Here is a 72,089-nt window from a genome sequence, read left to right as displayed (position 1 = left end):
AAATTGTAGAAACTAGGGCAAAGAAAATAAATTTAGAGAAAAAGAAAAAAAAAACCAGAGGTTGAAGAAACAGATCTCAATAAATAGATCTATATACTCATATATATATAATATACATATATGTAAACCCTAGATCCAAATCCCTAGAGAGAAAGAGAGATACCTAAATAGAGAGAGCAGCAATGGAGGAGCGTCAGTGAGGGAGGATCGGAGGATCGCCGGTGAGGAGGGAGGCGCGGCGGTGACAAATGAAAGAGAGAGGGAGAGACCAGTGGCGAGCGAGAGGGAGAGAGGAGCGTCGTGTGTGAGTGAGAGGCTCGGTGGTGACGGAGGATCGCCGATGAGGAGGGAGGCGCAGCGGTGACCAATGAAAGAGAGAGGGAGAGACCAGTGGCGAACGAGAGAGAGAGGAGCGCCGTGTGAGTGAGAGGCAGAGGCTGAGTGCGTGTTTGTGTCTCTGTGTCAAACCCTAAACAAATACAAGCATATATATATATATCCAGGGACAAAAAGGTAATTTCACCTCGGGAATTAAGCGGGGCGGGGCCGGGGTCAGGGGCCAGGGTCGAGTCTGAAACACCTATCCCCGTCCCCGGCCCAGATATCATCGGGGATGCATTTTCGAATACCATCTCCGGCTTGTAGGGAATATTTTTCGATGAATAACCACTGAATTCAAGGTCGGGTCACCGTCGGGCCGGTTTCAGATTGCCATCCCTAGCAACAACTTGCCAATCACTTTCATCCTTTCTAAGTACTGGAGCCTCTTTACGGAGAAACCAGGCAAGATTCAGAGTTATAAGATAAAACAGCATTTTCTGCTGCCATCTCTTAAACTCGGTGCCATTAAATTTTTTCAATTTTTCTCCATGATTTATAGGAACTTAAACATGGTTCTAGATAGGGACCTGAGTCGTTGTAACAATTGGAGTACCACTTTCAGTTGCAATAGCCATAATATCTTATTACAAAAATTAGAAAAACCAAAACACAAATTATTTTTCTAGTTACTCAAACCATAAAATAAATTATAACACAAAATAATTTTACTTTTCTTGTTACTAAAACTAGAAAAATGAAATACCACAATAATTTTTTGTAACACCAATTAATATTCTGAAATTGTTAATGATACCAGTATATTACTACTAGTTGTCAAAGAAAATAAATAGTATATTACTACTATTTGTATTTTCTAATCAGAATATTACTTTGTGAAAGCACAGAAAAATAAATATGATGAAGACACCAAAAAATATTTTGTCTTAAGATTGTTGGACAATCTTCACTGTGTTAAGAATAAATAACGTTTGTGTACTTAACAATAACGTTTGTGTACTTAACAATAAATAACGTCTGTGAGTGACGCTCGAGCGGGGTGTTTTACGCTCGAGCGGGAGATTGGGTTTAAGTCCCGAAATTGTGACTTTTCAAATCACTTTTTACTTTCTCTTCTCTCTCTTACTTTTCCAAAATCACCATTGTTGAGCCTCTCACTCTAGACTCTACCTTCTCTCTAGGTTTTGATCTAGTAGGAGTGATTTACTCACCTTTGGCCTTTACAAAAAGGTTGTTGATCGTCGAGGGCTTCATTTTAATCTGAAAATCTCGGGTTTTGGAGCACGTTGGGTTTTGTCGTCTTCTCCTTTGGGACTCCGAATTTGAGGTAGGGATATCCTACTCCTCTCTATGGATTTTGTCTTTAAATTTTAGTATTTTGAGATGTTGGGCTTGGTTTGGTAATTTTGTGAAAGTTTGGGGATTTTGTGTAATTTTACAAAAGTTGGGGTTTTATTCATAATAAACCTAAATGCATGTTTGGCATAGAGAAATGGAATGATTGTTGAATCATTGATGAAAATGGGACCTAAGGGTTGAAATGGTAATTATGGATAATGGCCTAATTACATTGTTTAATTAATTGGGATAATTAATTGGGAGAAATGAAGAAATGAAATGTTGATTGAATATCTAATTGTGCATTTATTTCCTGTTTAGAAATAACTGCTTGGGCTATCGGTGGAGGATAGTCGTGATTGTTGTAGACAATGCATGATGATTAGGCAAACTGAAACTAATCAATGAAATGTGTCATGGGTGTAGACGCGCCCGCGTGGGCCTCATGCTACAGTTCGGACTCTCGATTTGTGTCACGGTTCTAAGTCTGAACCAAAGAGTCCAAATCTGGCAAATCGTTTTGAGAAACAGATTTTTGAAAAAGTAGTGCCAAACATGGACTGCTTTGCCAGATACAGAGTCGCCACCTAAATATTTTAAAATGGGGAAATTTAGGAAACCCTGACTCGGTGCCGAAGGCCACATGTCCGTCATCACCGGAGTTGTCTCGGCTCGGGAGCTTGGGTACGATCGGGGAAGGTCAGCTATGAGCACCCCCTCTCGCCCGGTCCGAAGACCGGCCTCTACTAACCGTGATATCCGTTTTTGAAAACTTTACGTGTTCTTATTCCGATTATCAGCCTAGAATTACTATGTTATGCGCACAGCAAACAAGTATAGACTAGATCGCCTAATTTGGAAATAAGCATTGCATATCCGTATGTTTTGAAAAAGTGTTTTGGAATTTGCTACCTGCAAGTAGGCTAAAATACGGATTTCAACGAGTTTTTCCAACTCAGACAATCCGGCCTTCACCCACAGGCATTCAAAACAGTTTAACACATAAACATCTAGCCACATGTTAAGCATGCTGTCATGGTAACATTCACACTCATGCGATATGCTAAAGCGGAAATACTTACATAGTACTCCGTGCCAAAACAAAGAACTTGTTAGCAAACATGCATGATCCAAGTCCATGTGAAATGCCTAATGTGTCGCATACAAAATATTGCTAGAATAGGCTCGGCTATCCTAAACATGTCATGTGAAAATGCACAATTATCACGTATTCAGTTTTTGATTTGAAAAAACATATGCGGTTAGCATGATGTACCGAGCCTAATGCATGTAATACAAATGCATGGATGCACACATGCATAGCATAAGGTATGCTAAATTGAACGTGCCCTAATCTACTATCGTAAGCAGGTAAATAAAAGGGAAGAAAGACGTGAGGTTGGAAGACATACACGCACTCACGCACACTTATTACAGATTTGCCCTCGCTCGGAGGGACCAAAATAATAATACAAATTAATTAACTACACCAGCTAATTAATATTACAAATTAATTAATTAACAAATTAACTAAATTAAATAAAGCGGGAAAACGCCTCGGGAAGCGCGCCACCATGCGCAAGCTGCCTCTGTTTTCCTTCCTTTCTTTCTCTGGAGGCTGTCAAAGCCTCAGGACTGCATCCTTGGACAGAGGGGGTCATCACCGGCTGATTGAAATTTCCACCGGCAGTGTAGTATGGCCATCGGCACAAAATTGAAGCTGTCGGCAGAGAAAATTGTGCCGGTCGGCACATTACACTGCCGGTCGGCAGAGTATTCCTGCAGAACCTGCAACTCACAGCAACAGAGGGCAAAACAAGGCATGGCAGCACATTTCAAGGCATGTATGCACCAACCATGTCTCTTATCATTGTGATGACTCAAAGGGACATGTGCCTCGGTTCTCGGACCACCAATCACGCATTTCCATGCATGATGGTCCAAGGAACCAAGCATGCAACTTTGGTTTCAAATGCATGTAAACCAATCAAACAAATTAGGCCCAATTCCTATCACCAATTCAAGGAACAAGGCATGCATGCAAAATGCAATGCAACCTAGGCATACAAGCTAGGAATGCAACATGACATGGCAAGGCACTTATGCAATCATGCAAGCATACATATGGCAATGCAAATGGATGGCAAGATGGACTTATACATGAATTAAGAAACTCTAAAAAGGCCTAAAACAGTAGCCATTGTGCTAAAAGGTGAGGGCTAAATGGCATGCACACACACATGCACATAAGGGCCAACACTTAAGCACAAAACGAGCAACATTCAAGCACACTTGAAAGAAGGAAACATGGACAAATTAGCATGCATTATAAGCTCTAAAATCATGTTATAAAATGATGCCAAATCAAGTTATAAATCAAGCCAAAACATGCAACGAATAGTCCAAGTGTTCAAGGCAAATCAATAAGGCATTGAACTACACTTATCATGACCAAACATGGCATGCATTAAACAACTAAAAACAGATTTTTAGCATGTTAAAGCAAGGCCAAAGGACTCCTTAGATGGCATCTAAGTGGCCCAAATACAAAGGCATACACCATGGCCAAAACATGGAGCATTGCAACACATGCTTTCAAAGCATTAAAGAGGCATGCAAGGCAATCAAACATGCATGGAAATGGGACTGAAATAGCATGTAGGATGATTCCAAATCACCAAAACAATGCAAAGATGGCATGCTACACATGCACATACTCAAGGCCAACAAGCCCAAATACAAAGGAGCTATATAATGCATGCAAAGATCAACCCAAATGATTATGGACAGAGCTAAAACATGGCAAAATAAGCACATAATCTTCACAAATGCAAGCCTAAAACATGCTCCAACAAAGGCTAACAACCTAGAACATGTTAAGGCACAAATAAGGCATTACATGGCAACTATGCTAAACATGCATGAAGTTCCAAAACCAATTTGAAATCATGTTATATTATAGATATATAAGCATGAAAAACAAACCAAATATGCTCAACACACACTCAAGCATAGGCCTCCTTAAGAGGTCAAAATATGCCCTTTTCAAGGACAACAAGGAGAGGGGGTGGCCCTCTCCTTCTTGGGACTTCAAAGCATCATCTTCACCACTGAAATCCCTCAAGATTTCAGTGGTGAAGAGACCTCAACACCAAAATCCCGGAGCTAGCACAAAATGGCTCAAAAAGAGGCCTTTTGAGGCCTAAGGGTGGTCAACAACCCTCAAACAATGAAACACTCTTAATAAACAATAAAGAGGGCTTAAAAACAGAAATTTTTTATGTTATACAATAATCACAAAAACAGCTCTAAGACTAGTAGAAAATCAATGCAAAAATGGGGGAAAAAGGGACTAGTTTCTCACCCTTGTAGTCATCTTCAACAATGGTGCTCCAATGGCCTCCTTGAGCTTGAATCCAACACCAAAGCTTCAAAACACACTCTTTAGAACCTCAGCTCCAAGAGGAAGGTGAAACACTAGGTGTTTGTGTGCAATAGTGAGACACAAAACACCTAGTGTGCAAAATGAGAGGAAAAGAGAGATAGGTGAGTGTATCTAACCCTAACCCTAGGAAAAACCAGAGCTCTCCTCTGTCTTCTCTCCTCAAAAATGTCTAAAGCCTCTTCTATATGCCTCTTGTAAAGCTTACAAGACAAGCTTTGCAAGAGGGAGATCCCTCCACACACGTGTATGGAGGGGAGCAAAAGCAATACAGCTGTCTAAAAATATCTGCAAAAGCAGATGAATAGCAATCGGCCGGCAAAAAATGCCATCTTGGCCAAAAAAAGTGCCGACCGGCACAAAAAAGTGCTGACCGGCAACAAATAGTGCCGGCCGGCAAACTATATTGCCGGTGGCAGCAAAAACCAGCCGGTGGCATCTAGCCACTGCCGGTGAAGGGTGGGGATGGTCTACAAGCCCCACTCTGCCTCTCAAAGGCAAGAAGCAAGTGTTTGGTGCAAAACCAGACACTAAACGCTCGAGTTCGGGGATCCTGAGGCAAGGCGCGAGAGCCGAGACCTCCGGGAACTCCAAACGAACACAAACATGGAAGATCACCGTGTGTTCAAACAGTGACGTCCAAGTCTTGAGGACGGTCAAAAATGGGGTGTCTACAATGGGACTTGACGGTTGATAGAATACATTAACTGTATGTATTGGGTGATTGTATATAGAACCAATGTGTTTATATACGTTATGTGTAGAGGAGGAGATAGGGGATGTACTCCGCGGTTTAGGGGAAGATAGGGGATGTACCTCTAAACCGGTTAGTGAAGGGAGAAGATAGGGGATGAACTCCGTAAATACAGCTCATACGCTTGTCTAAAGAAGTGAAGATAGAGCTTATATGCTTATCTTTGTGATATGTGGATATAGCTTATATGCTTATCTGTGAATGTGGGATATTGTTGTTATACATATCTGTTGAGAATGTGGATATAGCTTTTATGCTTATCTGAATGTGAGATATAGTTTTTATACATATCTATGGAAATAATGATAGAGCTAGCATGCTTATCTGTTCTGTTGAAAAAGGGAAAAAAATGAAAGGTAACTTAGACTCATAAGTTGTATGACATAAATGTGTAATTTATGTGCATGTATCAGTGTTGACCATCTATCAATTGCTAATATTTTAGTCATTGTCCATGGTTGGTTTAGTGTATTTCTACTGGGCTGTGGCTCACCCTATATGGGAATATCATTTTCAGGTGCAGGAAGCATGCCACCTCCAAGGACATAGCTGGAAGGCTAGTGGCAGACATACTTTTGTCGCTTAACTTTTGATGTATTACATGTAACTTCAAGCCTAGGGCTTAATGTGTAAATGAGTTAGTACTCTTTTGTTGTAACCAAGTGTTAACTTGGAAAGCTGTAAGCCTGTAGGGCATTTTGTTATGATGTTAACATGTAATACTTATGTAATGAAACTCTAAGGAATAAAGGAATGTGGTTAGTTTATATGCAAATGCATGCCTTATTTGATGGGTTTAATGTTATTATTTTGAGGGCGTTACAACTTGGTATCAGAGCGTACCGGGTTCGAATACTTTGGGTACGTGGGAAGTGATTAGTATCACAATGGGTTTGTCTCGCTTGATAGAGACTTAGATGTAGTATCACATGCTATGTGCTTAAATGCTAACATGCTTATGTGACTATGTGGGTATGGGATTTAATTTCTGGGATGTTGATTGGATCCTTGAGTTTCTGGGAGTCTTGTTGGAAAAGCACTTGATCAATGCTATTTCTAACCGGAACTCTAGTAACGCCTCGGGACTATCATTATCCGGAAATGAAATTCGTAAGTGCTTATGTGTTTATGTGCTTATGTGGAGTGAATTACAGTTGTCCATGTATTAGGACGTGAGTGTTTAGTTTCGGCACATTTATGAATGTGCTAATGTTCTGTGTTGCCTTTATTAGGATGTCAGGACGAGGAAGAGGAGCTAGGCGTGGTAGACCTGCGAGGCAGGAAGTACCGTTACCGGGTGAGATTCCGGCAGTGCAGGAGGGAGTTGGGCAGGCCACTGTGGCCGAGCCAGTAGGTCAGCAGGCTATGGGTGCCTTGGCCAGAGAGATAGCAGGAGCTTTGGGTATTCTTAGAGCTGGGAATCAGGCAGCTGAGACAGGGCCTTCTTTCTTGAAGAGGGAGTTCTTTCGGTCTAATCCGGATGAGTTTGTTGGGGATCCGAAGGAGCCACTGAAGGCTGATGAGTGGCTAGAGCAGATGAGTAAGACGTTCGAGATGCTTGGCATTGAGGACGGAGCACTGAAAGTGACCTTGGCATCCTTCCAGCTGAAGGGAGATGCGGGTCAATGGTGGAAGTACGAGAAGGCTCGTGTGGGCAGTACTTGGGAGGCGTTTATAAATGCTTTTCAGGAGAGGTTTTTGTCTGCAGCAGCTAGGGAGAAGCTGAGGGATCAGTTTAGCCAGCTTAAACAGCAGGGCTTGTCAGTGGCCGAGTTTGAGGCTACTTTTACCAGTCTGTCCAGGTTTGCACCGGAACTGGTGGCGTCTGAGGAACGCCGTTGTTATGAGTTTGAGCGGAAGTTGAGGCGGGGCCTCAAGTTGAGAGTTGGTGGGTCTTACATCCGAGAGTATAGACACCTAGTTGATGCTGCTGCTCATATGGAGATTATGATGCAGGAGGAGGAGGAAGAACAGAGGGGCTCCAAGAGGAGCCAGGACAGTCAGAGTGATGGCAGGAGACAGAAGGGTTATAACCCTCACCAGTCTCAGGGTGCAGTCTCTAGATCGACCTTTCCAGTGCCGAGTGTAGGTTCGGGGAGAGGCAGTCAAGGGGAATTCACTTGTTACAAGTGTGGCCAGCTGGGTCACAAGGTTTCAGTTTGCCCGCAGAAGGGTGGGGGTCAGAAAGCTACTTCTTCTTCAACTAGACCGCAGAGTCAGAGTTTGGGCAGGGGGCAGCCCTTGACTTGTTATCAGTGTGGACAGCCTGGGCACCTGAAGAGGTTTTGCCCACAGTTGAGTGTCACTTCGGGAGCGTCTGGTTCTAGGCAGACGCAGGGTTTTCAGCCAGCTCAGTCTGTGCAGCCCTCGAGGGCCAATCCGGGAGCTTCGTCATCCCAGTCTGTGCAGCAGTCTTTTGATCTGAGAGGTGAGCAGGTAGACCAGGGGCCTACGGGGCGCATGTATGCTGTTACCGCGCAGGATTTAGTACCGGCTCCATCAGTAGTGAGAGGTACTTTTCTGTTTTGCAACTCGGTTGCTAGTGTGTTGATAGACACGGGTGCATCTCATTCTTTTGTATCTGCTGCATTTGCATCTGTTTTGGAATTGGAGTTAGCACAGTTAGCATCTCCTATTTGTGTGGTATCGCCTTTGGGTGGTGAGTTGATCCTGAAACAGGGTGTTAGAGGATGTGATATAGAGGTCGCCGACTATAGGCTTCCTTTTCCATTTGTTGTCATGCCCATGAAGGGTTTTGATGTTATTTTGGGTATGGGCTGGTTATCGTCATACCGGGCTGTTATCGATTGCTACCGCCAGAGGGTCACGTTATGTACCTTGAGCGGGGAGTGGTTCCATTTCTTGGGAGACCGGGTTGGTAGTGTTTTGCCACCGGGGTATGATTCGCGAGGGCGAAGTGAACTTAGTAGTCTACTTGCTAGCTTTGAGAGTGGTGAGAGTGGTGAGACCCAGCATGTATTGCTGAGAGTGGTTTGTGAGTATTCGGATGTTTTTCCCGAAGACCTTATTAGTTTGCCTCCTCACCGAGAGATAGAGTTCTCTATTGATTTAGTGCCCGGCACGGCGCCGATTTCTATGGCACCTTACCGTTTTGCTCCAGCAGAGTTGGTTGAGTTGAAAGTTCAGCTCCAGGAATTGCTCGATAAGGGCTTTGTTCGCCCTAGTGTTTCACCGTGGGGAGCACCGGCACTCTTTGTTAAAAAGAAAGATGGTGCCTTGAGATTGTGTATTGACTACCGGAAGTTGAATCGGGCTACGGTTAAGAATAAGTATCCTATGCCCCGTATAGATGATTTGTTTGACCAGTTGAAGGGTTCCCGTTGTTTCTCTAAGATAGACTTGAGATCGGGTTACCACCAGTTGAGGGTCAGGGAAGAGGATATTCCGAAAACGGCATTCCGTACACGGTATGGCCATTATGAGTTTCTGGTGATGCCATTTGGGCTTACCAATGCACCGGCAGTCTTTATGGACTTGATGAACCGGGTTTTCCGGGAGTTCTTAGACCGATTTGTGGTCGTCTTCGTGGACGACATTCTTATCTATTCGTCTTCTGAGGAGGAGCACGAGGCACACTTGAGAGTGGTGCTTGAGTTACTTAGAGCCCATAGGCTGTATGCCAAGTTTGGGAAATGTGAGTTCTGGCTGGGGGAAGTCAAATTCTTAGGCCACGTGGTATCCGGGAAAGGGGTGTCTGTTGATACATCTAAGGTTGAGGCAGTGCAAGATTGGGCACAGCCTAAGAGTGTGTTTGAGATCCGCAGTTTTCTGGGATTAGCTGGGTATTACCGTCGGTTTGTGAAAGATTTCTTCAGGTTAGCGTCACCGTTGACTAGATTAACTCGGAAGGGAGTCAAGTTTGTGTGGAGTGAGACTTGTGAAAAGTCGTTCCAAGAGTTGAAAGTTAGATTGACCACCGCTCCGGTGTTGATTATTCCGGAGAGAGGGTTGGGTTATGCGGTTTATTGTGATGCCTCACGAGAGGGTTTGGGTTGTGTGTTAATGCAAGAAGGGAAAGTGGTAGCTTATGGCTCACGTCAGTTGAAAATACACGAGAAGAATTACCCCACACACGACCTAGAGTTAGCAGCAGTGATTTTTGCCTTGAAAATCTGGAGGCACTACCTTTATGGTGACAGGTTCGAGGTATTCTCGGATCACAAGAGTTTAAAGTATCTGTTTACACAGAGAGACCTGAATTTGAGGCAGAGGAGGTGGATGGAGTTCATCAAGGATTATGATTTTGAGTTGCACTATCATCCCGGAAAGGCCAATGTTGTGGCCGATGCCCTTAGTAGGAAGACCATTAGTGATGTTGCTAGTATTGCCATCCGGGAATGGAAGATGTTGGGAGCACTTAGCGAGTTTGATTTGCTACTGGGCGAATCTGTTGAGGCTGCGGCCTTGTTTTCTGTTGTTGCGCAGTCTACACTTGTGATTAGAGTGTTAGAGGCACAGAGAGGTGACCTTGAGGTAGAATCCCTCCGAGAGAAGATCTCCAGTGGGAAAGTTGAGAAGGGCTTGACGGTGTATCCCGACCTGAGTGTGAGATACCGAAACCGTTTGTTTGTACCGGAGTCTTGCCGAGAGGAAGTACTCCGAGAGTTTCACCATTCGCGCCTTGCGGTGCATCCGGGAGGTACTAAGATGTATCAGGATTTGGGTCGCCAGTTTTGGTGGCGGGGTATGAAGAGAGATGTGGCTGTTTTCGTATCGAAATGCCTTACTTGCCAGCAAGTGAAGGCCGAGCATCAGAGGCCAGCGGGTTTGTTGCAACCCTTGCCTATTGTCGAGTGGAAGTGGGAGCATGTCACTATGGACTTCGTTGTAGGTCTTCCGAGGACTCAGCGGGGTAGTGATGCTATTTGGGTGGTTGTAGACCGATTGACTAAGTCGGCGCACTTTATTCCTATGCGCGTGAGAGATTTGGTAGATCATCTTGCCGATTTGTATATTCGGGACGTAGTGAGATTGCACGGGGTCCCAGTGACGATCATCTCAGATAGAGATCCTCATTTTACTGCTAGGTTGTGGCAGAGTTTGCAGAGTGCCTTGGGCACTAAGTTGACCTTTAGTACGGCTTATCACCCTCAGACTGACGGGCAGTCCGAGCGTACTATTCAGATCCTCGAGGATATGCTTCGGGGTTGTGTCCTGGACTTCAGTGGGACATGGGAGAGGCACTTGCCATTGGTAGAGTTTGCCTACAACAACAGTTTTCAGTCTAGCATCGGTATGGCACCGTTTGAGGCCTTGTATGGCCGACCGTGTAGGTCTCCAGTTTGTTGGGCCGAGGTGGGTGATGCACCTTTGTTGGGTCCGGAGTTGGTTAGGGAGATGACGGAGAAAGTTGAGCTTATCCGTAGAAGGCTTGTTACAGCCCAGAGTCGACAAAAGAGTTATGCCGACCGTAGGAGGAGGCCTTTGGCGTTTGAGGTAGGTGATCATGTCTTTCTGAAGATATCACCTAGGCGAGGTCTGATGAGGTTTGGGAAGAGTGGGAAGTTATCCCCTCGGTTTATTGGTCCTTTTGAGATCCTTGAGAGGATAGGTGAGGTTGCTTATCGGTTAGCCTTACCGCCGCAGTTGTCCGGAGTGCATAACGTGTTTCATGTGAGTATGATTCGGAAGTATGAGCCAGATCCATCACATGTACTGGATTGGACTGATTTAGAGGTAGATGAGGATGCCTCGTATGAGGAGAGACCGGTTCGGGTCTTGGATAGGCGGGATCAGGTCCTGCGTGGCAAGACCATTCCTTTGGTGAAAGTCTTGTGGAAACATCACGGAGTGGAGGAAGCCACTTGGGAACGTGAGTTGGAAGTCCGAGAGAAATATCCGGACTTGTTTGTTGATATGTAATTTTGTATTTAAATTTTACATTTTGTTGAACTTAAGAGCTTTTATATATGTCTTAAGTTGTGAAACATTGAAAATGTTTTGGTTATTGAGAGTATGTTTGGGAACTTGCCTCATATGGAAGTTGAATGTAACATTATATATGTTGATTGTATTGTTGAAATTGGAAAGATAGTGCATAATGTTGATGCATGTTGAAAATACATATGTTGTTTACATATTGTGATATGTCTCTTGTTAAAGGGATGGGATGACCGGTAATGGTCGAATTGTTGAATGTTAAATTGTAACATTGTTTAAAATGAAGGAAAACTTGTTTTTGAAAACTTGTGCTTAATTTCGGGGGCAAAATTCTTTAAGGGGGGGAGGTTATAGCGATCCCGGGTTTACCCTTGTTGTACAGTGATCCGGACATGTGTCCGTGGATGTTGGTTGTTGTTTATTATCGTGTTTGCATCCTTTGTACTTTGTATATTGAGTTATAGGATGTGTTGGTCAGGTTTGTTACAGGTTGGTTGAGTTTAGAGACCAAAACTAGTTGCCCAGGTTTTGGCCTGTACGCTCGAGCGGGGGTTTTGGCGCTCGAGCGGAGATTACACCCATTCAGTATTTTCCTGTGCGGCGTTGTACGCTCGAGCGTGGTATTGGCCGCTCGAGCGGGGTTGTCTGAGTGCCGCTCGAGCGTAGAGTTGGAAGCTCGAGCGGAGGCCTGGTTCTGTATAAATGCTGGGAGAGTGCATCTGGCGCTCGAGCGGAAGTTTGGACGCTCGAGCGGGAGTTTGTGAGTGACGCTCGAGCGGGGTGTTTTACGCTCGAGCGGGAGACTGGGTTTAAGTCCCGAAATTGTGACTTTTCAAATCACTTTTTACTTTCTCTTCTCTCTCTTACTTTTCCAAAATCACCATTGTTGAGCCTCTCACTCTAGACTCTACCTTCTCTCTAGGTTTTGATCTAGTAGGAGTGATTTACTCACCTTTGGCCTTTACAAAAAGGTTGTTGATCGTCGAAGGCTTCATTTTAATCTGAAAATCTCGGGTTTTGGAGCACGTTGGGTTTTGTCGTCTTCTCCTTTGGGACTCCGAATTTGAGGTAGGGATAAACCTAAATGCATGTTTGGCATAGAGAAATGGAATGATTGTTGAATCATTGATGAAAATGGGACCTAAGGGTTGAAATGGTAATTATGGATAATGGCCTAATTACATTATTTAATTAATTGGGATAATTAATTGGGAGAAATAAAGAAATGAAATGTTGATTGAATATCTAATTGTGCATTTATTTCCTGTTTAGAAATAACTGCTTGGGCTATCGGTGGAGGATAGTCGTGATTGTTGTAGACAATGCATGATGATTAGGCAAACTGAAACTAATCAATGAAATGTGTCATGGGACTTGACGGTTGATAGAATACATTAATTGTATGTATTGGGTGATTGTATATAGAACCAATGTGTTTATATACGTTATGTGTAGAGGAGGAGATAGGGGATGTACTCCGCGGTTTAGGGAAAGATAGGGGATGTACCTCTAAACCGGTTAGTGAAGGGAGAAGATAGGGGATGAACTCCGTAGATACAGCTCATACGCTTGTCTAAAGAAGTGAAGATAGAGCTTATATGCTTATCTTTGTGATATGTGGATATAGCTTATATGCTTATCTGTGAATATGGGATATTGTTGTTATACATATCTGTTGAGAATGTGGATATAGCTTTTATGCTTATCTGAATGTGAGATATAGTTTTTATACATATCTGTGGAAATAATGATAGAGCTAGCATGCTTATCTGTTCTGTTGAAAAAGGGAAAAAAATGAAAGGTAACTTAGACTCATAAGTTGTATGACATAAATGCGTAATTTATGTGCATGTATCAGTGTTGACCATCTATCAATTGCTAATATTTTAGTCATTGTCCATGGTTGGTTTAGTGTATTTCTATCATTTTCAGGTGCAGGAAGCATGCCACCTCCAAGGACATAGCTGGAAGGCTAGTGGCGGACATACTTTTGTCGCTTAACTTTTGATGTATTACATGTAACTTCAAGCCTAGGGCTTAATGTGTAAACGAGTTAGTACTCTTTTGTTGTAACCAAGTGTTAACTTGGAAAGCTGTAAGCCTGTAGGGCATTTTGTTATGATGTTAACATGTAATACTTATGTAATGAAACTCTAAGGAATAAAGGAATGTGGTTAGTTTATATGCAAATGCATGCCTTATTTGATGGGTTTAATGTTATTATTTTGAGCGCGTTACATAAATCATACAAGTGTTAACTCAAATCGTACAAATAAAAAATAATAATAAACCATAGAAATAATAATAAAACTATGCAAATAATAATATTAAGCTATGCAAATATTATTTTACATTTTTGTTAACTCAAATCATATAATATAAATAATACAAATTAATACCAAAAAAAAAAATCACTAAAAATAACCAAAAGAATAGTCACATATATTTTAGCATTAAAAGTTTTCAAAAAATTACGATATGGGAAATTCAATTCATCATATTTGGTTGAATTTTGTATCCTATGATATGATTCTATCGTTTTTGGGAGGAAAATAATTATTCAAATTTATAACTTATGTGCAAGTTTAATTTGTGTTGTGTGCAAGTTCAAACTGCATGGAGTATAAGTCAAATTTGGACGGATTGCAAGTTAGACATTTTTTTCAAAAAAAAAAAAAAAAAAAAAAAAAAAACCAAAAAACAAACTGCGAATCAACTTTTCGAGGGAACTAAAGTAAAAAGTTTTTACTCAATGGGGGTATATATGTATATTTTTATTCAAAACTCCAATGGGTGTATTTTACCAAATGTTCCACTTCCCAAATTTTACATTGCCAGATCAAGTTGGGTGGATTCAGGAAGTTTCTGACTGTCATTTGCTATTTTTATATAGGCTTATTTTGAAGGGTAGGTTAATTTTTTTTTATTTTTTTTAAATATATATATATATATAAAATTAGAAAAATAATGTGACTAAAAAAAAAACTTAAAAGTCAAAAGTTAATTTTTTGATTTTTAATTCACTTGTCAAAATAGTTTGGTGTTGAGAGGGTAATTTTTGGAGAAAATTGGACCGAGCTGTAAGATGGACTTTATGGCCCAAAGTATGAAGAACTCAGTAAAAGGCCGTAATAACATTCCGGCCCAGAAGAAACATAGTTACTCCGGCCCGGAAGAAGTATAGTTACTTCGGTTAGGAGAGGTGTAATTACTTCGGCCCAAGATGATGTAAAGCTACTCCGGTCTGAAGGTAACTTGATGTTAGTCCGGTCACACAGTTAGTCCGGTTGCGGTGTATTATTGTTAGATCGGTCGGAGCTTGCTACTTAGAAGCTTGGTCTCAGCATACCATGGTTAAGCGGGAGAAAACCGAACTAAGGATAGTTCGGCCTACTCTGTGGCTCAGCGTAGCCAGTGTTATTTCGGTCACATTGAAGTTCGGCCGTGGTGAAAACCATCCCACTTGGTTTAAGCAGTGGGGGAGGGTGTAAAAGGATAAGCATTATCCTTAGGAATATGAATCCTAGGAGGACTCTGCATGGAGAAATAAAAATCCTACTAGGATTATGCCACTCGAAACCTATAAAAGCTCACAAGCACCACCTTGGAGGAGGTAATTGAACACAATTCTTTTTGAGAGCATAAAACTTTGTCTATTTGTCAAGCTTACTGACTTAGGCATCGGAGAGGTTTCCGGCACACGCCCGCCGGCTAGCTCACGTTTGTGTTTTCAGGTGATAAAGCGACGTCGTACGGAGGAGCGTGGACTTGGTCAACAGGATTATACGAGGAGAATTATTTCCTCCCCGTACAATTGGCGCCGTCTGTGGGAAGAACAGACAAGAACAAAAACCTCTTGACTAAGCTTCTCCTTTTCTTAAATCAATGGCACACATTGAAGAACTACCGCAGTCCGCCGTCGACGGGCTAACTCCAGACGGAGGCGCAAGGCGAGAAGGATTACCCTCTGTCCCACCTATGGCAGATCTGGAGCCCCAACAACATAATTCCAGGAGGAGTGGCAGGGGAAGGCGGAATAGCAGCCCTCGTCACTCTCAGAGTCCTGACAGGCAAATGAGGAGGATTGATCCTCAAGCCCTGGAAGATCGCGTGAAGGAACAAGATGAACTAATTCGAAAGATGGCGGCGGACATGGAGGCTTTGAAACGCCAGATGAAGACTAAAGATGTGGCGACAGGAGAGGGGCGCAAGCACAAGACGCCCCCTCGCCACTCAGAGAATCATAGTAGGAATACTACACCCTCCCAAGGAAGGAGCAGAAGCCTCAGGACAGGCGACACTCATTCCTTATCTTCCAGAACTCGTCACTCCAGGTCTGAGAGGACGAGATCCGAAAGATCATACACTGAAGGAAGCACGTATTGGCCTTCACATTCACACCAAACCAGATCTAGACAAACAGAGCTGCCCAGGTCATCCGACTTACGAACTGTGCTCGAAGAAAAAGCACGATGCAAGGAGGATGCCAGGGCAAGGGATCCACACCGAGTTTCGGCCTTACAACGGTTGGCTCCTCGGACGCATGGAAGCGTCGAGGTTGGAATGCCAATACCGCGACCGGCCTACGAACCAACGGACAAGGCATTGGCAAGACTACAGACTTCGCCGTTTATCCCAGCGATCGAAAACGCGCCCCTACCATCAGGCTTCCTTCAGCCGAAATTCAATACATATGAGGGGAAGACGGACCCGTATTCACACCTGAGCCACTTTCGCCAAGTCATGGCTATGTACAGACGAAACGAGGCCTTAATGTGTATACTCTTCCCATCGAGCCTTGGCGACTTGGGCTTGACTTGGTTCGAGAAACTCCCAGAAGGCAGCATAGCCTCCTGGGCTCAACTGGCGGAAGCGTTCGTAACGAGGTTTCGAACAAACACTAAAACACCGGTGGAGATAGACCAGTTACTCTCCATCGACATGGGTGAAAAAGAGACCCTCAGATCTTACAACAGTCGCTACTGGGAGACATTCAACCAGATTGGAGACTGCCCCAGCAATCTAGCCATTGCGCAATATAAAAGAGGCCTACCAGTAGGGAACAGACTAAGGGATTCGATTACCATGACGCCACCCCTCACCATGGAGGCCCTGATGGAAAGAGCGCATCAGCACATCAGGGTAGAAGAGGATGGCGCACGTGCAAAAGCAAAATCTAGTACAACCACAGTACCAGAAAAAAAGACCCTAGCAAAGGTCAATACAGTAGATCGGCAGAATAGAAACGGGCGTGGCAGACGAGATAACGGAGAAGACCCAGACAAAAGATGGTTGAGAATCCGCACTGCCATAACAACGGTGTTCAAAAAACCAATATATCGGATTCTGAGCGAAATAAAAGACGAGCCTTTTGTCAAGTGGCCGGCCAACCTAGGGGAAGCTCAGAAAAATTACGACGACAGATCACGGTGCACCTTCCACAAAGAAAGGGGCACCGAACTGAGAATTGCACGCCACTGAGACAACACTTGGAAGAATTGGTGGCAGCAGGACACTTGGACAAATACATTGAAGGAGGAGCGCAACCGGCCCCCCAAGATCATAATGACCATCCCAACAGAATGCCAATCGATGCACCACCTCAAGGCATTATCAATGTAATTCATGGAGTTTTTGAACCTGAGCGCGTATGCGAGCTCAGAGGTTCAATAAAGAAGGCTGAGCACTTTAGGGAAGTATTAAGTGCCCAACCTGCCATCAAGAAGGGGAAAACAGAAGCAACAAACGTCATGTCTTTTTCGGATAAAGACCTGGATCGAATATACTGTCCTCACAATGATGCTCTGGTTGTCACTCTCCGAGTCAAAGATTTTGACGTCAAGCGGATTCTGATCGACCAAGGTAGTTCATGTGAGATCATGTACTACGACACATTCAAGCAACTGAAGCTGCAAGACAAAGACTTGGCGCCTGCAGTTTCTCCCCTGATTGGATTCAACTCCATGCCAGAGTGGCCTGTCGGCAAAATAATCCTCCCAGTCAGAGCTGGGAGTGTAACAAAACAAGTGGAGTTTTGGGTATTGAAGGTCCCCTCCACATACAACATCATCTTGGGCAGAACATGGCTGCATGCCATGCGTTCGGTAGCGTCATCATACCATCAGGTAATGCGGTTCCCCAATGACACCGGCATAATTGAAGAAGTCTATGGCGATCAGATCATGTCAAAACAATGCTTCGCCACAGCGAATGGAAGCCGAGCTCCCAAAGGATACGTTCATTCGGTGGAAGAACCAGAGAGTAATGAACTATTCGCGGACGTCGGCAAAGAGGCTGATCAGAAAGCGGTGGAGGACTTGGTGGAGGTAAAAATAGATGAGAAGAACCCGGATAAGTTCTTCTTGCTTGGCTCATCGTTGTCCAGCACTGAGAGATTAGAGGTCTTGGAATTCTTGACCTCTAATATCGAAGTGTTTGCCTGGACACCTTACGACATGCCAGGCATTGATCCAAACTTCATCAGTCACCAACTCAATGTCCACACATCCGCCAGACCTGTCATTCAACGCACACGCAGATCGGCACTCCACCACGCCGAAATAGTGGCAGAAGAGGTAGGCAACCTGCTGGAGGCAGGAGCAATAAGGGAAGTGCACTACCTAAGATGGATCTCTAACACAGTCGTAGTGCCAAAAAAGAATGGTAAATGGCGTGTCTGCGTCGACTACAAAACAGTCAACAAGGCGTGCCCAAAAGATAGCTTTCCTCTACCAAGGATAGATCAACTAGTGGACCTAACGGCAGGGCATAACCGACTTAGCTTTCTGGATGCATACAGAGGCTACCACCAGATCGCCATGCATGAACCAGACCAGGAGGTCACATCCTTCACAACACCAAGGGGGTTATATTGCTACAAGGTCATGCCCTTTGGCCTAAAGAACGCAGGGGCAACATTCCAACGGATGGTCACCAAGATGTTTGAACCATTGTTAGGCAAAACAATGGAGGCTTACATCGACGACATGGTGGTCAAAAGCAAGGATGAGAATGACCATCTTAAAGATCTAGGCGAGATGTTCCAGATCCTGAAGAAACACAAGTTGCGCCTCAATGCGTCCAAATGCGCATTCGGAGTTGGATCTGGCAAATTCTTGGGCTTCCTGGTGACCAACCGAGGTATAGAAGCAGACCCCTCTCAGATCAAAGCAATCCAGGAGTTGGAGAGACCAAACTCAGTCAAAGAAGTGCAGCATCTCACTGGTATGGCAGCTGCGCTCAACCGGTTCATAAGTAGGTCATCAGACAGACTACGACCATTCTTCCAAGCTTTAAAGGCCAAGTTTGAGTGGGATGAAGAATGCGACCGAGCTCTGGAAAGCTTGAAGGAGTACATGTCCTCCCCACCACTGCTTGTTACCCCAGTACCTGGTGAAGAACTCTTCTTGTACCTGGCAGTCTCTCAACACGCAGTCAGCGCAGTGTTGGTTCGTGCAGAAGGAATACAACACTTGCCCATCTTTTATGTCAGCAAGACATTATTGGGAGCCGAAACAAGGTACTTGCCCCTGGAGAAACTGGCATTAGCATTAATGATGGCATCCAGAAAGTTGGCGCACTACTTTCACGCCCACACCATAGTCGTCCTCACAGCCTTTCCATTAAAAGCTCTGTTCGAAAGGGCGAACTTTAGTGGGCGAATTTTGAAGTGGGCAGTAGAGTTGAGACAATTCGACATCAAGTTCCAACCCAAGACCGCAATAAAAGCCCAATCTTTGGCAGACTTCGTCGCAGAGTTTACTCCTGGAAGTCATCATATCTGCCCAGTCGACCTAACTGACACAACCAAACTAGGGGCGAAAGTTGACGCCGGAATAGCGCAACCCCTAGTGGAAGGCAGTCAACCAAGCACCAAGGCAGACCATACTAAGGATAACAAGGGAGAGACAAACAAAGGCTCACCGGCAGTTCAAACAGAGGACAAAGGACAGACAGCCAACATGGACCTAGAAGAAAACACCATTCTTGACCTCACGACATCATCTGATCCTTCCACTTGCTGGAAACTATTCGTTGGAGAGATGTGGAAGCTCTTTGTGGATGGAGCATCCAACCGACATGGTGCAGGGCTTGGCATAGTCCTCATCTCTCCAGACGGCCTGGTTATAGAGCAAGCAATCAACCTTGGCTTCCCAGCATCCAACAATGAAGCGGAGTATGAGGCGCTTCTCGCAGGACTCAAGTCAGCACACTTCATGAAAGCAACCGAACTAATGGTATACAGTGACTCTCTGCTGGTGGTAAACCAAATTTCTGGCGAATACGAAGCAAAGGACGACAGAATGGCCAAGTACCAAGAGTTAGTCAGAACAGAGATCAAGAAGTTTGATGTGGTAAGGATAGAACAAATTGGCAGGGAGGAAAACTGCCGAGCGGACGAACTGGCAGGCCTGGCCTCAATGGCAGATACATCAATCCCTCATCCATTACTCATTGACTTCTTATCAAAACCAAGCATAGAAGACCCCGAAGCAGAAGAAGTATGTTGCACAGAATTAGGCCCTTCTTGGATGGATCCCATCATCCTGTTCCTGAAAGACGACATCCTACCAGAAGAGAAAAAAGAAGCCAACAAAATAAGGGCAAAGTCGTAGCGATTTTGGCTATCTCCATCCTCAGCATTATACAAGAAGTCATTCTCTGGGCCTTACCTCAAGTGCGTTCATCCCAGCAAAGTAGAAGCATTCTTGTTCGAAATACACGAAGGGGTGTGTGGAAGTCATCAAGGGGGAAGGTCGCTCGCTTACAGGGCTATTTCACAAGGATATTGGTGGCCATATATGCAAGCAGACTCAGAGAAATATGTGAAGAAGTGTGAGAAATGCCAAAAATTCGCGCACCAAATACATCAACCAGCAAGAGAACTCCTACCATTAACTAGCCCATGGCCTTTCGCAATGTGGGGCTTGGATATAGTAGGACCACTTCCAACAGCGCCCGGGGGCAGAAAATTCTTTCTCGCAGCAACAGACTACTTCACAAAGTGGGTGGAAGCAGAAGCATTGGCGTCAATCAAAGAAAAAGATGTGAAGAAATTTGTTTGGCAGAATATCATCACTCGGTTTGGCATACCAAAAGCACTGATCTCAGACAATGGAACTCAGTTCGACGGCAGAATCTTTAGAAGCTTTTGTGAAGAGTACAAGATAGAGTTCTACAATTCCACACCGGCATATCCTCAAGCAAATGGGCAAGCTGAAGCATCAAATAAAGTCGTCTTGGATGGACTAAAGAAAAGGCTAGAGAAAGCAAAAGGCAAGTGGGCAGATGAACTCCCTCACGTCTTATGGGCTTACCGCACCACGCCCCGGCGATCAACTGGAGAAACACCATTCTCCTTAGCTTATGGAATGGAAGCGGTGATCCCACTAGAAGTTGGCCTCCCCACAATTCGAAGCGAAAATTTTGATCCAAACTTAAATGGAGAAGCCATAGCCTTAGAACTCGACCTTGCAGAAGAAAGAAGAGAAAGAGCACTAGTCCACATCGCCTCATACCAACGAGAGTTAATCAGAAAATACAGCAAAAAGGTTCATCCAAGACAATTCAAGATTGGGGATTGGGTACTACGCAAAGTAATGGGAAACACCTTGATCCCAGGAGACGGCAAGTTAGGCCCAAATTGGGAAGGTCCTTATAAGGTGGTTGGGTTAGCAGGCAAAGGGGCATACCACCTAGAAGACAAGGATGGCAAGGCAATCCCTAGGCCATGGAATACGGCCAATCTCAAGTTGTTTTACTTTTAGCTTTTCTTTTTCAAACATATGTAATTTTCTCTTCCTTCAATAAAATGAGAAATTCTTTTTAGTACAAGTTGTTCCTTGTAAAAGTTAGCTTTAGTAAAGATTAGGCGCATTGCAAACATTTTTCATTCTAAGTTAGCTGGAAAAACTAACTTAGAGGTTGGCTGGAATAAACCAACACCATCCCTAAGCCCAGGATAAAGATCCAGGCTGCAGGACATTTGGTCGGAATAACCAAATACTATAAGTTAGCTGGAAAAACTAAATGGTTGGCTGGAATAAACCAACTCTTGTTACTCTTCAGCCGAAGTAAATGGCTGAAGAATGGTTGGCGGGAATAAACCAACACTTGTTACTCTTCAGCCGAAGTAAGTACAAGGCTGAAGAGTGGTTGGCTGGAATAAACCAACACTTGTTACTCTTCAGCCAAAGTAAGTGCAAGGCTGAAGAGTGGTTGGCTGGAATAAACCAACTCTTGTTACTCTTCAGCCGAAGTAAGTGTATGGCTGAAGAGTGGTTGGCTGGAATAAACCAACACTTATTACTCTTCAGCCGAAGTAAGGGCATGGTTGAAGAGTGGTTGGCTGGAATAAACCAACTCTTGTTACTCTTCAGCCGAAGTAAGTGTATGGCTGAAGAGTGGTTGGCTGGAATAAACCAACACTTGTTACTCTTCAGCCGAAGTAAGTGTATGGCTGAAGAGTGGTTGGCTGGAATAAACCAACACTTGTTACTCTTCAGCCGAAGTAAGTACAAGGCTGAAGAGTGGTTGGCTGGAATAAACCAACACTTGTTACTCTTCAGCCGAAGTAAGTGCAAGGCTGAAGAGTGGTTGGCTGGAATAAACCAACTCTTGTTACTCTTCAGCCAAAGTAAGGGTAAGGCTGAAGAGTGGTTGGCTGGAATAAACCAACTCTTGTTACTCTTCAGCCGAAGTAAGTGCAAGGCTGAAGAGTGGTTGGCGGGAATAAACCAACACTTGATACTCCTCAGCCGAAGTAAGCATATCGGCTAAGGAGTGGTTGTCTAGTAAGCATATTTTAACCAGCCAAAACCGTAATAACAGTTGAAGTAATTAGAGGACATCACAAGTGCAAGCATACACATCAAAACCGGAGTAAGAGTTGCGTAAAATTTTCATTCAGAGAAAAGTCATTACAAGGGGGCTTAGTTCGGTTACAACGAAAACAAAAAGTACAAAATCAGGAAAAAAGTTCTTCAATATCAGCATCAAAACCTGCATCGCCACCAACTTCAAGACCGGTTTCTGGAGGGAGCTCATTCACAATGGTAAGAGTCGCTTCGGCTGGAACCACGGTTTCACTGGGAAGATCAACAGTTAGGTCTTCAACAGTGGGCACCGACCGAGCTGGCTGGTCCACATTATCGACCGGAGTATCTTCAGAAGAGGAGTCATCGGAACCTGAGTCTTCCAGAAACTCTTGCTGCAGGGTATCGGCATACTCAGCAAGGGACTTCGGTATAAAGTAGTCTGGAGGGTTAAAGACCTCGGTCTGTTGATCATGACCGAGCTGCTCAACAGCCGCCCTCCAGCCACATTTGAAGAACAACTCCTTGGCAGCATCACATTGTTTCACATAGGCTTCCTCTGCCTTCTTGTAGCCCTGCTTGTAACCCTGCTTTTCGGCTACCTCCACACTCTTTTTTAGTTGACTTATTTCGGTATCCTTTCTCTTTTCTAGCTTTAGCAGCTCACGCAGATATTTGTCTTTCATAGCAATGGCCGCTTTCTGCCTTTCTGCCTCGGCCGAACTAACCAGATCGGCAAGACGGCCGTTCTCCGCTTGTAGCTCGGCCATTCTCTTTTCGGCCTCTTCTAGCTCGGCCGCTTTTGCTTCGGCTTCAGCCATTGCTTGCCTTGTGGTTTTGCGGAGTTCTTGGACTTTCTTGTAAGTGATGTTGTTCTTCTGTAAGGCTTGACAAAACAAAGACTTCTCTTAAGCCGAAGTAAAGGTTGGAAAATTCAAACAAGAAAAAACAGACAGAGCTACCTACCAAGATCATGGACTTGGAAGCAGACCGAATTGACTTCATTTCGGTGTTCAGTTGCTTCAAGTGGTGCTCCATGTCCTTGGGGAGGCACACACTTTTGGCCAGGTTAAAGGCCAATTGGTGGTCTTTTTCAACCACGACCGAGTCAGTAGCTTTGATGTCTCGGTCGTTGAAGGTCAGCGGCGGAGCCCACTTCGGAGATTCAGCTCGGTCAGTTTGCTCCGGTTGGATGGAAGGTTGAGGACTTCGGGGGATGGATTCAACCTCATCAACAAGTTGTTGTTCGGTCGATGTAGATCGGGCGCGTTTGGAAGGACGGGATGAAGAAGGCCGTTGAGAAGGGAGGGCCACAACGGCAGGCTGCGCCTCAATCGTCGGTGGTACTTCGGCTCTGGTTGTCGAGGTCAGAAGGGCCCTAACTCTGCTTTTCTTTGCCATCTCTTCTTCAGCAGTTAATGGGACAAGTCGTATTTCTAGTAAGGTTGGGTCCGGTTCTGGTGCTTCCTCAAGAAGGAAATCGATTACTCTTGCTTTTCGGCGACCACTATATTGGTAGGTCGGTTCAAAGTTTAGAAGCTTGGCCCAACTTCTTTCTTTAATCCGTAGTGCGGCTCGCAAAATCGCAAGGTTGGGATAGCTATACTGGGAATGGAGGTGAGCGAAATCTGCAAAAAAGAGAAGTGTTAGTTCGGTCAATAGGCTAAAAAAACCGAAATAAAGTACAAGGAAGAAGACCGAAGTTAAATTACCAGGCTCTCCCTTTTTCCAATTTATAGGTCGGCCAGGAATTTGGGCTTGAAAATCCTCAAAGTTCCCAGAGACCCAGAAGAAATCATCGTCATTAAGATCTTTGTCCGGTGTATGTTTAACTATCTTCTCTCGGCGGCGGCGAATCCTAAGGTAATAGACCCACCCAGCATCTTTTGAGCCGATGGAGTATTGATGAAAAATTTCGGCCAGGCCAAGGTTTAGTCCGGTTTGGTGGTTTAGTGCGGCTATTCCCATAATAATGCGGTATGTATTGGTGGACAGTTGGGTGGGGCATAACCTAGTCTGCCTAAGGAATTCGCAGATCAACGGTTGGATAGGAAACCGTAGTCCGGTTTCTATTATGGATTGAAGGGTAAAAGGGACGAAGCCTTCATTTTCCCAAGGAATAACATCTTTTTTGGCCAACGTCAGATGGACGTCATCAGGAATTTGGTAATCTTTCCTAAATTCGGCCATGCCACCAGGGGTCTCAGCTAGATACCTATACTTACCCATCTGATGAATAAATTACTTATAATTTATATCGGTGCAAAAATTGTGCTCAGTAGCTCGGTTGAGCACACGCAGGAGTGTCTGGGTAACCTAAGTCTGCAAAGTAAAAAACAGAGGGGGTTAAAGCATTGATCAATGGACCGTGCTACAATTTAAAAGCAAGGTATAAGAGCCCTACTTCGGCCTCAAAAAACTGGATCTATCTCGGTTCATCGAAAGGTTTGGTAGCTCGGTTTGGGCAGGTTGCTCGGTAGACCGGTTTAACGTCTAGGGGCAGCTTTCTGAGTTCGGTCTAAAAACTAAGAAAGTTGGTTTAGCCCCAAGGCCTAAATCGGTTGCAGTATGAATAAAGTTACTTCGGTTAAGCCTCTAGGGGTGGCTTTCTGAGCTCGGTTTAGGAACTAAGAAAGCTTGCTTGGCCCCAAAGCTTAGTTCGGTTGAAAACCGAGATTCCTAGTTTGGTATATTCAGACTTCGTTCGGTGATCTTATTTCGGCTAAAGTAAATCAGAAGGTTATTTTTTGAAGCTACTGTTGTCTCTACAAGTTCTAGTTCGGCTATTGACTGAAGTGATCTACCAATATTGGACAAACAGTATCCTAGTTCGGTTGCTATGTGATTTTGGATCTAAGACTAGTTTTTCTACATAGTAGTTCATACACGTACAAGTTCTATGTTTTTTTCATGAAAATACAGAAGCAAACCAGAAATGGACAAAATGTTTGCAAAAAACATACGAAACAAGATATACAGTTGCATAAAACAAATGTAAAAACAAAAACATGAGGGGAAAGTGGATTTGCTTACCAGAATTGAATAAGGAGGGACTGAAGATGAAGACTGTCGCAGTAGAGAAAGAGCACGAACAGCAAGAACACAGAGAGAAAAGAGGAAGAAATGACAAAGGTGAAGGGACCTAGCCTCAGGGCGTGTTTTTGTTAGACAGCCCAAAATTTGGGCGGGACTGTTCAAAATTCACGAAGTACGAAAGACGGCGTGACAGCCGTCCTCAGCCTATCAGAATCTGCCACGTGTCATTGGAATGGGAAGTGTTACAGTCGCTGTGATTGAAGAGACGTTTTGACCGAACAGAGTGAAGCCCGACGTAAAACTAGCTCGGCTGGAAAAACTAAAGGGTTTTTAGCTCGGCTGGAGAGGCTTAATAAACTTCAGCTCGGTTGGTAGACTGGTAATCCCAATCACGCTGTGCAGATGGAATTAAGGGGCAATTGAGAGGGTAATTTTTGGAGAAAATTGGACCGAGCTGTAAGATGGACTTTATGGCCCAAAGTATGAAGAACTCAGTAAAAGGCCGTAATAACATTCCGGCCCAGAAGAAACATAGTTACTCCGGCCCGGAAGAAGTATAGTTACTTCGGTTAGGAGAGGTGTAATTACTTCGGCCCAAGATGATGTAAAGCTACTCCGGTCTGAAGGTAACTTGATGTTAGTCCGGTCACACAGTTAGTCCGGTTGCGGTGTATTATTGTTAGATCGGTCGGAGCTTGCTACTTAGAAGCTTGGTCTTAGCATACCATGGTTAAGCGGGAGAAAACCGAACTAAGGATAGTTCGGCCTACTCTGTGGCTCAGCGTAGCCAGTGTTATTTCGGTCACATTGAAGTTCAGCCGCGGTGAAAACCATCCCACTTGGTTTAAGCAGTGGGGGAGGGTGTAAAAGGATAAGCATTATCCTTAGGAATATGAATCCTAGGAGGACTCTGCATGGAGAAATAAAAGTCCTACTAGGATTATGCCACTCGAAACCTATAAAAGCTCACAAGCACCACCTTGGAGGAGGTAATTGAACACAATTCTTTTTTAGAGCATAAAACTTTGTCTATTTGTCAAGCTTACTAACTTAGGCATCGGAGAGGTTTCCGGCACACGCCCGCCGGCTAGCTCACGTTTGTGTTTTCAGGTGATAAAGCGACGTCGTACGGAGGAGCGTGGACTTGGTCAACAGGATTATACGAGGAGAATTATTTCCTCCCCGTACAGGTGTAACTCTTGCGAAATCTTAAAATGAAACTAATATTTAACATATTTAATAAAAATTCCAATTAATAATTCAAAAAACATATTAAAAAATTTACATAATTAAAATAATTTGTATGCTTTGAAATTAATATAAATAATAATTATTTAGAATTATTTTTTGAATAAAAAAAATCTTATTTTCATTTACTAACAGAGAATGTAAAGACTACTAAAAATTGATTTGAAAATCCATAAGGGTATGAAGGTCCTAAACCAAACCAAAAGGTTACTTCTTGAAGATTTTGGTGTAACTCAAAATGTTAAAAATCAAAAGTTCATCATCCTGCAAAATTCAAACCACACAAACCTCATAATTTTGGTGTAACTCACTTCTTGAAGATTTTAGAAATGGGTTACGAGAGCTTTTGGTTTTTTTTAATCTCTGTTTGGACAATACAGATTGGGCCGTTTTTTAAACCTTTAAAATTTACAGAATTTGGGAGCCCTCTTTGTCCAAAGTTGGGGTCCAAGTGGTTGCTTATGTTTGTCTATCCTCCAGCTGGATTTGAAAAGGAGAAAAAAATTATTTGGTGGTTCAGGGCACTACGTGCCCCCTCATTTTTTGCAATTTTTTTTTTCATATGAGAAAAATAATTAACAAATAAAAAATATATATAGAAATAACATTTAGAATTAGTTCTTAATGACATTTTTTAAAGTATGAAAATAATGATGGTATTAAAAATGAAAAAACAACAAGAAGCCACATTTTTATGTATGAAAAATTTATAAAAAAAAAATTCAATGCAATAGTGATATCAAATCATCACTTATATGTAAATATAGTTAATCCCACTACGAAAATAATAAATTATTGAATTGTTAATTATATTTGACAAGTGAGATTAACTTTCTATGCATTATTTTATTATTAGTTAATAATATCATATATCAATTATGACGTGGTATTATTATTATTTATATATTATTATATAATCTATCGTAAGACATACAAAACTCTTTTGTATTACCTATAACACACTAGTTATAAGTAGGGATTTTTATTGATAAGTTCAATTTAGAAGTGTTTTAACCCAAGAAGTCCATGAAGGAATTTTTTAACCCATTTAATCCCATGTATGTATAGTTTTATTCCATAAAGTTCATTTTCTTGATTTACACTATTTTCTTAGACACTTATGCCCTTATATTTAATTTTGATACCCTTATAAATATTTTTTCAACGATTAGCAATTTAATGATGTGAACATTCATATTTTAAAATTCACATTTGTAGGAATGTAAATTGGCCCGTGGGCGGCCCGAAACCCTCCCACGAGCCAGGGCGGGCCGGGCCCGTTGACAATGTGAATATTCACATTAATAGGAGTGTAAAATTGGCCCCCGTCCCGTGGCGGCGCGAAACCCGCCAGCGGCCCATGGGCGGCCCGGGGCGGGCCCGGTCCGGCCCGTTGACAATGTGAATATTCACATTGATATGTTAACATTCACATTGATAAGAGTATAAAATTGGGCCGCAGCCCATGGGCGCCCAAAAGCCAGCCCGCAGCCCGGGGCAGGCCCGGCCCGGCCCGTTGACAATGTGAATATTCACATTGACATGTTAACATTCACATTGATAGGAGTGTAAAATTAGCCCGTGCCTCGTAGCTGCCCGAAACCCGCCCACGACCCGTGGGCGGGCCCGGCCCGGCCTGTTGACAATGTGAATGTTCACATTGACATGTTAACATTCACATTGATAAGAGTATAAAACTAGACAGCAGCCCAAGGCGGGCCCGGCCCGGCCCGGCCCGTTGACAATGTGAATATTTACATTGACATGTTAACATTCACATTAATAAGAGTGTAAAATTGGCCCCCGTCCCGTGGCGGCGCGAAACCCGCCCGCGGCCCATGGGCGGCCCGGGGCGGGCCCGGTCCGGCCTATTGACAATGTGAATATTCACATTGACATGTTAACATTCACATTGATAAGAGTATAAAATTGGCTCGCGGCCCATGGACGGCCAAAAGCCCGCCTGCGGCCTGGGGCGGGCCCAGCCTGGCCCGTTGACAATGTGAATATTCATATTGACATGTTAACATTCACATTGATAAGAGTGTAAAATTAGCCCGCAGCCTGTGGGTGGCCCGAAGCCCGACCGCAGCCCAAGGCGGGCTTGGCCTGACCCGTGACAATGTGAATATTCACATTGACATGTTAACATGCACATTGATAAGAGTGTAAAATTAGCCCGCGCCCCGTGGCTGCCCGAAACCCGTCCACGGCCCGTGGACGGCCCGGGGCGAGCCCGGCCCGACCTGTTGACAATGTGAATATTCACATTGACATGTTAACATTCACATTGATAAGAGTGTACAATTGGCCCGTGACCCGTGGACAGCCCGAAGCCCGACCTCGGGCCAGGGCGGGCCCGGCCCGTTGGCAATGTGAATAATCACATTGACATGTTAACATTCACATTGATAGGAGTGTAAAATTGGCCCGCAACCCGTGGACGGCCCGAAGCCCGATCGCAGCCCGAGGCGGGCTTGGCCCGACCCGTGACAATGTGAATATTCACATTGACATGTTAACATTAACATTGATAGGAGTGTAAAACTTGTCCACTGCCCGAAGCTCGCCCGCGGCCCGGGGTAGGCCCGGACCCAAACCCGAGCCACCCCGGGCCGCCCACGGGCTTCGGGCGGCCCATGGGACGCGAGTCAATTTTACACTCTTATCAATGTGAATGTTAACATGTCAATGTGAATATTCACATTGTCAACAGGCCGGGCCGGGCCCGCCTCGGGCCGCCCACTTGCCGTGGGCGTGTTTCGGGCAGCCACGGGACACGGGCTAATGTTACACTCTTATCAATGTGAATGTTAACATGTCAATGTGAATATTCACGTTGTCAACGGGCCGGGCCCGCGTCGGCCCGGGGCCGGGCTTCGGGCTGTCCACAGGTCACGGGCTAATTTTACACTCTTATCAATGTTAATGTTAATGTTAATATGTCAATGTGAATATTCACATTGTCAACGAGCCGGGCTGGGCCCGCCTTGGGCAGCGGGCAGGCTTCGGGCCGCCCACGGGCCACGGGCCAATTTTACACTCCTATCAATGTGAATGTTAATATGTCAATGTGAATATTCACATTGTCGACGGGCCGGACCGGGCTCGTCCCGGGCCGCCCATAGGACGCGAGTCAATTTTACACTCTTATCCATGTGAATGTTAATATGTCAATGTGAATATTCACATTGTCAATAGGCCGGGTCGAGCCCGCCCCAGGCCGCCCACGGGCCGTAGGCTAGTTTCGGGCAGCCACGGGGCGCAGACTAATTTTATACTCTTATCAATGTAAATGTTAACATGTCAATGTGAATATTTTCATTATCAACGGGTCGGGTCGGGCCCGCCCAGGGCAGCCCACTAGCGGCAGGCGGGTTTCGGGCCGGCCACAGGCCGCGGGTTAATTTTACACTCCTATCAATGTGAACGTTAACATGTCAATGTGAATATTTACATTGTCAACGGGCCGGGCCGGGCCCGGGCCCAGGCCCGGGCTTCGGGCTGCCCACGGGTCATGGGCCAATTTTACACTCTTGTCAATGTTAATGTTAATGTTAATATGTCAATGTGAATATTCATATTGTGAACGGATCGGCTCGGGCCCTCCCCGGGCGACGGACTGGCTTCGGGCCACCCACGGGCCGCAGGCCAATTTTACACTCCTATCAATGTGAATGTTAACTTGTCAATTTGAATATTCATATTATCAAGGGGCCGGGTCGGGCCTATTTTTTTGGCTTGTGGGCCGGCCCGGCCTGACTCGAATTTTTTCGAGCACCCACGAGGATCGACACGAGCCGGGCCCCTACACATTGACGATATAAACATTTATATTGACGGTGTGAACATTCACATTAAGGTTATTTTGGTAATTATGTCACCCATAGGACTTATTGAAACATAAGAAAATAATGTGAACTAAATGAAACATAAGTAGATGAAAATGGTATTTTGATCTTCTTATCTCAAATTGGACCTAATGGAATAGTCAAAAAGAATATGGGTTGGATGAAATAAAGCTCTTAGAAAATGGATTTATCAAAAAAGCTCCCTTATAAGTAATACCATATATTTTCAATTTTGATTTTTCACAAGATCAATTATAAAAACAAAATTTAAAAAACTTTTATATTAAATATTTAAGATTTTGTGGTTAATACTAATTTAAAAATTATTATCTATTGTTACTGTTATTGATTATGAGAAAAAAAATTAAAATTTTAATTAACATTCTAAATTATTTTTTTCACTCCGTCACTAATGATGCCTTTTATTATTTTTTTTTATATCCCAACATAAAATTGCGAATCTCTTTCTTTCTACCAGTTATAATGCCCCTCAGAGACCACCTGCTATAACAAGAACCACCAAAGAACTTTTAGCAAAAGAGAGAAAGCAGTACAGGTGAATCTTCTCCCAAAATCTGACTTGATTATTAGGGGTGTTTTGGCAAGGTGATTAAAAATTAATTTTTAAAAGTTTTTTCACTGTTTTATATGAGAGGTAGTTAGCTTGTTTAGTTCCAGTTTTTAGAAAATAGTTTTTAGAAAATTTTATTTTTTTATTTTTCGTATTTTAATATTTTCAATGAATTTTTTTAATATTTTAAGTAATTTTTTTTTAATTTTTAAATACATCTAACATAAACACACTTAAAAAATATAATATTTATAAAAAAAAAATCTTTAAAAATACACTAAATACCAAAAAATATAAAAAATTAGTACATTTTTGTATTTTTGTGTATTTATTAATTTTTTAAAATATTTTTTCACAAATATTTTACTATTTAGATACATCTAAGTAAAATGTACTAAAAAAGTAAAAAAATTATTTAAAATTTAAAAAATATTTACTAAAAAAAAAACAAAAAATAAAAAACTCAATTTAAAAAACTAAAACTAAATACACTAAATATAATTCAAAATAAATTAAAAGTTAACATCTACTTTTAATTTCACAAAACAAGCCTTAAGCCATGAACTCATTCATTGATAAGGCACCATTTTCTTAAATTTTCTTAAATTATTATTGATGCGATCATGTGTATACAGTTGCTGGTTGACATCGATACCCTACTACAATTTTATTTTTATTGTTACTTAGCGGTGTACTTTATTTATCTCCCAGGATGTTTTGGAAAGATAATAAAAAATTAGTTTTTGGCTTTTTATCAAATTTTTTAATTTTTTTGGAAATTGATTTGAAAAGTTGGTAAAAAATTACTTTTTTACTTTTTTATATAATATTTATTTATGGTGTTACATCACATTAAAATGACCAAAATACCACACTAAACCTAGGAAATTTACTTCTTAATTTCATGGAGGACAATTACATAAATTCACCACTTACGTTTATGTCCTTTCCCAAATCAACCTGCTTGCTTTTTTATGCTATCACTTGCGTTTTTGAAATGCTGCAAAACGCAGCTTGTTGCTCACTTCCCAAAGAAAAATGTTTGGGAGCACTAATTAGTACTCTCACTAATTAGGTGGCAGTGAGTCCCGCCATTAATGATGTGATGTTTTGGTCTTGGAGTTGTATTTTTTTTATTTTTTTTTTTACTTTTTTAATACATTAGTACTATTAGTGGTGATGTTTTTAATGGGATGAATCATTATTGCTTCCCAAATTACACCAAAAAGCCTATTTAAATGAGTCCACTAACATTTAAAGTCCAATGGAAGTCCTATTCAATTGAAGTCCTATTCAATTGTAAGGTGACGTTTGACAGAATTTTCTAAATATAATTTGAGAATAGGAATTATATTTTGAGTTTATGAGTTTTAAAATTATAATTTGAGTGTAAAAAATTTGTTTGGTGAATGAGTTTTGAATTGGGTGAAATTTTTTTGATGTGACATATGATATTTGATACAAAAACTTACAACTCATAACCAAATACACAATTTAAAATTCTAGTAAAGCTCATAAAGAATTTAAAAAATATTTTTTGTTGAAAATATAAAAATTAACATGTGTCAATTGTAAAAAAAAAAAATTATACTGTTCCCTGTCAATTGGTCGGATGACCAGTGGGACAATCGGTTAGTTCAAATTTTTTCCCCTTTGACCGAGTTTTCAAAAGTGAGTCTCAAATTAGTTTTTAAAAACTACAAATAAACATCACGTAAGAACCAATGACTAAAATTAAAATTTCAAAACTCAAACAAACAGAGCCTATGTTTTTCTAAGATCGGCCAAACACCATCAAATATATTTATTTCTTCAGTAATATGATATGAATGAGTGGAACAATATCTTTAATGACAAGTTCTGTTATTTGATGTTTATGTTCAAAATTATTATTATTGTAATTGCTTTTGATGAAAGAAGAAGAAAAAAAAACCTATGGAACTTTCATGAACGCCTTGTTTGGAAAATTAATTATTTTAGTAGGTTATTTTAATTTTTGATTATTTTACTAGGTTAAAATTTTTGTATTTGAAAAAATAGTTACATTTTTTTTTTGTAATTGAATGTGATATTTGTGAGAAAAAAATGAAATGATTATAAACTTGATGTGATATTTGTTGTTGAATGTGATATTATAAAATAGTTACATTTTGTCTTATTAATTAGTTTAACCTTTTTTTTTCTTTGTGTGTGTGTTGTGTGTGTGTGAATTTTAACATAAAAAGTCAAATTTAACCTTTGCCAAATAAGGCCTAACCAATCATATCCAAATCTAATTAAGCAAAACAACAATCCTGAATTATATTTTGCGAAATTATTCAATATTTTCTGAAATATCATGTGTCTATATTTCCTAATCAATTATCATTAAATATGTTCTTTATATTATTTAATTACCTAGCACAATATATCACCTATCTATATTTTTTACCAAATATAATATTATAAAATATCACGTGTTTATATTCCAAAATTATTAAATAATTACCTCTACGTTCCTCACAAGCCACAAAAAAATAAAAATAAAACCACCCTCATACAAGTTTACACACTAAAAGCAACCTTCAACCTCCTCCACAAACGCCATGAGATTTTTGTTGGGAGAGCCACCTTCCTTGACAGCTTCCCTTGCCAAATCCTTCCATTTCTTTGCATTACTCCTCATTTCTTCCCCCTTTTCTCTATCTTCCATCACCATCTCGACACACCTCTTATTCTCATCACGCTCAATTATTCCTTCTTCATTTGCCTTCGCTCTTACCCGCCTTCCACTCATCTTCAATAAGCTTCGCATTCGTCCCTTGGTCCGTTCAATGAGGATAAGGAAAAAGAAACTAATTTTCAAAAGAAACTAATCTATATATTAAATATATTAAATAAATGTTTGGAAAATATATTAAATTCTTTAAAAGAAACCAATCTATATATTATATAAGGAAAAAGATATTTTTAGTGAGAAGTGATGTAAGAATTTCAATTTTACATACTAATTTTCTTAATTTTAAACAATTAAGAAAATCTCCATTGGTTAACTTTCATTTAATCATATAAAATTCTAATTTGTCTATGATTTATTTGACAATCCCACATCCGCAGCAGAAGAAAAAAGTGAGTTGTTTTACTCTTATAAAGTTAATCTTTACTCTCATTTAGTATTGTAGTATTATGCATATTTCAATTCAATTCAGTATAATTTAAATTTAAAAATTTTCATTAATTAATTTTTGTGTAAGTTGGTTGATTAGGCTAAATCATTTTTTATTTGACTGATTCATTGGTTTAACCGCAATGTTAGCAGTTTTATCAAAATATATTAATTAGATTCGTTTGATTCGAAATAAATTAAAGATGGATCTGATCAAAGATTGAACGACTGAGATTGTTTTTATTTTATAATCCCACATTGAACAAAGAGAAAAAAAGTGAGTTGTTTCACTTATATAAAATGAATCTTAATATTGTAGTGTTGTGCATGTTTCAATTTAAGACAGTTTAAATTTTAAAATTAAAATAACATTTAAAAATTTTAATTAATTATTTTTTGTATAAGTTGGTTGGTCATTTGACCTAATTGATTAGGCTGAACCGTTTTTGGTTTGACTGATTTCTCATACTGATTTTTTTAATTTTAAACAATTAAATTTTTTTCCATTGGCTAGCTTCTACGTAACCATTTAAAGATAAAACTTTAATTAGTTTATGATTTATTTTATAATTCCACATCGAGAGAAGAAAGAAACAGTGAGTTGTTTCACTATAAGAAAAGTGGACTTAAAAGACGAAAGCATTTGCGACGGCACACTTGCTATCTCAAAAAATGACTTTTTGCGACGGCACAACTTGCTGTCACGAAAAATGTGAGTTTTTGCGACGGCACAATATGTTGCCACGAAAAATATGAGTTTTTGCGACGTCACAATTTGCTGTTTCTAAAAAATAGAGTATTTGCAACGGCAGAAAATGCTTTCGCGCAAAAATGAGAGTATTTGCGACGGTAGAAATTGCTGTATCAAAAAATGTGAGTTTTTGCGACGGCACAATTTGCTGTCGCTAAAAAATTGAGTATTTGTGACGGCGAAAAATGTTGTCGCAAAAAAAAAGAGAGTATTTGCAACGGCAGAGATTGTTGTTGCAAAAAAATAGAGTTTTTGCGACGGCACCAGTTGCAGTCTAAAAAAAAAAAAATGAGTTTTTGTCACTGTAATAAGTACCTTTGCAAAAAAAAAAAAAAACATATATATATATATATATTGTGGCTTTGAAACGGCTTCATATATATACAATCACAAAATGGCTTGAATAAATGCAACGATATTTTTTCTGTTGCAAAAATAAATTAAAAAAAACGATGTTATCTTACTCTTTGGATATAACATTTCTCTTTTCATCCATTTTTTCATCTTCATGTCTCTCTCTCTATCTCTCTCTCTATCTCTCTCTCTCTTTTCTCTTTCTCTCTCTCTTACTCATCACTCTTCTCTGTCTGTCTGTCTGTCTGTCTCTATCTTTGTCTCTCTCTCTCTTTTTCTCTTTGTGTCTCTCGCTCATTGGTCTTTTCTCTTTGTCTCTCTCGCTCATTTCTCTTCTATCTATCTCTCTTACTCACCTTTCTTCTCTCTCTGTCTCTTTATTTTTCTATGTCTTTCTTTCGTTCATCTCTTTTCATTCTTTTCTCTCTCTCTCTCTCTCTATCTCTCTTGCTCATCTCTTGTTTCTCCTTTTTTTTGTGTCTCTCTCTCTATCTCTTTTTCTCTCTGTCTCTCCCTCTTTCTCTCTATGTGCTTGTCTCTCTCTCTCTCTCTCCCCCATTATGTTCATCTTGCTTACTCACTTCCTCCCTTCTACTCTATTTACCAAGCTTCTTATCGATTTATCGATCCACTACAAGAAAATGCACTTTTAGCGACCACTTTGACTTTATCTCTCGCTCATCATTCTGTCTCTGTCTCTGTCTCTGTCTCTCTCTCTCTCTCTCTCTCTCTCTCTTCTCTATTTGTCTCTTTCATCTCTCTCTCACCACCCATCTCATCTACTACTTTCACCACTACTGCAAATGCCATTCCACTACCCATTACTATTACCAATATTGCCACTCCACCTCTACGACTACCATTACTATCACCATCACTATCACTCCACTACCACCACCACCACTATTGTCACTACTACCATTACCTCTCCCCCACCACTGCCACTCCATCTCCTCTACCACTACCACAACTTCACCACTAATCTCCTCCGCCATCATTACTACCACCACCGCCACCTCTTATTCACCACCTTCACCACTACTGCCGCTCCCTCTCTTCTACCACAAAAAATTAGTTTATGATTTTTAGTAACAAAAAAAAAATGGGCCACAAAAAAATATTTTTCATTAACCATAAAAAATTAATTTTATTTTAATGAAAAATATTTTTTAATAAAATATTACCCCTACTTTTACCAAATAAAATTTTTTTTTCATTAAAATAAAAATGAAACAAATAAATTTTTAATCTTAATAATTAAAAAAAAAAGAAAATTTCATTAACTATAAAATTTTCATTAAAAATTAAACTTTTCATGACATATAAAAAGTCAGCCGTTAAACATATTTAACTTTACACGATACTCAGGCCAAGTTTGGGAAGACTAAATAAGTGCACTTTTTGTCTTTTTTGACTAAAAAAGTGAAAGGAAAAAGATAGTTGTTTGGGATAAATTTTTGACTTTTTATGAAAATGTGTGTAATATAATATTAGTAGACATGATAAAATGTTTGTCTTGCCCTTCTCACCTGACACACCAGGTCAGGCGTACGTGTCCTGTCAGTGAGTGGTGACAGTTGCACTCCACTGTGCAACGTAAACATAATTCAAACTTTTTTTCCCAATTTCCGGTGACAATTGCACTCCACTGTGCAACGTAAACATAATTCAAACTTTTTTTCCCAATTTCCTAAACCTGTGCAACGGTCAAACATGTGTTTCTATTTTTTTATTCATTATTTTCATTATTTTCTTCCTTTTATCATTGTTTTCCTAAACATGTGCAACGACCAATTTGTTTTTTTATTTTCCTTATAACATTTTTGTTTTTATTATTTTCCATTTTGAAAGAATTTATTTTTTTAATTTTGTTCCTTTTACCATTATTATTTATTTTATTCCTTTCCTTTTTTATTATTATTATTTTTTGGTTTGCATTCTTTTCCTTTTAACATAATTTCTTTTTCTTTCTGTAGTCAGTACTTGTCCTTTTAACATTATTTTTTTTTCTTTTCGTTTGTTTATTCAATTTTTTTTTTCATTCTTTTCGTTATAATTTTTGTTTTCTTTCTGTTCCTTTGTTAGTCAATATTTCTTTTTTATTCTTTTTCTTTTTATTTCTTTTCCTACTAACATTTTTTTTTATTGTTTTCCTTTTAACATTATTAATTTGGGTTTATTGTTTTCCTTTTTTTTATCATTTTTAATTTGGATACAAAACTTTATCAACTTCCTACTGAGAAGTATTACAAATTCAGAAAAGCAAAACAAATTAACAATAAGTGATAATATAGATTTGAATCTGAGTTACACACATTATAAATTTAACCAACATTAATGTCTGTTCAATTATTCGTGTTCCGCTGCTGGGCTAGTTCGTACGTAATGTTCGCTCGCACAACTGTCATTGCGGGGTCGGAGTCCCCTTCCTCAATCACATCGGCAACCCGTGTGTATTCGTCGTAGTCGGGCATTTCGGGGGCCACGTATTCGGTGCTATTTGCGATAGGAACTGTGACCTCATCAATGGCACGGTTTCGGCGTATGAAGTTATGTAACGCCATCGACGCACATACGAATATCACTTGATTAGAGAAACTTAACTTCTGAATATTCCGCAATGCCCCCCACTTCGACTTCCACGCACCAAATGTCCGCTCGATACAACTATGCAATGACGAATGTGCCTTATTGAATAGTTCGAACTCATTTTGTGGTCTTCGATTTCGATGGGCACTTTGGTGATACCTATACCCCTTGTATGGGGTTAGGTACCCTGTCTTGTTGCTGTAGCCACTATCCACCAAATAGTATTTTCCTGCAACGAACATTTTTTTAAAAACATGTTATTTGAGAAAAATAATTTGCGTCAATTTTTTAAAAAACAGAGCTATGTTTAGGTTGTGAAGAACCTAAATTTACACAAAAAGAAAAAGAAAAAAAAAACAGATAGTAGTTCGATTAAGCTCCCAACATATTTTCAAGAACCTAAATTTGTGATATACATCTAAAATTCACTACAGTTTTAGATTCATACAATCAATACCATTAATGCTAAATTGAAAAGAGATATCAGTCACAACAAAAATTTAGGTATTGTTAATAGGTGCATAGATAATTAAAGAATAGGTGCATTGATACCAGCAAATTCATATAGGTCTTTTTTTTTTTAATATATATAATCTTCTTCTCCCATGTGCTTCCTTCTTGACTAGTTTTCATCACTGCATTTTATCCAAATTTGGGCCTTGTGTGTGTGTTCCTAGTTTTCAAGGATTATTATGTTGAATTGGTCCTCATACTGCAAGTTGCTTCGTAGTCATAGTGCCATGGCATCCAACTGCAGGCACAGAATCAATCCCTGGTAAATTACATGGCAATTCAGACAGAGATTACACCTGAAATGCGAGGCATATTGATCAACTGGCTAATTACGGTAGCAAGTATGAATGTGTACTATGTCTTATATTATTTTAAAATTAAACTACTTTGTTAAATAAAATATAATTTTACCAGGTGCAGGGTGCGGGAAGCGATGTTTAGGTTCGGTTGTCACGTAGTGCAACACCCTACTGTCATGCATGCTCCCGTCCAAACCGGCTGACACAAACGTGAAACACAAATCGAAGTCACATACGGCCAGTATGTTCTGTGTTGGGACGCCTTTCCGACCGTAATACGAAGTGGCGTACTCTTCCGAGACACGAGCCATCACGTGTGTCCCGTCTAGTGCACCGATGCAGTCCTACACAATGCACCATTACGCAGAAAGTATAAATAAAAATTCATGGTCTATGTCGTCACTGTGATATTTAAAATTTTGTGAAACAGTGTCACCTTGAATGGCCGGTATCGCCATTGCGATTGTAAATGCGGGTGGCCCCCCTGTTGCACTTGCTCAGGCGTAAGACTCCTACTATGAACCGCTGTGAACGGTATCATAACTTTCAAAACCTCATGGAAATGCCGTGACAATGTCTCATTCGAGTGTTGGAACCGTTCTTGCAAATCTTTCAACTTCATTCCCTGCAATGCACAAATGAAAATGGCTACCTTCTCTTCTAGCGGAACGCCATGCTTCCGCTGTGGCAGTGTCAATCCAAAACTATGAAGAGTCTCGCATAACATCAAGAACACTGGTTTGGACATACTGATAGCATCTTCAAACCGGCCTTGGTGCCCGTTAAACAACTCGTACATCCATAAACGTCCCGAAAGTATTGACGTATTTCGAGGTACTCTGTGATAATGGTTGTAGTAATATGTAGCTGCACTGTTATATGCCTCTAGCAAGTTGTGATCAGTTTTGACCACCATTTCCCGTGCAATTTCATTGACAGCTTCCCGGGATGCATTTCTGGGCACAGTGTAACACGACCTGCGTCGTCTGCCATTTTGGAAACCTATAACGCAAAATATAAAGAGCCAAGCAGGTTTATCAAAATATACGAGGCTGCCTATCAACAAAAGTATAATGACTTTGGACAATAAAAGAAGCAAATTGGGCCGAGGGTAAAAAAGGAGACAACCACACTGATTTGTGGTGTTATATAAAAAAATGAAAGATGAGATGAGCGAAGATTGTGCTCGGACCTTTGAAGCCAAAGTTTCTACTGATTTGTGGTGTATATACAGAAATGGAAGATGAGCATGTGGTCTTATATGCAGAAAGGGATTCTCTTCTTTGAAAGTGGGACCTTTGAAATTACGAAGGACAACAACTTCACGTGGTGTCCATGCAGATTGGACAACACACAAATTATTGGGGCGTGCGTAAGAAAGCCACCAAATTATTGGTGTATACGAAAGTGTATATTGTGCCGACAAAACAGTTACATCAATGCACGAATTTAAAGCCAAATTATTGGTCTGTGGTATGCTCACAGTGTAGTGGGTCCTAGTATATGGACTCAAACCTTTGTTGACAATTTTTCCAATAGTGCTACAGCAAATTGACAACACTTCAAAAAATATAAAATATACATTGTATGGGCAAATGCTAATTTATGTTTTAATCACCTTGAACTCACAAAAAATTGAGAGAAAGAGAGAGAGATGAACTCACAAAAACACTTCTCAACTGCTAATGGAATTAAAGCAAGATCTTAATTGGACTGTTGCTTAATTGGACAGTTGCTTACTAAAAAATGCACGAAATTTAAAAGGCAGCAACAAGCACATACTACAACATCAACATCATCACACAAATATTATATCAACTGATAATGTCCTAAAAATTCCATGAACAATGAAATAGTTTTTGGGAGGGAAGGAAGGATAAAGAAGCCACACAGAAACATTAATAAAGAGACAACTTATTTGCTGGACTGTCTCATAACCAGCCACCACCCATTCCGGAATTTGCTGCTGATGGGCCACCGATGCATTGCTCACGGGACTTCTTCGTTCGCAACCAAGCAATGACAACTGCGTCTGTAGGAATCTCCATCATTAAGGCTTGATTTGCCGGGTTGTCAAGTACCGATTGAGCAAAAGGAACTAGCGGGTCTTGCGGATCGAGCCCTTCCAGCGAATACAACCTTCTGATACACTTCTGAATGAGGGACTGTGCCGAATCTGCGTACTCATGTGAGACGCGGATTTGTCGTTGTTGTAATTTCACGGAGGATGCAAGGTTTTCCATACTACTCGCCAACAGAGAAGCTCCCTCACTCTGCCCTTTTTTCCGCTATGGGTGTGTTGGGCCTGGCAACTTGCGTTTGCTCCTGCCACTTGTTGGTGTGTCGTCAGCGTTAATTCCCGATGACGCAGCATGCACGGTTGCCGGCGTGCCATCCTCTTGCGCAACAGTGTCGTGCACAGTGTGTTCATGCTGCGCGGAAGGCTGGAAAGCGGGTAACCCGCTGCTGTCCTCGCAGTCTTCTTCAAGCGCCGCCGAAGTACCGTCATCGGTTGCCACAGGTTCGAACGCTGCACCTGGTGTCCATGCATATTTTCCGGTTGCCGTAGCGCCTTCGTACACCCTTCGCATGAGGTCCATGAGCTCCAACGGTTTTGTTTTGAACTTGATCGCATTCTTGTCAACCTAGGGAAAACACAAAACAAAATATCCATCAATAATAATTTGTGGCAAGTGATGGTCATTTTACCGGCAGCAGAAACGTTAGAAATCATAGTGAAAAGGAAATTAATGACTATGAGATCTGAAAGACAATCAAGGTAACAATCCTAATTAATATAATTATATTCTTAAGTACACAAATAGCAGCAGAAATTGATCCTATTCGGCAGCATGCATGCTTCACCAATTACTACTAGTTGTCATAATGGCTGGATACATATTCCACTTATGCTCCAAGACTGCTAGGCAAAGTCAGGCCATTTGAGATGTAATACACGAAATTGTTGCAGCTGATTCTACAAACTGGCAGGTTTCCCAGTTGCAACAATTTTAGGAACATTTCTTGCATCTGTGTAAGCAATGTGGACCATACCAACACTGCAAACTAAAGCCAAGTTTGGCTTTCCTAAAGCTTTTCAAAGTCTCATAAAATATGTTTCAGCATAGTAACACGTAGACACTGTTTTGACAATAAAGTATAAAGCTCGACTATAGAAATTAAAGGTCTGGTTAAAGGGTTGGGTTATCACATCCATTTTCAAGTAAGGGAAGATTGTGTGAATGACTTAAAGGCAACCAATAAATGATCTAAAACATATTTGCTCATATCTGGGTTGTTCCAATGCGCGCTCCCATTGCTCACATTTCTCCAGCAAAACTGTTCAATACTCAACGTAATATCCCTAAATCACTGAGCTTACCATAAAAGAAAAAAAAAAACAAAAAAAAAATACCACTTCAGTTTTTAATTGCAATACAGAAATTATGGAGCCATGAGAATATCCATTTCCAAAAGTAAGGGAAGATGTTGTGATATTCTTGTCAACCGTATTGTTAGCCTTCAACTCAATATGAGCGAACATTGAAGTGTTATATGCGATAACGCAAATATCCATCAATAATAACTCAACTCAAATGAATGGAGAATTATAAAGTTCCTCACCATACAAATTTCATACATGAGATTTTTTAAATTCTTTTCTTCTTCTTCTCCTGTTTTATTTTTTTTATTTTTATAGAGATCCCAACATAAATCCACAAATTTGGGGGCATAATGAGAGTTTTAAACAAAGCATAATTTTGAATTATAATGAAATTGCCGTGGGTCATTTACCAAAGTCAGTAATTGACTCAAACACAATTCGAATAATTTTGAATTTGCCCCAAATAAGAAATGGATAAATCATTTGCTTCAAGAACAATTTTAAATTACTAAGGTTCGGTTTGATCTACAAAAAAAGATAAATCAAGTATTAAAAAAATGAAAGCTCAAAGAATGCCAAAAATGCAACACTGAGTCATACTAATGTGATCAACAAAACAACGTAAATTTACAAAACAAATAACGTATTTCAAGTAATGCTTCAAAATAGAACAATTCTTATCAAATGTTGAAGCCAAAGAGGCAAAATTATCCAACAACATTAGCTTCAAGATGGTTTTACCAAAGTCAAGGAAATAACCCAAAAATAATAATAACAATTAAAAAAATGTTGAATGAATGCCCCAAATTCATAATTTGCCAAATTCATAATTTGTGACTCTGCTGCCAAGGAAAAAAATTAAAGCTACAATACCCATTTCTCATTATCAATTCAGCAATAATTATTAACCCTCCAGTACCGAATTATGCAGTTCTGACTTTAAAAAAAAAAATCAAATTGACAATGATCAGCAAACGTCAACAACAATAACCTAATGTATGCAAAGGCAATGACCTAATTCCAAAAGACAACCCAAACAAGCAAATACCAAAGCAAAAAAAGTCATGAAAACCATTAACCCCACCAAAAAGTCGCAATGCATCAGCAACCCCATTTCGTCCCCCCTCCTTGCTTTAAATTAATAATTACATACGTGGTCAAATAACTAGCAGCGACAACATAATTCCAATAAGATCATAATATTCCCCCTTCCATTCATTATTCAACCACAGGAAGAACTTTATCTGACATAACTTTGATCGTTAAAGTTGTAATAATAACAGTCTAAGTATCCATGTAAATGACGTAAGTAAAACTCAATGGAAATGTTACCTTTTCGTAATGCGCCCACCAGTCGTCAGATGCTTGTATCAAACCCGTGGATTCATTGTAACTGATGCCGGTTGGCCCATGCCTGCTGTCCATCAGTTTTGACCACGACTGCCAATCCTTTTTCAGCGACGCGTACTTGTTCTGCAGTTGCTTGACGTCATGCAGCTTATTTGTACGGTCCACAAAGCCCTTGCTTACAGCTCTATATCCATGCATTGTCATTGTATGGAAGCTCCCCTTGAAACCAACGTCCAACTCTTTGATAACAAGTTCCAAAAAAATCCGCACTGTGTCGGAGTCCCAAGCTGCTTTATGCATGTTTGCGGACTGCTGCTGTGTCTGTTTACTACCGCGCTTGCGTAAAGATTTGGAAGGCGTCGACTGCGTTTGGGACTGCTCCATTTGCGTACTACAATGCAACAACAATTATGGTATACGTGAAAAATCGAAAAGCTTGAAACTCATACTAGGAATAAAAAAAAAACATATAAACATTTGTGAAACAGAGCTAAATTAGCCAAAAGGGACTGCAGATTATAGTGTAATAGGTTAAACTACTATTAATTTGAGTTTTATAGTTCAAACATCAATTTTTGTTAATCTTTTGTTAATGAAAATGAACTGATAGTTTAAATTAAAAACAAATCAACAAAATCCTGCATATTTTTACCTATTAAACTAAGATAAAAACAATGCATATTATAACTTCAATTTTAGAACAATATGGTTCATAGAATAGCTCATCAATTAGTGTATTTACAAGTAGTGTGCATTAACTAAAAGATTCATTCTGATAAGAACAAACAATCGGGGAATCACTATCAGAGAACAAACAATAAATGCAGGCTCACCTTTAAACTTTTAGAAATTCATTATCTTAGATTTATAAAAATAAAAAAACATAGAAAGAATTAGGATCCTCAATATGGTATGTGAACTGGTGCAGATCCATCATTAAGAGTTGTTGGGAGTCGACAAGGCATCAGATGAAGCATTTGAAAATATTTTGGTTCAGAAGCTAAACATATATATATATATATATATATATATATTTTCGTGTGTAACAGAGCTAAATTAGCCAAAGACATACACACTAGCAATGTTAGAGCATTGCCAATGAGTTGCAAAAACAACTACGAAACCCATAATATGACAGTTTGGGCCAAAAAAAGTAATCCAGTTGCATGCTATCATGCCAAAACTTGCAGATCAGCATCCCACTAGTTTTCTTTCTTCCATTTCTCCCACCCTCATCTTTTCCACCAAAACTCTATCAAATAGAAAATAATTTTTTCATAACAAAATTCAAAAATTACAACAACAATTCGTAGACACACAACAATCACAACAACAACGACAATTAAGAATTTTATGCAACTTCAGAAAAATTTCAAGTAATTTCTCAAAAAAAAGCACAAATATAATTGCAGAAAAAGAAATACATGGAAAGGTTTTCAAGGTCCGACATCTTCTTCCCTGATATTCTTTTTACCCATCTTCACAGAGAGATGGGTCGATTGTGAACTTCGAACCGAAATCGTGAGAGATGCTTACATCGTGAAACAGATCGCCGAACCCAAATGAACATCTTACAACCAGATCTATAGATCTGGTTTGGGTTTCGGATTCATAGAGGGTTTCGGTAGAGAGAAGAGAGGGTTTCAGTGTTAGAGATAAAAGAAGAGAGGTAGAAAAGAGGAAAAGTTTTGGAACAGAATCAGAGAAAGGAGAGCGAGAGTGAGAAAATTAATTTACGTGGAAGAGATGTTACCTTGTAGTTAGGGAGAAACGGGCTGGCGTGGTGTAGATCTGGTCGGAAGTGGTGTAGATCTAGGCGACGGATTGTCCGACAGTCGTCGGTTACTACTAATTTGCGATCGAGTCGAGCTCGGACTTCCCCACGGCTGTTGCGGTGCTGCACGGTGAAGGCTGCGACGGAACTCCGGCAGTCGGTGGTGTGGATATCTCCGCAGACGAATTGTCCCCTTTTGTGGCTATCTCTGCAGAACTGGACTGATAGAGAGAGACAAAGAGAGAGAGAGAGAGAGAGGGGGAAGGGGATATTCGGGTGAGAGGATAATATTGTGTTGAGGAAGGGATAAAAAAACAGGGGTAAAATAGTATTTTTACCCTCCCTAGGTTAGACACAATTTTGGCCACCCAAAAAATGAAAATACGATAACTTTTTGACTTTTTTAATGACTTTTTGACTTTTTAACTTTTTCTTAAAATCCCAAACTTGGCCAATTTCTATCGTGAAAGCTATGATCCAAAAAAAATAGTGCCAAAATTAAGAAAATTCAGGCGCCAAATGCCAAAACAAATATTAAAAAAAATATATATCAAATTACATTGACTTTTGGCTTCTTCTAACTTCTTTTAATCAAAAAGAAGATAAAAGGGTCCATCAAAAGGCATGTAAAAGAGAGGGAGCGAGAGTGAGAGACAACGGCCAGAAGCTCCACCGCTGCCACCGCCGCCCAGCGCCACCTTTGCACAAGAGGGCATCAAATCGGTATTGGGACATCGATCAGAATACCCTCCAATATTGTGAAGAGTCTGCGATTAGGTAACTAAAAAGCTTTTTTCTTGAATTTTTTGATTTGTTGTTTTGTCTAATGCCCACCATGAACCAATGAGGACAAAAACCAAACGCAGAAAATTAAACACGATGCACAAAATTGCTTCCTTCTTCTCAGTCTTCCTCTGTTTTGGAGTTGTTTATGCGAATCGTATATGTGAATCGTATCTGTAATTGGGTTTTTCTTACAAAAAATCAAATATTGGAATCTAGTTTTTTTTTTTGCCCCTTCAATGTGATATGGGTTTTGCTTTATTTTTCGTCTTATCCCAAGTGTTGTTTTCCTCTCACGTTAAGCATTGGATTTGACGTAGCTGAGCTATTTTATGACTGTTATTCATACATCCACCTCCATTATTGGGTTTCTTTACACTGTCATTTACTTTTTGAAATCTTGATTTCTTTGAGTTTGAAAAAAGGGGAAAAAAGGCGAAAAAAGAGGAAAGAGAAAGAAAGAAAGTAAAGAAATCTTGTGAGATTATTGTTATTATTATTATTATTATTATTATTATTATTTGGAAGGATTCGGGGGATACCTGCTGCCCTTAGGGACATAAGTTACTGCTACACCTATAAACTGCCACGTTTTGGTCAGGCCATGACTTTTCCTCTTATTGTCTTTGTGTGAACCATTATGCTTTCCAAAGTTTGAAAAGCTATTTCCTGAAGGATTTGTGCTCTTTAATATAGTAGTTGTAAAATAAGAAAGAGAAAAAATCTCTCACACTCAAGGATGGAGTGGGGACTAAGGTATGTATAAAAAAATTTAACTTAATTTTAATACATAATAGAATTTGTATTTGTTTAATTCATTTCTTAATGGATTTGAATTTTTTTTTTTTATAAATAAATCTTTGGGTTTAGTTTGATTATTTGATTAATGTTTGATTACAATTCTAGATTATAGATTATTTGATTTTTTCAGCTTATTTAACTCAGAAAAAGTGAGATTACTTGTAATTTTTTTCAACTTAGGAATGTGCCCGAATTCATTTAAAATTAAGTGGAATGGGTTTGAATTTTCAATTTAGAAGCTAAATAGTATAATGATAGTAGAAAGAAATGAGATAAAGAGAGATTATTTTTAATTAAATTCCATGCATATATAATAATTTAGTTGCCATTTTTATTTTTTAATATTAGCAAAGATATGTATCAATACTAACATTGAGAACACTAGGAAAATGAAATCTTAGAATATCACCATAGTGTATTTGCTAATCATTTTTCACAGTGGTGGAGGTTGTGCCTCTTTGAGTTGGTTCAGACCATGGTTGTTTTGTTGTGGTTATGCCTTTAATTGGGTTGCTTCAAGCCATGATTGTTTAGTTTGGTTGTCAGGTGGCATGAGAGGTGTCACACTCTTCATTGTTTTCATGAAAATATTGTTGGCTTAGAATTTCAGTCTTAATTTTTTTTTTAATACAATTCCAAAAGGATGTAGCCATGGCTAGAACTCTATTTTTGTGTATATAACCTACTCTACTACACACTTAATTTAATTAATTGAAAAAGTTGTGGGTGGGTTTACTGAATCCTGTAGTAACTAAACACACGCGATGCGACTTTATCTATAGGACTGCTATATTTATCAATTTATGCAGTTGTTGCCAGACTTCAGGATATTTGAAATGGTCATAAACGAGAAAATCCACAGAAATTGTGCAATATATCTGTAGCTTTACCTAATAAAATGCAAAACTAAATACCAAAAAAAGATTGAAAAAATAAAAAACATGGAGAGAAGTTGCTAAGTGATCACAGAAGCATAACGTGTGCAGAAAAGGCAAAAGATCATTATAAAGTAAAAGAAAGCAGAATTAAAGAAAAAGAAAAAAAGCAACCATTGTAGAACAGGTTCCTACAATGAAGCTGGAATGTTCTTGAAATAGAAGCTCCCATGTAAGAGGGAAGTTTGTGGTGTGGCACACCAGCCAGCTACCTAGATACTGGACATTTGAGCATTTACATTTGAATTGTCAAATGGATTGATACTTGAGGAAGATATTGGAGTGACACTTTGGAGCTACACAAATATTTATAATAAGGCTACTCCTTTAATTTAAACAAGTTTGAGGGGTGTCTAGGATTCCTAGTGTTGTGGAGTGGGTTCGAATCTTGGAATTGGCCTCTCTACAAACAGTTTGGGGAAGGTTGCCCGCGCATTCTTATCCTAGATCCTGTTGTGAGCAGGGAACCTCATGCATTGAGTACAACCCTTTTTTATTTGTAGGAAACTAAGAGAAATATGATGTTGGAACTTTGGCCATCATGGTGCTGTTATTATTATTATTAATTCTATTTGTTGCGTTTAAAATTCGTCAGATGAGTTTGAAGTACAAATTTATTTGTTAGGGGAAAAAAAAAAAAAAACAAAGGTATAAGGTTTGAACTGCATCATTGAACAATTTTAAGCTAGTAGCATTTTCATTTATTTGTTGAACATACTTATAAAGCTCTTGGAACATATTAGAGGGTTCTCACAAGTCATATTGGTGTTAATTCTTACCTTGAAAATGCTTCTTTGCCTAAAAGATACATTAATCTCTTGTAGGTGGAATCAACAATAGAACACATCTGTCGTCATGAAGGTGATGGAGCCATTCTTGTATTCCTCACTGGTTGGGATGACATTTCTAAGCTGCTTGAAAAAATTAAAGCAAACAGTTTACTTAGAGATCCCAGCAAGTTTTCTTGTTCTTCCTCTTCATGGTTCAATGCCTACCATCAATCAATGTGAAATTTTTGATCGCCCACGTGCCAATGTGAGGTATCCATCTTTCTTGTTGAGGTTCTATCTTTTGGTAAAGATTTATGATACTTTTTTATTTTTTATTTTTATCCTTAGCGAATGAATTAAATTTATTTTTAGCATATGGATTTTTTCCAAAGTAATGTATTTTTTTCTTGTCTCTTCAATTGCTTAGCTGTGTACTCAAACTTATGGTGATTCACCATCAAGGATAGGTTTTTGTTTATTCTTTTTTTGTTTTCTTCTTCTTTTCACTGATTGGTATTGGTGTGCAAATATACAGAAGACAACATAAGTTAGAAGATGCACTCAGATTTTCATTAAATAAAATTTCATTTTTCCGATAAAAAAAATATTGGAGCCATAAGCTCTATGTAACACTTTCCTAAGTTTGATAGTTGAGACGAAGTAGAATGTATATGGATTGTTGAAAGTTGAACATGTAAATCAGAAAGAGAGGAAGAGAGAGGGATGGGTGAGAGGGGATGGGGATCATCTGAGGTGAAAGTCGTGAGGGAGAGAGAGGAGGCTTGATGGTGGGATATAGTGATGTTTTTTTTAAGGATATATTGTGTGATGGCCTTCTAGTGAATTCTGTGAAAGTGAGATCAATGGTGTGAGATAGTGAGATCAACGCTTAGCTATAGGGAGTTTTAAGAGAGAGCAACAACTAATATTTTTGATTAGCCCTTGTGCCAAAATAGTATTTACATGTGTGGAGTAATATTTCCAAACTTCGATACTTTGACATCGTACAATGTCAAATCAGAGCTTCGACATTGTTATTTTGGCATTCACCAATGCAAATGCACTTATTATATAAAAACATTTTAGTTTTTGAAATAATAGAGACAAGTATACTTCATTAAATAACAATGTTAGAGTTAGAAATTTAATTCAAAAATTAATAAAAATTTAAGTGTAGATAACATGACTCACTATGTACTAAATTTAGATTTAGACAGTATACTTTATTCTCTAATCACTTTTTAAATTACTTGACTTTTTAAAAAATTAATACCAAACAATGCCTAAGAATATGTAGTTTATGTATACATACAAGTACACACAAATACAGACAATAGGATCACCCGTGTATGTATGTTTTCAGTAGACAAACTTACTGATTTAGAACCGGATTTCACTCTAGACAAACTAGTTTCTTAAAGAAATTTAGAATTCGAGGTGTTAATGCCCCAAAATTACCAAACGGCGTCGGATTAGCATGAAACTTGGCACACACGATCGTCTTGGCACGAGAGACTTGTGCGAGAAGACGGGACTTGAATCGGGTTCCCGGTTTGGGAGTTAGAGCCGGATTTCACTATAGGCAAACTAGTTCTTTAAAAAACTTAGAATTCGAGGTGTTAACGCCCTAAAATCACCAAACGGCGTCAGATTAGCACGAAACTGGGCACACACTACCGCTTTGGCAGGTGAGACTCGAATCGGGTTCTCGGTTTGAGAGTTAGAGCTGGATTTCACTCTAGGCAAACAAGTTCTTTAAAACACTTAGAATTTGAGGTGTTGACATCCCAAAATCACCAAACGGCGTCAGATTAGCACGAAACTTGGCACACACGACCACCTTGACACGGGAGACTTGTTGGAGAAGACGGGACTTGCATCGGGTTTCCAGTTTGAGAGTTAGAGCCGGATTTCACTTTAGGTAAACTAGTTCTTTAAAAAACTTAGAATTCGAGGCGTTAACGCCCTAAAATCACCAAACGGAGTCGGATTAGCACGAAACTTGGCACACACGACCGCCTTGGCATGAGAGACTTGTGGGAGAAGACAGGACTCAAGTCGGATTTCCGGTTTGAAAGTTAGAGCCGGATTTCACTCTAGGCAAACTAGTTCTTTAAAAAATTTAGAATTTGAGGGGTTGACACCCCAAAATCATCAAACGGCGTCGGATTAGCACGAAACTTGGCACACACGACCGCTTTGGCACGTGAGACCTGTGGGAGAAGATGAGACTTGAATCGGGTTCCCAGTTTGGGAGTTAGAGCCGGATTTCACTTTAGGTAAACTAGTTCTTTAAAAAATTTAGAATTCAAGGTGTTAACATCCCAAATTCAAGGTGTTAACACTTTTAGCAACAAAAAAATTGGTCGCTAAAAGTCTATTTTTGGTTCGAAAAAGTTATCCGCGACCAATTTTTTTGGTCGCTAGTTTGGTCGCCAATTGAGGGTCGGCAAAAGTAATTCGCGACCAAAATTTTCATTGGTCGGCAAAAGTTGGATTTGCCGACTAAATTTTTGGTTGCTAAATATTTAATAACCGCGACTAATTCATTTTGTCGCTAAAACATTTTGGTCGCGAAAAGTCGCCTTTTGCCGACCAAATTTCTTAGTCGCCAATTGACACATTTCGCGACCAAAAAGTTTGGTCGCCAATTGTGACATTTCGCGACCAAATTTTTTGGTCGCCAATTGTGACATTCTGCGACCAAAATTAGTTTGGTCGCCAATTGTTACTTTTCGCGACCAAAACTGTTGGTCGGCAAAAGTGAGTTTCCACGACCAACAAAATTTTTGGTCGGCAATAGATGTATTTTTTGCGACCAAAACTCTTGGTCGGCAATTGTCATTTTTTGCGGAAAAAAATAATTTTTTTGTCGCGACTAATAAATTGGTCGCCAAAGTAGGAAAACAATACACCTGTAATTCCTAATAATTCATTCAATCCATAATAAACCTATAATTTTAAAGCATCATTCAAATTAACGGATGTTGTAGGGGCTCAATACTCCAGAACTATTTTATCTTAATATATTGTTATGCTTTGTTTACCAAAAAAGAAAACAAGGTGTGCAAAACCTCTCTAATAAATAATATCAAAATTTTCTTTTATTTCTTTCTCAAGCTATGTAAGGGCACAAGTTCATAGCATATTCATCGTCATGTGATGAATGTGTTAGGAAAGAAAAAATTATAGAAAAATAAAATATATTTTTACAAAATTATCTCATAAACTAATGTAACATCAAATAATAAATTTTAAAATTTTAACATAAAGCCAAGCTCTTCATATCTCATGTCAATCCTCATAATCATAATCCACACCATAGGCTCCGCAGCTTTCAACACCTTCACCGTAATCAGTCTTGTGGTCAAATTCATTATCATACTTTCTTATTTCGGACTCAATCTGTCGGTGCTAAACTTCTTGTTAAACTTTGTGTCGCATTTTGCAATTATGCCTTCCGTGTTGGCATTCTCGGCACCTTGGCTCTATAAAGACATTGAAATGGATGTATAGAAATACATTAGCCAACTCTCAGTGTAGCTTTGTCTCATAGCAAGTAATAAATTTCAGATTAATGGAACAAAAATAACAGTAAAATAACATGGCATCATATTGTAACTTGATTTGTTAGATTTGAAATTGAGAATTCATGTAAATATGATGAATAATCCCACCAAATGATTATTTCAATCCTTCCATCTAACTTGAGCCAAACACAGGCGGCTTATCATCATACAATTACCTGTTTTAGAAACTGTACACTACTAAAAAAAACACTTTTTGCGACCGCTATAAACCGTCGCAAATAATAAAAAACAGTCGCGAAAAGACTTTTTGCGACGGCCCATGCGACGGAAAATGGGGGTCGCGAATATGGGAGTGGCAAATACTTTTTGCGACGGCAAAGCAACGGTTGCAAATTATTTGCGACCACCTAAACTACTTATGGCGACCGCTATTTTGCCGTCGCAAAAAACAAAGAAAAACACTAACATGATCTTTGGCGACCATCTTGTTACCGTCGCAAAAAATTAAAAATAAAAATAAAAATAAATAAAAATAAATAAATAAATATGACAAGGGGAAAAGCTCCTTCATTTACATGCATTTGTTCTCCATTCCATAGTAAAAAAGAAATACTTAAATCTTGACTAGAAAAGGCATCCAAGAGTTTTTCAATCTTGAGCCGATTGATAGAAAGGGACCACCGACATATTATCAGTAGAAGACATAAGAAATAAGAAACTAATTGATGCACCTTCACTTTCTCATCTCGAATATGCTCAGGTGTAAGAGAAATAGGCTTCTCCATGGCAATTAGGCAAAGAATCTGCAGTTGGCAAGAATATATCTGTTACATCTTAAAGAAAAATGATAAACAAATTGGAGGGACTGTTGTGAATAAATTTATATATCTATCATTTTAATAGATATATAAACTGGGGATGATCCCAGTGTAGTAGACCACAAGAAGTGCTCATGTGGCAATGTTGGCATTGTTTAATTTTTGCTCTTAAATTCAATTTAAGTTCATAGCTCTAACCCTTCCCAAGCAATTAGAATAATCTTTTGTGACCTGTTCTTTCTTAGCTTTTCTAAAGGACTAACAAAAGTACCTTCAAATAAATTTCTCTGTTTGATTGAAAATAGAATCTAGAAACAACCATTTAACATGTTCAAATATAGTAATTTATAATTAATTAAATGATCACAAATATCAAATTCCATTCAGCATTTGCAGTGTTCAATTGTTTCACTGATTAGAAATATAAAATGGAGAAAACAAGACAAACTTGGCCGGTCTGTGCTTTAAGCAAGATTGCATAAGCCAATATGGCTTCCTTGTACTACATATTGAGAGAAGGAAAAGAATCAGACCAAAAAATAATAAGAAAGAAAAGAAGGGAACAACCCATAGCATCTTCTCAATCATTTCCTTTTTCTTTTCTTTATTTATTTTTTATTTTATAAACACCTGTCTCTATCTTCTAGCAGAAAAAATGAATAAATAAATAAAATCATCAACTCACTTGCTGCTGGTCAGAAGCATCCAAAAGAAAGTGAACTGAGACAAAGCCACTTGCTATGGTTTTCTCATAAAGTGTCTTGTTGACCAGAAGCTGTAATAATGCATTTCTTATAAAAATCATGTGGTAAACTAAAAACAAAAAAGGGTTAGTATGGCAATAAAGACGTCTACTTTTGTTCAAGATCAAGATCTCCACAGAAGACAGAACAAACTTGGTGAACTCACTTGATACCTATCCCATGTCTGTTTGTAACCCTAGCCACATGGGTCATATATTATAAGAGCACTGATTGCAATCACGTCTACTGGGGATGATCCCAGTGTAGTAGACTGGGGATGATCCCAGTGTAGTAGACCACAAGAAGTGCTCGTGGCAAGCACTGTGGTTGCAACCCCTGCACCTGCACCAACAGCGTCACCACTGCTGCCGGCTGCAAGTGCGGCGATGGCTGCACTTGTGTCGCTTAAAAGTCTTTTAACTTAACAATACCCCCTCTTGGTTTAGCTACCTACTTTTCTAGCCTTTACCCCTACTCTAGACACTGCCTACTCTCTACCATATCCATATATATGTATGTATGTGTTTCAAATGAATGAAGGTGAGCTAGACGAAGCAAGGGTGGTCCGTGGTGGTGTTTTCTTGCCTTTCTGGTTTGTATTCAAATTCAAATAAAAAATGCCACTATTTGAGTGCATATTCTGTTCTAGTGAGTGTTTCTTTTTTTTCTTCCTTTTTTTTTTCCCCTAAAAAATGATTTGAAATCGCCTAGAGGGTTACTATTCTTACAGATGATGAGCCAGCTTATCAAAATATCATCAGGTAAGCTTTGCCATTTTATCATTGCTTTTGACTGAAATCACCAGAACAAAAGCATGGCTCAGGATTAAATTCCAACAACAATAACGTCCATAATAATGTCATAGATGATTAACGAAGGAATTCCAAATTGGGTTGTTTTCTTGGATATCTCACTTGACTTACTGCTAGCAATGATGCACGAGCAATAAAAAGGAAAGTGGTGTTTGCTTAAAGCTGCTCTCAATTTCTAGAAAACCCAAAGTAACTTGGAACAACAGTTTTTGCTCAGCATTTGAACCCCCGTGGACATAGCCACATGAAATCAGTTTCTTTGGACTAGTTTATCAGACTGGTGGTTGAGCTCAATCATCCCAGAGTGACTTTGTAACTAAGAAAAGGCATGGAGCAAACCTATTGTGAATTTGTAACTAAGAGAAATTAACAAAGTACAATCAAGTCAGATATATTTCACAAGTGACAGTTTTAAGGTGGGCAGGGATCAAATTGAAGCTGGTTTACAGCCCCAAATTAATATACAATAGGCAATGAAATGTGAATCCCAGACCATGGAATAAGAACAAGCCAGCACCTGTATAGTAGAAAATATTTGTTTAATTTCAAAATATTTCTTAAAACTGCCACATGAGCACTATTTTGAAATAGGTAGGTAGTTTTAAGAAACTTACTAGTACTTTAATGTGAAATGATTTCGCCAATTTGTTGTGAAAATATTATGTTCTTTGCAATTACTCAGATTAACATTAGTAGCTGAGTTTACTTCTCATTGGTGGATAAATAGCCCAGCTTGTGGATGCTTTCATTCATGTTAGTCACGATCACAAAAAATAATGTCAACATGGAAACATAATAAAAATGATAAAGAAATTGTTCTTGTTCAATTTTTCCCTTCTCTCTTTTGAATGAAGACCATAATTTCCTGACATTTAGATAAAGCTGTTGTAAAAGTAGTTTAAGCAAGTTTTTGTGATGTTAGTTTAAGCAAAATGATAGCAGCAGATAGGCCATACACACAAACAATAGCAGCATAACAGCGTCAAGACTGTATTTGAACATAGCAACATGCAGCATAGCAGATAGGGCACACAGACAACATCAACTGATGCAGGGCACACCAGAGAGCAGCAGCTCAGATCATTATTTATTCCCTTCGTGATATGTATATTTATTTCTGCATATAAGAAAACACTTCTAAGAGGGAGAGGTGATGGCATGCAATGTGGGTTACAAAGATCATTACATGATAGGAAGGTTCAGGGGATACAAGTTCTTTTGAAACTGTTGTATCAGGAGCTTAGTACAAGGCTCGAAGGAAGATGACATTGGTTGGTACTCCAAATTGAGGAAATTAAAAGTGAAGTCTTATTACAAGTTGGAGGGTGACACACTTCACTTTCCTTGGAAAGGGATTTGAAAATTTGAAGGGCCCTTCTCAGTTGGTCTTTTTTGCAGGGAGATATCCCAGGTGAAAATTCTTGTAGTAGATAATCTGATCAAAAGCAGAAAAACTATTCCTAATTGGTGTTGCAAGTGCAAAGAGGGTGGGTCTGTCTGTGGATCATCTTCTTATATACTGTTGGATGGATTGAAATATTTGAGCGGTGTAACTGTCCCTTTTTTGGGTGCCTTGAGTGTTCCTACAGATGGTAGTGGTTATGTTACTTGGTTGGAAATGAGGCTTTTTACCCAAACAGAGAAAGAAAGCTTTGAACTGAGTTTTTCTTTTGTTTCCATGAAAGTAGAATTATGAATCTTTTGTGTTCTTGGTAAGAGCATTTCATAAAAGAGGTTCAGTTGCTTTCTCAACCACCTCCACAATCTCAAGACAACACAAACGATCATCAAAATAACACCATCTTAGCAATGAGACCAACATTCTAAAAAATTACAAGCTAATTATATCCACTTTAACAAACAAATGAAGCATTTCATACTAAACATACTTAGTGTATGGATGCCCACGCCAACAAGTAAACACATGTGCACAGACACAAAAACCCACACACTTTACACTCACATTGTTAATTGAAGTCTGGAAGTTTGCCCAAACAGAATGAATTAAATGGACTTTCCTGTTTGGCCCACCATATCTCCATAAGAACTACAAACAACAGTTTGAACATCAGTCAATGAATTAAAATAAACTATCATGTCCAAAGAAAATATAAAAATGAAAGAGAGAGAGAGAGAGAATGGGCACACATTGGCCAAAGCATTTAACTTTTTCGAGGAAGGGGAGTTCTCTTTTCTAATATTCCAAACCAAGGCAACCTGTACTTTTCCTGAAATTAAACAATAGACTTAACAATCTAAAAGGCCCTGGACAGACCAGTTCAAATACAAAATTTCACATTCTAAATTTAGGTACTCAGGTAGTGACCATTTCTATATCTTTCAGCATAAGGAAGGGATGTGTTGTATGTGGTCACAGCCATCTGCATACAAAATCATCTTCCATTACAAAAGCAAAAATTGCAAATCACAACCACTCAACTTTATCCATAATAAAATTCAGACAACCTGATTGTCATTAATGAAAACCGTTAGACCTTTTGTTAGACCTTTCGTTAAAAACTTGAGAACTTTTTGAAAGCATTGAGGTCTTACCATTCTAAAAACATCCACCAAAGAAGATCGCATTTCTGAAAGCATCAGTGTAACCTGATTGTCATTAATGAAAACCGTTAATTTTTAACTATTTTAGTTTTTATTTTTAATGAACTTGACAAATGAACAAAGTTATCATGCACAATACTAAGGCATACTTTTAATGTGAGATGAAGATTTTCTTCCTTTTTATTTTTTATTTATTTTTATTTTAAAGTAACTGACAATGTCACATATTAGAAGATAAGTTTTGAAAGATTATTTGGTCTCTTGAAGGTGTCCTGATGAATTCATCTCTACAGTAGAATATCAAGCAAGAAAAACTAGTCTCTAATATCATTCCAAAGATGTAACTCATAAAAGAAATTATGAATTCTATGTTAAGAAACCAGTGAAACCCAAGTAACATCATGTCTAAAAGGCAAGTCATGCCCAGATATTCAGATTTTTGGGGTGATTTTTGGGCCTGAACCCGTTTTGAAAATGATGTTAAATCCCTTGGATCTGCAATAAAGATAATATTTAAACTTGAAAATAGACAACAGCAAGCCAAAAAGTCACAAATTCTGTTAACTATAAACAGATTCAACATAGTGATATCAGATACACAAATTATTGTAAAATAAACTGTGAAGCAATGAAACTTTAAGCGTGTGCCTCACATTTACTCTTTCTACCCTCTGCATTTTGTCTTCAAGCAAAGATAGTTGTGCAGCAGAAGTCCAATGGATGCAATCAACTGGGCTGAAATGAAAAAGAAGTAACTATCTAACTATCTAAAGACGTCCACTGCACTAACTTTTTAACATGTGACAAAAATTCTATGATTACTGATTATTCAGATCTCATCAAGAAACCATAAACCAGCTAATGTACTAGGTTTCAGGAGCTAAAATATCAAGAGGTCTTGCCAAAACCAAAGTCCGGGTAGGTTCATCTAGCAACTACTTGACATTAGTTCGAAACTTAGTTAGGGTTGTCCAAAAGTGACACCATCCATTAAAATATTCACATAAAGTGTTAAACGACAAAGATCACTGGGTTTTCCCTTACCTTAAATCAGCTAATATATGTACTATAAATGCCAGGGAAGTTGATCATTCTTACAAGTTAATGAAAATTCTATAGAACAATTACACAACAATTGTAAATCATGAAGAGCAAACTCAAAAAAAGATAAGTAAGGGGATCTACATGAAGATATAGAAGTCCCCGAGCAATTCCTCTTATGATCTTGTAACGCTTATCCCAATCCAATTGTGAACGATTAATGGGATCTACATGTTTATCCAAGTAGAAGGTTGAATCAAAATTCAAAATTTATTAAATCATCTAAAAATGCACTTCAAGGATTCTAGTTTTAGGCTTTATTATATGATGAAATTGATATGTGCATCAAGATATATTTTTGCTATAGTGTCCTCTCTTTGATGGAAAGCTGCGACAATATATATATTTAGAGATGTTGTTTAGATGAAGTTGATGACAATGCAATGTATATGAAAACAACACCACAATCATACCGAATATGAAGTTATCGAGGCTTGAGTTGGTCACAAACTCGTAAATAAGAATTCTTTCTGTTCCTTCAAGGCAGAATCCTAGGAGTCTAACCAAATTCCTGTGCTGAAGCTTGGCAACTAGCATAACCTCATTCTTAAATTCTAGTTCTCCTTGTCTAGAATCATTAGATAGCCTCTTCACAGCTATTTCTTGTCTGTTTGGAAGCCTACCCTGAAGATGCACAAAATTGATGTTAAACAAATTAAACTATTTTCATCAAATAGAGAATGTAGTTTTAAACAAGAAGGATATAACTTATTTGTAATTGAATGTTCAATTACCCGGTAAACAACACCAAATCCGCCTTGTCCGAGCTTATTAGCATCAGAGAAGTTATTTGTTGCAACACTAATAGTATCAAAATCATATTGCAAGGGTTCCTCATTGCTAATTTCATCTGTATCTTTACAAACTGATGAAACAAGTTAACAATTATGTCAATAACAGTAACAAATGAAAACATAGATCTTTTAGGTAATGTTGATGACTTCCTTCAAATCATAAAATTAACCATCGTAATCGTACACCGAAATAGCATCCCAAAATTCTCCACAAGCACATTAAGAAGGGATCTTTTAATTTTCTTTCCAAGATTTATTTTTATCAAGAACATATTGAGATAATTGACGTCATTTGGATTTGTTCTACTTTCTTTTTTTTATTTGTTAATTTTTTCAACGGCAACAAAATCATATTAAACTCTACATAGAGGTCTAGATAAAACTATCTTAAACTTACTTTCAACTTCCTTCCTTGGCTTATTCTGCTTCTGCTTTCTGAAGAAGATGCAAATGCATACCGGTATGTCTCATCTCAATTTCATCTTCTTGTCAGAACTATCCATTGTTTGGCTCATAATCGAGTTGTAAGATTTCTAAATTCTCACAAGTTTCACTTAAAATTAAGCCATCAAGTTTTTGTAAATCCGTAATATTCAAGTAATGAAGCCATTCTATTGTAATTCACTTTGACTCTTCTACTATATAATCAGAGAATTTCATTTTGCATCATATAAAACCATTTGGAACAATTTCATATACATCATTCATTGAAATATCCATAAAGCACAGACTGCATTAGAATAATTTCACCTTGTTCGGCGGGTAAACTTTCTCCTTGTACCAAGTTGGCCTGTTTTGTAGATCAATAGGAACCAATTTTATCTTCTCCTGCAATCCCTGTTTTCCAAAATAAAGAAAACAAATAAATGAAAATGTGTCCAAAACAAATACACTTTATTCAAATGATATACAATCTTAACCTCTGTGTGTGTGTGTGTGTGAGAGAGAGAGAGAGAGAGAGAGCAAATTAAGCAGAAGCCAGAGCAAGAACAGTTTAGAAAACAACCTTACAGTTTCGGGTAATCCACGCACGTTGGGCTTACGGGCATATGTAGGAAATGTACAGCCTGAAAATCAAGAAATTCAAAAATTCCCAAAATCAATTTTACATGAACAAGTCCAAAAAAATAGCAAAAATTTCAAATGGGTATATTGAAACAAACACATAGATGCAACTGGGAAATGCTAAAAAAAAAAAAAATCAAAATCAAATAACCCAAAGGAAAGTGCGTTAATTCTGAACCTTATACCTTGTCGTCCCATTGAAGATTTCAGGTGGGTCTGAAGTAGAATCAAGAGCAGGTGGAAGAACTTCTTGCACACATCTGCGAGAGACAGGCACAAACAAATTTTGGAGCAAAAAATGCACAGATATATCAAGCTTCTGTTTGGTTTCCGGCAGAGGCACTAGTGGAGGAGGAGGAGAAAGTGTAGGGTTTGATAAGAAGAGAGATGAGGTTGTCACAGATATCGGCGATCTTGTCGTAGGATTTGGAAGCCATTGCGTCGTTGTGGATCGCTCACGGTTAGATCTCGGCCTAGGATTCAAATCTGATTTAGATTTCGACGATCTTCTCGGATCCGGTAGAGGCACTAGTGGAGGAGGAGGATCATCGACGGCGGTGGGTGTTTAGGAGAGAGAGAGAGAGAGAGAGAGAGAGAGAGAGAGGCACCAGCGGAGGACGGAGGAGGATCATCGATGGCAGTGGGGATCTGCGGCGGTGGCCGTGGCGATCTGTGCCGGTGGTGGTGGTCTGCGGTGAGGTGAGGCTTGGTGGTGAAGGAGAATCTGTGTGAGAGGTTTGAACAAATGGTTGTAAACAGAGAACAAGAACAGGGGCGGTGATATATATCCCACTAAAAAAACATTTCACCTTTAGCGACTAAATTTTTTTTGGTCGCAGAATCTTAACATATAACGACCAAAATTTGGTCGGCCATTGTCTACCAGTGCATTTCGATATCAAAACGACGTCGTTTTGATATCTGCGACTAAATTGTGTTAGTCGCTAAAAGATTTTACTGTTCCCGCCCAATTTTTCACCTCCTGCCATCATTTTTAGCGACTAATATTTTAAATTGGTCGCAAAAAATCACCTTTTTGCAACAAAAGTACTTTAGTCGGTAATAGTATCAACTTTTAGCTACGAAATGTTTTTTGGTCGGCAAATGTCATTTTTTTGCGACCAAAGTTTTTTTGGTCGGCAAAAGTGGTCGGCAATTGTGTAAATTCTTGTAGTGGGCGTCGAATTAGCACGAAACTTGGCGCACATGACCGCCTTGGCACGAGAGATTTGTGGGAGAAGACGGGACTTGAATCGAGTTCCTGGTTTGGGAGTTAGAGCCGGATTTTACTTTAGGTAAACTAGTTCTTTAAAAAATTTAGAATTCAAGGTGTTAACGTCCCAAAATCACCAAACGGCATCGGATTAGCACGAAACTTGGCACATATGACCGCCTTGGCACAAGAGATTTGTGGGAGAAGACGGGACTCAAATCGGGTTCCCGATTTGGGAGTTAGAGTCGGATTTCGGTCTAGGCACAATTATTTACTTAATTATCTTTCTAATTGTATAGTAGTTAAATTTTTATATTTTTTTTGTAATTAACATATTAACATATTAACATATAATTATATTGTCATTAATTATTTTTATTTTTTTTCCAGATATTTCCGGTGTAGGAGTTTGCTTCCTGTGGATTTCATGCCTGTGAAGAATGCCACTAATTTTTGTTTTTGTACCACGGAGAATGCTGAGGAAAACTTTTAATTTTGATTTATGTTATTTTGAATTGTGAATAACATTATGTATGTATTATGGAACATTATGTACTAGGTTAATTTTGTTAATGTATAGTTATGAATGCAAGAATATGTTTATTATGGAGAAATTATTATTTCTATACAGAAATTTTTATATTATTATGCAATTATTGGTTTTTTTTTTAAATTGTTTTTAATTGAATACAGGTAATTTTAATATTTTTAATTAATTTATAGCAGGTTTATTAGGTTTTTTTTTTTTTTTTTTTTTTTTTTTTTTTTTTTTTTTGTGCGTGACAGAACCAAATCGTCACAAAAAACAGGTATTTTATAATTTTTAATAAATATTGTATTTTTTTTGATGGCACCATACCGTCACAAAAAATCAATTTTTTTTTTTTGCGATCAATGCCATCGCAAAAAGAAATATATGGTCACAAAAAAAAAAAAAACAATTTACGACGGCAATTTCTACCGTCTCAAATAATACTTTTGGTGACGGTAAAATAGTGTTGTCGCACAAAGGTCTCTATTTTTACACATTATTGGCGACAATAAAATGAAGTCGCAAATAGTAAAATATGTTGTCGCAAAAAAAAAGGTGATGGCATGATGCCGTCGTTAAAAAGTTTTTGCAACGCCCTCTGTTGTGATCTCTCATTTGCCGTCGCTAAATGTCATTTGTTGTCACTAAAAGTTTTTTGAGATGGCATAATGAGTAAATCGAAATTTTTGTAGTGTCTCATTTATATAAAGTAAATCTTATACTCCTATTTAATATTGTAGTATTGTATATAGTTCAGTTCAAGACAGTTTAAATTTCAAAATAAAACTTATAATTAGTCTATGATATGATTTATTTTATAATCCCACATTGGGAGAAGAAGGAAAAGTGAGTTATTTTATTTATATAAAGTGAATTTTATACTATCACTTAATATTATAGTATGTGCATATATCAGTTCAGGACAATTTAAATTTTAAAATAAAATTTGAAAGTTTTAATTAAAAGTTGGTTGGTCTTTTTACTTAGCCGAATAGACTGAATCATTTTTGTTTTAATTGATTCACTGGTTTAATCACGATTTTAACGGTTTTATCAAAATATATCGGTTAGATTTGCTTGATTTGAAATAAATTAAAGATTGACTTAATTAAAAATTAAATGACTAATTGCTTGATTATAAATAAACTTCTCACCCAATCAATTGTTAACTTCTATTTTACAATCCCATATCGGGAAAAGAAGAAAAAAAATTGAGTTATTTCACTTATATAAAATAAGCTTTATGCTTCTATTTAATATTGTAGTGTTATGCATGCTTCAATTTAAGACAGTTTCAATTTTAAATTTAAAATCATTTAAAAATTTTAATTAATTAATTTTTATATAAGTTAGTTGGTCTTTTGATCTAGCCGATTAGGTTGACTCGATTTCGGTTTGACTGATTCGCTAGTTTAACCGCGATATTATTGATTTTATCAAAATATATTGGTTAGATTTGTTTGATTTGAAATAAACTAAAGATTGACCTAATTAAAGATTAAATGATTGATATTTTCTGATTCGAAATAAATTTCCCGCCCGAACAATTCTTAAATTTTATTTTGCACAATCTCACCTCGGGAAAAAAAAATAGTAAGTTGTTTCAATTATATAAAGTATACATATGCTCTCATTTAATATTGTATAAAATTTAAAAGATTTAATGAATTAATTTTTGTATAATTTGATTGGTCTTTTGACCAATTTTAACGATTTTATTAATATATATTATTTTATTTCTAAAAGATATGTTTAAGTTTTATGACAAAATTAAACATAGAATAAATTAAAACTAAAAAATTTATAAAATGAAATTTATTTTAATCTTATCATAAATATAATTGTGAACTCAAAACATACAATTAATAATATAACAACTACAATATATATGCTAATAAAATGATTAAAAATATATTCATTCTAAATTATTTTTATATACTTTTTAAATAGATTTTATGATATTATTTAATTTTAAAATTATTTTTAATTATTTATTTAATCCATGTATCGCACAGGTTGATAGGTTAGTATTTTAAAACGAAAAGAATATATAAATATGAAATATCATCACACACACTGACATACGTCAAACACACACATAGATGCACTTTCTGGCCCCCCCGGTGAGCGGATCCTCTAGAGTTAATCCCCTAGAGTGATTTCCTAAAGTACTTGATCGAACGACTGAGAATAAAACTCACCAAAACAACGTCGTTTTGGTGAGTATTTTGAAAAAAAAAAAAAAAATTCAGATTTTTTGATTTCAACCCCAGGTTGAAGAACTATATAGACGGTGGGAAGAAGCAAAACGACGAAAGAACGAGAGAGCGAAGCAGTTGCTCAAATAAGGTTTCTAATACAATCCGCTTCACTCGTTCAATATCATATCTAGCCTAAGAGAAACTTCGATTCAGACACAAACCCACAGATTCATAAAGAAACTATAAAAGACATTAAAGAACATAATTCATTTTCAAGCTTACAGGTGCTCTAAAATTTTGCAGACAAAAATTCAGCAAGAGTCCCATTTCTCAAGTGACTTGCACCAAAAGAACAACACTTCCAAAATAGGAACCATGATGAACATGATGCATTTCAATTAATAAGCTTAAAGAAATCTAAAACTTCAATTTCTCAAGTGACTGATATCCTGCAAATACATTTCAAACAGCGGGGCGACGGAATGCAAGAAGTAGCAGCCTCGCTAACTCTTCTTCGCTCTCTCGTTCTTTCGTCGTTTTGCTTCTTCCCGCCGTCTGTATAGTTCTTCAGCTTGGGGGGAATTTTGAAATCGAAAAATCTGAATTTTTTTTTTTCAAAATACTCACCAAAACGACGTTGTTTTGGTGAGTTTTATTCTCAACCGTTCGATCAAGTACTTTAGGAGATCACTCTAGGGGATTAACTCTAGAGGATCCGCTCGCCCCCCCTCTCTTCTCTGTCTCTCTCTCTCTCTCTTCACAACACACAAATCACCTCACTCACCCCACCGTTTTAATTAAAAAATAAAAAAAAATTATTTTATCTTATTTCAATAAAATATTTATAATTTTTAATATATGAATTTAATTTTTATAAAATTAATATTATTTAAAAAAATCAGCGAAATCTTGAAATGAAACTAATATTTAACATATTTAATAAAATTTTAAATTAATAATTCAAAAAATATATTAAAAAATTGACATAATTAAAATAATTTGTATGATTTGAAATTAATAAAGACAATAATTATTTAAAATTATTTTTTAAATAAAAAAAATTATTTTCATTTACCAATAGAGAACGTAAAGACTACTAAATATAAAAATATTAACTCAAATGGTAAAAAATATATACATTCAAATCATACAAATGTTAACTCAAATTGTACAAATAAAAAATAATAATAAACCATAGAAGTAATAATAAACTATACAAATAATAATATTAAACTATACAAATATTATTTTACATTTTTATTAACTCAAATCATATAATATAAATAATACAAATTAATACAAAAAAAAATCACTAAAAATAACCAAAAGAATAGTCACATATATTTTAGCATTAAAAGTTTTCAAAAAATTACGATATGAGAAATTCAATTCATCATATTTGGTTGAATTCTGTCTTCTATGATTCTATCGTTTTTGGGAGGAAAATAATTTTTCAAATTTATAACTGTGAGACCATGAAGTATCCTCTCACATAGATTATTGGTGAGATTCAACGAAGAGATGAACTTGATCCTAGTATACCTGCAAAGACGAGCATGATCGGCGCCACCCAATCGGGGTTGCCGGCCGGAGGTACTCCGATGGTGAAGTCAGTCACCATGAATGAAGAATCAAGAATAGTAAAGTGTGTTTGTGTGTTGCCTGGAGTAGAGAGAGATCATACCTGTATGTTATGAGGTCCCTTCCTTTTACAGACGGAGGTGGGCCGAATAAGCCCAATAGTTGGGCCCTTGGCAAGCCTTGTTTGGGTTAGCCCAATAAGTTGATATATATTATTTTCTGGCTCCCACAATTGCCCAAAAACTTTCGTTGTCTTTGGTAGAAGGAATGAGAGTTTTTATTGCCGAGTTATGCTGTTCAAATAGATGTTAGGTCATTTTGACAAAGAATACATTTGATAAATGAATAACATAAATGAATGAATGGCTGGATGAATGCATGTATGTATGAATGTATGTACAAATATATGTATATAGAGGAGAGAGGTGAGCTAAAGCCCAATGAGTAATACTATCTCTATAAAGATCGGCCACGGTATTATAACCCCCGGGTAAGGGTGTAGGCCGCGGTATTATAACCCCGGGCAAGGGTGTAGTATATTGTTGAATGCAAAGATTGCTTCCAAATTTGGACTTTCATGCCGAGCTAGAAATATTTCTACATGCCGAGCACGGAAATGATTGTCTGAACCAAATAAGACAGATTAAATAAGGTAGATATATCAGCCAAAAAATGGACCGCGGTATTATTACCCCCGAGTGAGGGTATAGACCTGCGGTATTATAACCCCCGGGTAAGGGTGTAGACCTGCGGTATTATAACCCCCGGGTAAGGGTGTAGGCCTTTGCTGATGGCGCTCCGTGCCGAGTGCGAAGATTACGCTGTATTCGGAGACTTTTACTGATTTTAAGTGGCGACCGAGTGCCAATATTGCAAGGATTTTGAATAATGCATCATGTGTCAGTGATGGCCTGTACTGAACTAGGTAGACGTGTTAATCACCCATAATATTGCTCCACTTGTAAGGAATGACCAAATAGATATTAGGCCAACTATTTAATTGCCGAATAAGTTTTGGGCCAATTAGCATTGTTCGGTTTTAGTCCAATGTAGACTTGCCCCAGTGCTTTCGAATGACAAGCGTTAGTCGGAAGGAATGCATATTGGACTTGCTCCATTGCCTTATGTAGTGGTGTAGATTCGGCTTTGGTAAAATGACGGCGTGCAAAAATATGCGAACTGCCGTTTGCTAAATGTGAGCGGCCGACTGCCAAGTGTAATGTATTGCCCCAAAACTGGCGCTTGTTTGGAGCGGTGTGAAAAGGAGCTGAAGTTTGTAACTAAAGTAAATTTCGTTGCAATGTTTGTACCAAGTTGGTCGAGTATGCATGCACAAGAGAGGTACCGAGATGATGATTGGCTAATAAATGGCCAAGGTAACACCGGTCAGTTGAACTACCAAGTGGCCGAATTGAAAACGCCAAGTGAGTGTAAGTTGTTCAGTGAGTTCGGCGATAAGCGTTTAAGCCGATTAAATTGTACCATTGTCATGGAATTTGTTAGAAAATTGCTTCAATTTTTGTGAATATGTAACATTGGATCGCCGTTGCCCCATTGCTTGCAAATGACGTTAGGTATTCGGAAGAAATTCAGATTGGACGATGGCCAACGTTGCCGAGAAGTGAGCCGAGAACAAAGTATAGTTACCCTATTCCTTCCGAATAACATTGGCCTGTTGCTTACAAATGAGTGGTTATTCAGAAGGAATTCAGAATAGACTTGAGCCAAAATTGCCGAATGATGCGGGTTGTTATAGTGGCGGGAAGACGCCAAAATTGTTGAAGGCGGCATTGATCAAATGCCAGGCTTGGCGGCAAAAAGTATCATTTGAGTTGCGATATGTGGCATTGCATATAAAATCTACAAATTTTGGGTATGGAATTTGTAAAATCAGACCGTATGGATGTGTTCAGAATGCTCCAAATAGTTGGAAACGACTATGGAATGTTCTAGCCAAAATGATTTTGACGACTCAGATCGATAGAGACTGGTGCTGTGTGATCCACTGGATAATTGCTCTTATATTGCAAAAAATAAAAGAAAATTAATGTGGCTGGCAAGAGTTGAACCTGCACTCTTGTGATAAGAGATTAACACTTAACCACTCTGCCCTGACATGCCCTGTGTCCATATTTTGTGCATTATATATATTTGAACTTAATTATTTGGTTATTACAAGATGTGACTTAACTGCAATCCACCGAATAATTTCTTACGTTTTGCCAACTCCTGGGTCGTCTTCTTCGACAATATATGTGATTTTCTGGCCAAATTTCAATTGGCTCATACGACTTCATTTGAGCTCCGATTTTGACGCGATTTTTTGTGTTGGACTCGTCTCGATGAGTACTTTACATTGGTGTAATCAAAACTTGATTTTGACAATGTTGAAAATTGAAGGTTTTGAAAATATGGGCTGTTGCGCAACTATCGGCAAGCATCGGTTACTTTTTTGCTCCTCTAGTTAGTGGCTTTGAACTCCCTGAGCCGACGCAAATCCTCTAGTATTGTTAGATGTGGATTTCGGTAAGTCGCGGTGCTAGTTTTATGCCGAGTGCATAGAGCCAAACAAGTTGTCCATGCTAGATAAAATGCAAAGTTGATATTAATTTGCTCATGATAATATGCCGAGTAAGTTGCCGAACAAGCCGAATAAGTTGCCGACTTGTTCATTGGGCCGGTGGATGTAAGTTGGTTCGTTGGTGGTTGCCGAATAGTGTGTGTTGGCTGTGCTGAGCTAGGCTAGTACGTTTGGGTTGCCGAAAGCTGGATCAGTAATTCATCTTTGATTGTGCCGAAAATATTTCCTTATACTATTTGGTCTTCGACTTTATTTTGGCAACGCGGTTGGTCGGCTATTTACTATTGCTGAATGATTTAATTGGAGTTGCATCATCGAATTGTGGAGGCAGAGGAACAGGAGTTGATAGGCCAACGACAACGCCGAGTAAGGCGGGTTCCCAAACTGCTTAAGTGGCCGAGAAGTGCCAATGTAATAACTCTTGATCGGATTGGAACTCGGCGAGGGAATGGCTGAACGGCTGTACGAATTTAACAAGGTGGCCGAAGAACTTATGCTTGGCCGAGTGATGTGATGTAGGAAATGGGAACTTTTGAATAATGTTGACTAAGCAACTTGATAAAGTTGCCGAATTGATATATATATATATATATAATGTGTTGACTAAGCAATTTATATATATATATATAATCCCCGATAGTACTCTCTGCAAACTGATATATATAAAATTCATAACCATGGTCTCAGCAAAAAGGTAAGGGTTATAAGGGAAACAATGTTTTTGGACAAGCTTCTAATATCATTATATATATATAATTTATTTTAATAGCCAAATTGATTGTACCACTAAAGTGCTCCTTGGAAAGGTAAGTGATAAAAGTTAGTTCCCAATTTTTAGATAGAGAAAGTAAAGACCTAAGTTTGGAGTCCATAGAAATTGTTAGTATAGATATATATGTATGTATATTCCAAGAAAAGACGAAATTTCATCAATCAACATAAATAGTGTGAAGTGCACTTGCATAAGTTGGTAAAGTGCCGACTAACAACTTTAACAGATTTAACAAGAAAATTTCATCACTCAGCTTTAATATGCCGAAAAGATGCTCTCTTCAAGAAAAGTTAAACCCATTTGCAGAGAGAGAAAAAGGAGATATAAAAGATTCACAGTGAACAAAAAGATCTATTTTGCAAGCATGAACATATGTATATCCAATCCAAGAACCAATCTTAAAATAATTTTCAGAGGGCAAATAAATCAAATTTGTTGTTAAATTTGTACTTACAGGAACATGTTTATTGTGTTCTTTGTTGATCTCATTCAGTCGTTCTCACAGACGGCGCTAATTGTGAGACCATGAAATATCCTCTTACATGGATTGTTGGTGAGATTCAATGAAGAGATGAACTTGGTCCTGGTATACCTGCAAAGACAAGCATGATCGGCGCCGCCCAACCGGGATTGTCGGCCGGAGGTACTCCGATGGTGAAGTTAGTCACCATGAATGAAGAATTAAGAATAGTAAAGTGTGTTTGTGTGCTGCCTGGAGCAGAGAGAGATCATACTTGTATGTTATGAGGTCCCTTCCTTTTATAGACGGGGGTGAGCCGAATAAGCCCAATAGTTGGGCCCTTGGCAAGCCTTGTTTGGGTTAGCCCAATAAGTTAATATATATTATTTTCTGTCGCCCACAATAACTCATGTGTGCAAGTTTAATTTGTGTTGGGTGCAAGTTCAAACTGTATGGAGTATAAGTAAAATCTAGACGGATTGCAAGTTAGACATTTTTTTCAAAAAAAGAAAAAGAAAAAAAAGAAGATAGAAAACAAACCAAAAAACAACTGTTAATCAACTTTTCAAAACAAGCCTTTGTTTTTGTTCAATGATTTTAATTGGACTTGGAATGGATTGACTGGCTAACAGAGGGAACCTTTTTAAGTAGTTAGATAGCCAACTAAATATGAGACTTATTGGTCAATCTCTCATAAAGTTTTTATTCCAATGAGTATATATGTATATATATATTTGATTCAAAACTCCAATGGGTATATGTTACCACATGTTCCACTCCCCAAATTTACAATGCTAGATCAAGTTGGGTAGAGCCAGACGGGAATTTTCTGACTGTCATTTGCTATTGTTTATACAGGCTTATTTTGAAGGGAAGGTTAATTTTTTATTTTTTAAATATATATATATATAAAGTTAGAGAAATAATGTGACTAAAAAAAAGTTAAAAGTCAAAAGCTAAGTTTTTGACTTTTAATTCAATTGCCAAAATAGTCCGGTGCAACTCATGCGAAATCTTAAAATGAAACTATTATTTAACATATTTAATAAAAATTTAAATTAATAATTTAAAAAATATATTTAAAAATTTACATAATTAAAATAATTTGTATGATTTGAAATTAATATAAATAATAATTATTTAGAATTATTTTTTGAATAAAAAATATTATTTTCATTTACTAACAGAGAATGTAAAGACTACTAAAAATTGATTTGAAAATCCATAAGGGTATGAAGGTCCTAAACCTTGCCAAAAAGTTACTTCTTGAAGATTTTGGTTCCAAACCACACAAGCCTCATAATTTTGGTGTAACTCACTTCTGGAAGATTTTGACTATTTTAGAAATGGGTTACGAGACCTTTTTATTTATTTATTTAATCTCTGTTTGGACTCTACAGATTGGGCCCTTTTTTTGAACCTTTTAAATAACACAATCGATTACAGAATTTGGGAGCCTTATTTTTGTCAAAAGTTGGGGGTCCAAGTGGTTGCTTTTGTTGCCTTTCCTCCTGCTAGATCTGAAAAGGAGAAAAAAATTATTTGGTGGTTCAGGGCGCTACGTGACCTCCCCTAGGGGTGTAATTTTGGCCCGGCCAGGCCCATCCGGACTCGGGCTGGGCCCATGTCGGGCCTCGTAGGCTCTTGCCAAAAATCAGGTCGGGCTAGGCTGACCCACGAGCCAGAAAATTAGGCCCAGGCCCAAGGGTATTCAGGTTTTGGGCCGGCCAGTGGACTAGGCCTTGGGGCGGGCCCTTGGGCTTGGGCAATTTTTTAAATTATTTTTTATTTTTTCCATCAAAATTTTATTATTTTCCATTAAAAATAATACTGAGCCTCGGGTGGGTCGGGCCTGTGGTCGGGCTTTTGGACGGGTCGATGGGCTGGGCCAAGCGGGTCGGGCCCATGGGCTGGGCCAGGCTTCAAAACTATGGCCCAGGCCCTGGCCTTGGATCTCAGGCTAGGCTTGGGCTCGGGCCTAAAGGGGCCTTAACGGGTCAGGCCCATCTTGGGCCTCAGGCAGGCTTTGGGCCGCCCGTGGGCCACGGGCCAAAATTACACCCCTACCCCCTAACCCTCCCTTTTTTTGTTTTTGGCATATAATGAAAATAATTAACAAATAAAAAAGTTATATAGAAATAACATTTAAAACGAGTTCTTAATGACATTTTTCAAATTATGAAAATAATGATGGTATTAAAAATGAAAAAACAACAATAAGTCACATTATTATGTATGAAAAACTTAAAAAAAAAATCAGTGCAATAGTGATATCAAATCATCACTTACATATAAACATAGCTAATCCCATTACGAAAATAAAAAATTATTGAATTATTTATTATATTTGACAAGTGAGATTGACTTTCTATGCGTTATTTTATTATTAGTTAGTGAAATCATATATAATGATATGGTATTACTATTATTTATACATTATTATATAATCTATCATAAGACATACAAAACTCTTTTATATTGCCTATAATACACTAGTTATAATTAATACCATATATTTTCAATTCTGATTTTTCACGAGGTCAATTATAAAAACAAAAATTTAAAAATTTAATAATAAATA

At 38.5% G+C, this 72,089-nt stretch overlaps 2 protein-coding genes and 1 long non-coding RNA gene across 6 annotated transcripts; 1 reads left to right on the top strand and 2 right to left on the bottom strand.

The window, feature by feature from the left end:
* Positions 1-40,806: 40,806 nt before the first annotated feature.
* Positions 40,807-44,063, bottom strand: LOC145792143 (uncharacterized). Its single transcript, XM_082872700.1, has 2 exons — positions 43,663-44,063; positions 40,807-41,590 (listed from the first exon to the last, which is right to left on the bottom strand). Exons 1-2 carry the CDS (start codon positions 43,978-43,980, stop codon positions 41,234-41,236), a joined length of 675 nt encoding a protein of 224 aa, XP_082728826.1. The 5' UTR covers positions 43,981-44,063; the 3' UTR covers positions 40,807-41,233.
* A 1,956-nt stretch (positions 44,064-46,019) lies between these two features.
* LOC114273592 (uncharacterized) lies at positions 46,020-61,994 on the top strand. 2 transcript variants are annotated; one of them, XR_014331304.1, is made up of 3 exons: positions 46,029-46,231; positions 48,798-49,013; positions 61,772-61,994. It is a non-coding gene; the product is annotated as an uncharacterized LOC114273592 (long non-coding RNA). The 2 variants fall into 2 exon arrangements; XR_014331305.1 differs by lacking the exon at positions 61,772-61,994 and having other exon boundaries at positions 46,020-46,231; positions 48,798-49,220.
* Positions 54,512-60,569, bottom strand: LOC114304762 (uncharacterized). Of its 3 annotated transcripts, none has more exons than XM_082872701.1 (9): positions 60,354-60,569; positions 60,110-60,170; positions 59,501-59,940; positions 59,044-59,174; positions 58,723-58,933; positions 58,394-58,476; positions 56,973-57,027; positions 56,795-56,874; positions 54,512-56,693 (listed from the first exon to the last, which is right to left on the bottom strand). In XM_082872701.1, exons 5-9 carry the CDS (start codon positions 58,844-58,846, stop codon positions 56,526-56,528), a joined length of 510 nt encoding a protein of 169 aa, XP_082728827.1. In that variant the 5' UTR covers positions 58,847-58,933; positions 59,044-59,174; positions 59,501-59,940; positions 60,110-60,170; positions 60,354-60,569; the 3' UTR covers positions 54,512-56,525. The 3 variants fall into 3 exon arrangements, 2 of the variants coding, with proteins under 2 accessions (XP_082728827.1, XP_082728828.1); XM_082872702.1 differs by having other exon boundaries at positions 59,854-59,940; XR_014331303.1 differs by lacking the exons at positions 54,512-56,693; positions 60,110-60,170; positions 60,354-60,569 and adding an exon at positions 57,862-57,943 and having other exon boundaries at positions 56,700-57,027; positions 59,501-59,789.
* Positions 61,995-72,089: the final 10,095 nt, after the last annotated feature.

The sequence above is a fragment of the Camellia sinensis genome, chromosome 6 (assembly GCF_055761805.1).
Source record: "Camellia sinensis isolate YWXY chromosome 6, ASM5576180v1, whole genome shotgun sequence".
Lineage (NCBI taxonomy): Eukaryota > Viridiplantae > Streptophyta > Magnoliopsida > Ericales > Theaceae > Camellia > Camellia sinensis.
The sequence above is the reverse complement of the archived record's forward strand: the minus strand, read 5'-3'. Positions and strand labels throughout refer to the sequence as shown.

What these genes read in the sequence shown, in the direction of transcription:
- LOC145792143 (XM_082872700.1), bottom strand. Translation starts at nt 43,980, where the DNA reads ATGCATAAAGCAGCTTGGGACTCCGACACAGTGCGGATTTTTTTGGAA. An exon ending in GGTGGGCGCATTACGAAAAG is followed by an intron (nt 41,591 to 43,662) that starts GTAACATTTCCA and finishes TGTTTTCCCTAG; the next exon opens with GTTGACAAGAATGCGATCAA.
- LOC114304762 (XM_082872701.1), bottom strand. Translation starts at nt 58,846, where the DNA reads ATGCTAGTTGCCAAGCTTCAGCACAGGAATTTGGTTAGACTCCTAGGA. An exon ending in CCTCGATAACTTCATATTCG is followed by an intron (nt 58,477 to 58,722) that starts GTATGATTGTGG and finishes ATAAACATGTAG; the next exon opens with ATCCCATTAATCGTTCACAA. An exon ending in GGGGACTTCTATATCTTCAT is followed by an intron (nt 57,028 to 58,393) that starts GTAGATCCCCTT and finishes TTTTGTATGCAG; the next exon opens with ATGGCTGTGACCACATACAA.